Raw genomic sequence first — 72,089 nt, 5'->3', positions numbered from 1 at the left:
ATTTACAGTATCAGTTAAGGGCAACGCTAAAAACAACTAGACATGTTTAATCACAACTAGCCATGTTTTATCCACTACTATCAAAAGTAAATAGTATGGTATCTATTGTAGTACGGTATCTCAACGACAAAGGAAGGAATCTCTGTGTCTGTCTGTGAAATGGGGCAATTAACTAGTGTAGAGCTATATCATTAGATGGGCAACGCTCTGTTTAATCAGCGTTACGTTTTCCCTACATGCCTACATGATGGCCATATACAGAGATAACAAAGGGCTCAAATGTCACGGACAATTAGCTTGATATCTCGATGACATGAAAGATGGCCTTATGCAAGTCCAAGTGAGGAAAGCGGCAAACAGACAGTGCAGGTCAATACAGAGAAGAGGTGAGACCTCCCCCATGTGGTGCAGGTACACCGCTGCAGATAAAGGTGTAGGCTGACAGCAGAAATATCCAACATGACACTTGCATTAATTTAATTGACACACAGCGTAAAGGGATCATTTGTGTTTACACTGCACGTCTTGTGCATAAATATGATCTCAGTGCTGCTATGCTTTTGGGAAACAAAGTTTTCCTTCAAATTATGCGCCCATGACATGACAGATTAGAAGTGTCTCAACAACATTTAGACAGTTATGCAAGTATAACAGGGTAATGGAAACAAAGAAATGGTATCAAACAGTACAACATAAATGCATAGAGCCAGTGATTATTCATACAAAGAAAACAACAAAGTAAAAAAAATGTTAATAGTGAATGAATGGCCAGTAATTATATTACATTACAAGCAAAGGGTGGATGTGTGATACAATACCAAATGCTACAGATAACATTGCGCTCTGATGAAAAAAGTTATTAAAAAAAGAAACTCTCAGTATGTATGACAGATTATTTGGGAACCTTGGTTTTAAATGAATTAATCCTTGAGATGATGAAGTACCATATAAATCTTTTAGGTTCTCAGATTAACAATAATGTCTTAGACCTAGTTATCTTAAGATGGTAAATTGGGAGTGTTGTGTACATCCATTGATAAATAAAGGGGGGGGGGGAAGAAGTACTATTTGTGTCTCCTGCAAAGTTGTAAATCAACAATAATATAGTGGTAGCAACCCTAGTTCATGTGTGGGAATGTGGGCACTGAGTGGGGCTGTGTAGCTGTCAATCACTCATGGCCCACTATAAGCTTGGGGCTCCTTGTGGACTTGCCCAAGGTGCCCTGGGGTTGGTGGTTCATGGCCAGGTGTGAGGGGCGTGGTCTAAGGGGATGAGAGAGTGGTGCGGTCTCTCTTCTTCTTTGTGTCTTTCTGACAGAGAACGGAGCAACATATATCTTAGCGTAGCTAAACGATATTGTGTTGATTGATTGAAAACTTTATTAACAGATTGCAGAATGGGTACAATACAGTACGGCTCAATACAAACAATTGTTAAGGGGATGCAGACCAGAAAAATACTTGTTTTCTGACAAAATGGCAACCAATGTAATAAAGAAAGTCAAGCAACAAACAAGATTCTTGTACCGGATCTCCTCTCTGGTCAACAAGAATACCTTGAAGACTCTAACAGGAGCACTCATTCAAGGGTACTACGACTATGCTTGCACCTCATGGTACCAAAGGCCCTAAAAACAAGACTACAAACATCACAAAACAAATTGGTCAGACTATTGCTTGACCTTACTCCTAAAACCCACCTCACCCCTGCCCATTTTGACAACCTAGGATGGCTTAGAGTAGACGACAGAGTACAGCAACTTGCAATGGGCCTGGTCTACAAGATACACTACACCACTAAGATACCCATGTACCATCGGCGTATTTAGACCACTATCAGTAGGGCACATGCCCTATATATATATATATATATATATATATATATATATATATATATATATATATATATATATATATATATATATATATATATATAAGGGAAAATAAAAAACATTTGTTAAAAAAAAAATATATATATATATATATTTTTTTTTTAACAAATGTTTTTTATTTTCCCTTTTTTAACATGATCAAATGATCATTTAACATGATCAAATAATTATTATAATATTTTTTACTTCGCTTTGAAATATTATAGTGAAATATTTTTGTAAGTTGACTGGTTTGCACACCAATAATACAGTGCAATAATAGAATAGTAGAATAGATAGTAAAATTATGCAATAGAATGGCCAGAGTAAAATAGTGCTACAGTAAAATCAACAGCGGGGTGTATTAGAAGGCTATGGTGAAGAGGTACGTTTTTAGCTTATTTCTGAAAATATTAAGAGATCTAGCCTCCCTAATATCCATAGGTAGTGTGTTCCATAACTTTGGTGCATAGTTAGCAAAGGCTGCATCCCCGATTTTCTTTAGACTGTGGCTTGGAACCTTCAATAGACCAGTAGTAGATGATCGCAATGTTTATACTTTGTATATAAGGAGGAGGACCTTGAAATCAATTCTAAATGTTACCGGAAGCCAGTGTAGGTTACTTACTTGTAACTTCGGGTTTGATCCAAGGAGTAAGTTGCCCCATATTGCGCTGTAACATTTCTCTTTTTGTTATAGGACCGACTAGTAGGATTTCAGTTTTGCCCTCATTTAATTTTAGGAAGTTGTTCGTCATCCATTTGTTTATTGCTAAGAGACAGGCGGAAATGGAGTTTATAGCTGTGTGATCATTTGGTTCAGCGGAGATGTACAATTGTGTCATCTGCGTAACTATGGAAACATACATTGTGCTTTCTAATGATGTCTCCTCAATGTTCAATGTTCAATGCAAGTAAAGCACTTTAAACTTTAAGTATGACTAAATGCTTTCTTGACTATATATATAGTAACTGTTCCAAAATGCATAGATTTCTATGTATTTTAGGGGTTTGGGGGGCTAGCTCTTTTTAATATAAATGTCAGATTAAATAACATAACCCTAACCTAACCCTAAAACCGAAATAAAGTAAAAAAAAAGAATTGTTACAAAATCCACCCATTTTCGCCCAAAAACCGGCCAAAAAAGTATCTGCGCGCGCCCGCTTCAGATACTTCTGTGCCCCCCTGTGCCCCAGTAGAGTGCTGGGTCTACTCTAGATACGCCCCTGCCATGTACATGTCAAAATACTTCCCAAAGGTCAGTGAATTCCACAACCACAACACCAGAGGGAGTTCCACAAATCATGTTCAACCCAGATTCGGCTCAAACAAGGGACTAAACACGTTTCGCAATTATGCCACAACAATGTGGCTTCAATTCGAAACTGGCCCCGGTAAATGTCCAAACCCACCCGCCCAACTCCCTCCAATGTAGTTTCTTCCCCTTCGAATGTATATATATTTTTATGATCTTTCTCTTAAACAGTACTGTATATTTGTATGTCATAAATGTCTTGATGAATTGAAAATGGGGGACCCTGAGGTAAGACGAAAGTCTTTTTCTGGTCTGCATCCTCTTAATCCACACCACATCATGCCAGCAAAAGGCATTTCAAACACAAAACCACATTCCTCCAGCATTTCTGATTCTGCTATCGCTTGGCACTATTTTGTTGAAGGATGGAGGAAAATGTCATGCAATGAAACTGGTTACTTGTTTAAGTCTAAAACAAAATGTCTGGCTAAACCTTAAACTACGTCAAATATATTTTCCAGGAAGGACAGTTTAAAAACGTTAGTGTATATGCGACCCAATTGTGTATTGAGCCGTAATGTATTGTACCCATTCTGCAATCTGTTAAATAAAGTTTTCATTCATTCATTCTTCTCTAAGAGTTGACTGACTTTCATGTCAGTGCACAGGTTTCCCCCCCCAAAATGCAAGCAAATAAATCTAATCTAAGAAAATGTTTGTTATACTTTAAATGTACCACAAATCCTGTAATGACCCATACACTATTATGTCAAATTGCATAAAGAAATATATAGGATATGTACTTCTTTACCATTTAGAAAAACAAAATCCAGAAAGGCAGATTCCTTTCACTTCAGTCCTGTCCACATTCAATGCAGCATACAGTATGTTCATGGTTATGTAAGCTATCCTATAACATGTCCAGTTATTTTCTCCCCTGGCATTTGGAGGCATTACGTGAGCAATCACTCATGCACCCTTACGCAAGCCTTTAGTAGTGATCGAGTAGAGAAGGCTTTTTGGACACATCATATCGAAAACAAGCAGACATAATTTAAATTACATTAAGATTATATATATATATTCATACTATATATACATGCCATGCAAGTTACAATAAAAAGGTAAATTCTTGAGCTTTGCAGTACAATGGAGAAATAACCATTAACGTGGCATAACCCATTTGCAATAATCTTTATTTCAAAATATTTACAAAGGCATATGTGAAACGTTGAAATGTAAAGCGGTTTCCTGATGATGCGATAGCCCTTAACCCTCTTGGTAAACACTTGAATTAACCCACGGACATCATGGTTGGAGACGAACCTCGATGAAATGTCTTGCCAACTTAAAACGACTCCATCCTCCTCTTTCCCCATGCACATTCCAATGCTCAAACATTAAATTAATGCTGAAATATAAATAAATAATAGCACAAGCATTGCAAATGATAAAAAAAAGATTTGGCCTACAAATTTTGTAAAAATACATGGCGAAATGAGAAATACTGCTTAGCCTATCAAGTAACTGTGTAGCTGCTGGAGTTAAATGTAACAGTCTTAACGTGGCCCGAACGAGGTTAGGGAAGGAGCGAGAACCTTAAAGCTATCACGTTTCCGGGCCAGTTGTGCAAGGGGGGGGGGTTCAGAGTTGTGGGGTGGGGGGTGTACAGAGACAGTTCAAAAAGGGGTGGGGGTGCACAGAGGGGTGGAATGTGTCACTGCCGCTGGGCTTGGGGTTAAATCCGTTACGAGGCAGCCGCCATGCGGACCCTCTCGGGCGGATACAGCAGAACGTTCTTGGCCGCCTTGATGGTGTTCTTCATGAGCATCGCCACGGTCATGGGCCCGACACCTCCAGGCACCGGGGTGATGAAGCTCGCCTTCTGCCTCACACCTGGAGAGGACAGGAAACGCATAACGGTACATGTTTTAAAAAAAGGGGGTGTGTGTGAAGTGAGAACCCAATATGAACCTGCGGAAACGGACAAAATGACAATTTGCGATAAAAAAAGCCTACCTTCGAAATCCACATCCCCAACCAGTTTGTTCTTGCCGGTGAGAGGATCCTGCACTCGGTTTATTCCCACATCAATAACCGCCGCTCCCTCTTTTATCATGTCTGCAGTGATCAGGTTTGGGATCCCTGAGAATCCAGGACACGTATTATAGTTAGTAATGTGAGACCCATGGAGAAACAGCTACACACACACACACAGATAAAATAGATCAAACTGAACTCAGTCAGTTGACTGCTTAAAAGGGATAGCTTGGATTTTTGGACATTAAGTTGTATGAAATACTTGTTGTTAAGTGACTTGCTCAAGGACACTTTGACATGCTGCCGGTAGGAATTGAACCAGGAACCTTCCGATTACCAGATGACCGCTCTACCTCTGCCCCCTGTAGTGGAAGCAAAGCTTCCTGCGGTCAGAGTTCTGGCTGGTTTCTGGGCAAACCGGAAAGCAAACAGAGTTTTAATCCACATGCAGGCAAAATGGTTCCTATATCTGACACAAAACCACCATCCTCCAGCACTTTGGATTCTTTGCAATCACTTGGCACAATTTCTTTTCTCCATTAAAAAATGTAATTCTCAGGAGGTAATACTATCAGCCGTTTCACAGTTCTGGAGGACTGTGGTTTTGTTTTGGAGGTGGGTAACCCTTTGCCTGCATGCTGTTAAAACTAGGGGTGGGGGAAAATATCGATACGTAGTAGTATCACGATACTTTGCGTGGCGATACTGTATCGATACAGGGACGCCAAGTATCGATATTTAATTATTTATAATTCTTTTTTAATTTATTTTGTATAAGGAAGTTGCATTGTTCATTTCAATACCTGTAATAGTACAGTAGTCCACACACACGTGCATTCAGTTAAGTTGGAATATGACTGTAATACAAACCGTTCAATTTGTCAGGTACATGCAACACAGATTACAGTGTTTACATCTGTCTGCTTGAGAAAATACCATGTTCTGCAATAAAAATTATTGAAGTGAGATGAACAGACTGAACTTTATTTTATTAGATAAAACATGTCGACAGTTTTACTTTGCAGTTGAAAAAAGGTAATAAATCGCAATATAAATATCGCAATACTCAGCATATCGCAATACTCAGCATATCGCAATATATTTAGTATCGCAATACTATCGTATCGTGACTCAAGTATCGTGATAGTATCGTAACGTGAGGCCTCTGGTGATTCCCACCCCTAATTAAAACCCTTTTGGTTTTGTGACGCCGTTTCTGCCGTTTTTCTGCCTGTCTAAAGCTTCCCAGTTCACTCGGAAACAACCACGGGCGCTAATAGCTTTGCTACGACTACGCTAAAGGGAAGTATTTCATACAATTTATAAAAGTCAAACAATTTGAACTATCCCTCTATTAGGGATTTGGATGGTCGACTATGATTGGCCAAAATTTGCTGTTAGTCGACTATTGGTCGACTAAAAAAATAAAAAATAAAATAAAGTATAATATTTTTAATATATATATATTTATTTTTATTTTTTATCATTCCATTTGGGCTGTGGGGGTTAATGGGGTTGGGCTGTGGGGTGCTTAATGTCTGAAGGAGTCGACTGAAGGCTTCTTGTCCTCTGCAAAAGCATGCAATTGGTCCACTGATGGATACATCTTGATATTTGTCTAGTCTAGTGTGTTCATTAGATACGGCTGGGCGATATAACGATAATTATCGCGATATATTTTAATAATAGATATCGAAAAAAATATATATATCACAAAAGAAAACGACAACAGGGCAGTTTTAAAACCAGAGACAGTGGACAGACTTGTCTTTCTTGCCTGCAACTTAAAGTAATGGCTTTGCTTGTCCAAATGACAATACTGACCAAATTGAGATTTATTTTTCTCCTTTATTTTGTTTGCTTTCTAATTTAAAATACAGTTTGAAACCGTCTGTACACAGTAGGCTATGTGTGCTAGCAGAGCTAGTCTCCAGTCATGAGTCACGGTGCACATGTGCGGTGGTTTGTCCACCAAAAAAGCACCAAAAGATAGAAAAGAAACTAGCAGAGCCAGAACTGTTCAACTCCCCTGGAGCCACAGCCAGCAGAGAAGCCGGTTTACTTTCGCTTTCAAACCAGCTGCAGCCTGAGAACTGGAGTGTGAGGGGATGTAACACTAAAGATGGCGGCAACGACAAAGAATTGCTGCAAAATAAACATACATCTGTTGTTAACCCATTCTCTGCCGGAGCTTATATCCATCCTTGTAGCCTCTCTGCCAGCACTATTTGTCTATGGAGATGTTCACCTTCTTTGCAGGGCTATAACTTTTTAAATTGTATTGCTAAATTGACATTACTATGGCCCAGTCAACATCAATTATATATCGTTCAGGATGTAGGAACGTTTTACTTTTTCATTCACACATTAATACTAAAATACTGTCCAGAGTATAAATATGTTTTTATCGTTTTCTGCTGTATTTCATAGAACGTGAGATATAGCCATAAATGCATATATTAGATGATCAAATGCAGTTTGATCCCGATCAATGTTATATTAAAAATTTCAACTGTACATGATCCTAAACGTCATGACTGGTCATCTGCTGGTGACCGGAGGGGGGGGGGGGGGGGGGGGTCGTTTATAATTCAATGACCGACGTTAAATGATTAATGTAGTATGGGTGATATATAGATCAGGGCCCTATTCCCCGTACCTGGCTAACTGAGTTAGCCGGATAATTTTCAGCATAGCTTGACTTAAGCCAGACATTTCCGTTCCCCGAAGTCGGATTTTCTAAATCGCCATGGTAACAGATCAGAAAGTTTGAACCTGGTCCGGAGCAGGGTTAAGTTCAGTTAGCTGGATGAACCATGGCCACACCTCCGCAAAGAAGTGCCAGCTCGCTTCCTGAAATAATTACCACAGTGTAGATCTGCATTATACCATTCTAAATTATGTTTTTGTGCTTCGTTTTCCTAGAGGGGGCTTTTGAAATGTAAAATAATACACCTAAATGCTGATAATAAAAATCATATTCAGCCTATAGATTTACTGTGTCCTAAATAAAATAATGCACGTCATATACGGCGCTCGGAGTCGCGATACACACTGCATGTGGTTATTTTAATAACGGCGCATTGCAAATGGGAATCCCGGCGCAGGGATATTTTTAATGAATGAAACCTATCGGCTGTTTGGCTCTGATTAGTTTCATATATTCTCCGCTGTAGATTTGCTTAACGGAGCGCCCGGATTGTGTTTCATTCAAGCATAAAATTGAAGTGTCTATGCGTGGATTGTGGTCTTTGTGGATTATGAATTACGAGGAATCTGAGGATTGTTGAATTGTATCATCACTCACACGTTATTGTGATATTGTAACTGGGATTAAAATGTCTGAGATGCGCTGTTTGACGGATTTGAGCAATTGAATGAGCCGTTGACATCACATTAATGCATTGGAGAAAATGCATTTATCTGTTCAAGCACCGTTATCTGATGATGAACATGCGTCACTGGTATAAACCAAAGATTAATCAATTCAATGCATATGGATTATGCCCGAAACAGATTAAAACCCGATTAATAGTGAAACTGTATAGCCGGCTCCAAGCCTCTCTGTTATTTCGGGGGTCGCGCCTTGAAAATTGTATTTATATATAAAGTACATGTTACCTAGGCCGAGTGCATACAGTGCAGATATCCTCATAAGCATCTATTAATTCTTATCAATTAGATACTATTTGGGCTTGTTTGTATCTACTTATTCTGAAAGAGTTTAACTAATTATTTTCGCTAGCAATAGATCTCATTCGATAAAGTACATGTTACCTAGGCCGAGTGCATACAGTGCAGATATCCTCATAAGCATCTATTAATTCTTATCAATTAGATACTCTTTGGGCTTGTTCGTATCTACTTATTCTGAAAGAGTTTAACTAATTATTTTCGCTAGCAATAGATCTCATTCGATTATTCATTCCATTAAGCCTACTGCCATCAGGCACATTTAAAGAAATATAATCTGATTGATTGGGGTAATGAGGGATTTAACATTAGCCTATAGATTATGCATTTAACTTGTCGGCGAGGCTATTGAGCCGTATGTATTGTACCCATTCTGCAATATGTTAATAAAGTTTTAAATCAATCAATCAATGCCGTTAGAAAATCAGGATTTCTGCGATCGACACCTGCTGTCTTTTCAGCTGAGGCGGCCGCGCGCACTTATCCTGAGCATCAAGTCTGGTTCGAATGAACGAGACTGAATCCACCTTCGAGGAACAGGGAAAGCGCGGATTCAAACATCAGGTTAATTGAATCTGTATAATGGGACTTTTGATCGACTTAGTTGAACCAGGTACGGGGAATAGGGCCCAGAGCAGTTTGTATGGATAATAATAATAAAAAACGCTGAAACTCACAGCAGCTTCCTCTTAGCGATGGGGGATGATACTGGAGCAAAAAGATCGCTATTATGGGATGTTGATCTAGGTGATCCAGTTCCGGTTTGTATAATACTAATATACGTCCAATCATGTTGTTTATTGAGTTATGGCAACGGATCGATATCCTCAGTGTCTGGATAGAGTCCCGCGAGCAATAGCGATCGGCAGAGAATGGGTTAAAAAATATATAGATTTTTTTTTATTGTTATCGTTATCGCAATATCATTTTTGGCCATATTGCCCAGCCCTAGGTGAAATCCTCTTTCAGTGCCTCTGTGCCTGTTTTCGTAGGCAGTTAGCCTCTGGTATGCGTGCCATTAGCGTTAGCCACGCTTCTAGGCCTCTTTTCTTTTGGAAAGAATGATAATTTAAAAAATTATATTCGACTAAGCGGTTGGCCAGTCGACTACGGCTCCTTTCGACCGATTAGTCGACTAATGGGGGTCAGCCCTACCCTCTATTGACGCACAGAAAAGGGAGAACCAGGGTAAAGTGGAGGATAAGACGTATACCTGCAGCAGCCACAATGATGTCTGCAATTTTAGTATGCTGGCGGAGCTGCTCCTTTGGAGTGTGTCGGTGAGAGATGGTGACTGTGGCATCACCTGCAACAACACAACCTAGCTTTAGTATGCTTGTTACTAGATCTCTGCAACAACATAACCTAGCTTTAATATGCTTGTTATTAGATCGCTCTCTGCAACAACAGAACCTAGCTTTAGTATGCTCCTTACTAGATCTCTCTCTGCAACAACAGAACCCAGGTTTAGTAGGCTTGTTACTAGATCTCCCTCTGCAACAATAGAACCTAGCTTTAGTATGATTGTTACTAGATCTCTATGCAACAACATAACCTAGCTTTAGTATGCTTGTTACTAGATCTCTCTCTGAAACAACAGAACCTAGCTTTAGTATGCTTGTTACTAGATCTCTCTGCAACAACATAACCTAGCTTTAGTATGCTTGTTACTAGATCTCTCTGCAACAACATAACCTAGCTTTAGTATGCTTGTTACTAGATCTCTCTGCAACAACACAACCTAGCTTTAGTATGCTTGTTACTAGATCTCTCTGCAACAACATAACATAGGTTTAGTATGCTTGTTACTAGATCTCCCTGAAACAACATAACATAGCTTTAGTATGCTTGTTACTAGATCTATCTCTGCAACAACATAACCTAGGTTTAGTATGCTGGTTACTAGATCTCTCTGCAACAACATAACATAGGTTTAGTTTGCTTGTTACTAGATCTCTCTCTGCAACAACATAACCTAGCTTTAGTATGCTCCTTACTAGATCTCTCTCTGCAACAACAGAACCTAGCTTTAGTATGCTTGTTACTAGATCTCTCTGCAACAACATAACCTAGCTTTAGTATGCTTGTTACTAGATCTCTCTCTCCCTGAAACAACAGCACCTAGGTTTAGTATGCTTGTTACTAGATCTCTCTCTCCCTGAAACAACAGAACCTAGCTTTAGTATGCTTGTTACTAGATCTCTCTCTGCAACAACAGAACCTAGCTTTAGTATGTGTGTTACTAGATCTCTCTGCAACAACATAACCTAGCTTTAGTATGCTTGTTACTAGATCTCTCTCTCTCTGCAACAACATAACCTAGCTTTAATATGCTCATTACTAGATCTCTCTGAAACAACATAACCTAGCTTTAGTATGCTCGTTACTAGATCTCTCTCCCTGAAACAACATAACATAGCTTTAGTATGCTACTAGATCTCTCTGCAACAACAGAACATAGCTTTAGTATGCTTGTTACTAGATCTCTCTCTTTGCAACAACATAACCTAGCTTTAGTATGCTCATTACTAGATCTCTCTGAAACAACAGAACCTAGCTTTAGTATGCTTGTTACTAGATCTCTCTCTCCCTGAAACAACAGAACCTAGGTTTAGTATGCTTGTTACTAGATCTCTCTCTCCCTGAAACAACAGAACCTAGCTTTAGTATGCTTGTTACTAGATCTCTCTCTGCAACAACAGAACCTAGCTTTAGTATGTGTGTTACTAGATCTCTCTGCAACAACATAACCTAGCTTTAGTATGCTTGTTACTAGATCTCTCTCTCTCTGCAACAACATAACCTGGCTTTAGTATGCTCGTTACTAGATCTCTCTGCAACATAACCTAGCTTTAATATGCTCATTACTAGATCTCTCTGAAACAACATAACCTAGCTTTAGTATGCTCGTTACTAGATCTCTCTCCCTGAAACAACATAACATAGCTTTAGTATGCTACTAGATCTCTCTGCAACAACAGAACATAGCTTTAGTATGCTTGTTACTAGATCTCTCTCTCTGCAACAACATAACCTAGCTTTAGTATGCTCATTACTAGATCTCTCTGAAACAACAGAACCTAGCTTTAGTATGCTTGTTACTAGATCTCTCTGCGAGAACATAACCTAGCTTTAGTATGCTTGTTACTAGATCTCTCTGCGAGAACATAACCTAGCTTTAGTATGCTCCTTACTAGATCTCTCTCTCTCCCTGCAACAACATAACCTAGCTTTAGTATGCTTGTTACTATATCTCTCTCTGAAACAACAGAACCTAGCTTTAGTATGCTTGTTACTAGATCTCTCTGCAACAAAATAACCTAGTTTTAGTATGCTCATTACTAGATCTCTCTCTCTCTCTAGATAGTGCTCTGGTGTCTACTTACCCCCAGGCCTCTCGTGGCGTCCATCGCTGTGCAGTAACATAGCAATAGGCATGCCCACATTCTTAGAGCGTCCTGCCACCAAAACATTCTTTCCAATGGTGGGAATACCTTTAAAAAGAAAGAAAGATATATATATTTGAATAGTCATTTAATCAGTGATGGTACCATTTGTACAACAATGTAATAACTTAAGGTAGAACGGGAGGTTCGCTCCTATCGTGTCTACCTGTGCGTTTGATCATTTCCCAAACTCCCCAGGGAGTGGCAGGCAGCATGGTGGACTGATCCAGACACATGCGACCCACGTTCACCACATGGAAACCGTCCACATCCTTGCTGGGTGACACAGCGTTACAGATGCGACGCTCGTCAATGTGATCTGTAGGGAGAAAACACAGGAGTTATGATCAGGAAAAGCATGTTCATGGTCTCACTGTACATGTGAATAGATGGGATTGAGCAAACAAAGAAGACTAGGCTTAGAACATTAGTCTCCGACTGATGATTTGAAGTCGATTTTCAGGGGGCAGCCCTAATGAAAATACATGGGTTGTGCATAAAATGTATATCTTTGTTATCTTCAATTTAATTCCTGACCAACAAGGACAAGACATGCAAGGCATTTGTCTCGTTTGTGAGGTGCACCCAATACGTTCCAAACGCAACAGTGTGGAGGCGTGCTCCTCAAAGACTACAGAAAAGTCCTACATTTATATTAAACGTGTGCTTAACAGTGTTTCAGCCTGTATGAAATGATTATTAAGTGGTCATAATGTGTTAAATAGTTCAGCTTTTGCCTAATAATGCTTTGAAACGGGAGATCTTTGAAATACCAAGTCTAGATGATATGCTGGCCACTTTGCTCCCCTGTCCCCCCGTCTGTTACCCTTGTGTTTACCGTTTTATTGAAATTGTATTTTTAAGTTGCAGGAAATTACAGCAAATGCATTTGCCTCCCGGATGGAGACAAGACACACCCCCTAGTTGTGACTCAGCACCATCTTGTTAAACGCTCCTGGGGAAAGCCCTGCAGACAGTAACAGGATGTACAGACCGCAAAGCTGTCACACGTTGTCCTCTGTGTCTGTAGGACTCCATGCGCTCATATGACTCCATGCGCTCATATGACTCCATGCTCTCATATGACTCCATGCTCTCATATGACTCCATGCTCTCATGTCATCACCTGGCAGGGGCAGCTGCACCAGCAGCCCGTCCACACGGTGGTCTGTGTTGAGTTTGTAGATCAGATCCATGAGTTCCTCCTCACTAATGTCTGTGGGCTTTAAGATGGTCTCGCTGCTAATGCCTACAGGAGATTGAAATAAGTGTAATTCAAGTAGATTAGATTCAAATTGATTGTCATTATACAGCACAATGAAATTAAATTTGGCATCCAACCGTGCAAATGTAACAATAGTAATATACAATGTGCAGGTGATTAAACTAGGTATAAATTAGCACTAGAGAGTATAGGGTATAGTATAGTGCTAATCAGATGCATGTACAGCGTTGTAGTATTAATATGTACAGTGATACAGGTATAAAGACAGTATGGTAGTAGTCATACTGGCCAGCAGCGTAACTAGTAAGAGATATGTACAGACAGTACAGATATAGTATCAGGTATGTAAAAAGGATTATATGCAGGTATGTACTGACAGATGTGGATAGATATATATACGGTAAGAATAACTATATATATATATATTATATACACAGCATTATTGTACGTGCCATCATACAGAGTTATATGCAGGTGTATAGAAGAATTATATGCAGGTATATTCAGAATGATATATGTGGTAAATATAAATGTATATACACAGCACTATTGTGTACATGCCATCATACAGAGTAATACACATGTAATCTCTTGCGTCTGCCATGTAAACATCCGTGTGGGTGCAGGTGGGTAGGCAGGTATTGTGTGGGTGCAGGTGGGTAGGCGGGTATCGTGTGGGTGCAGGTGGGTAGGCGGGTATCGTGTGGGTGCAGGTGGGTAGGCGGGTATCGTGTGGGTGCAGGTGGGTATCGTGTGGGTGCAGGTGGGTAGGCGGGTATCGTGTGGGTGCAGGTGGGTATCGTGTGGGTGCAGGTGGGTAGGCGGGTATCGTGTGGGTGCAGGTGGGTAGGCAGGTATCGTGTGGGTGCAGGTGGGTAGTGTCGTGGAATATATTATCATGTCATTATAGACAGCTTGACTGGTTCACTCTGACCAGCTATGTAATGTGCTCAGATACTGGCAGACACTACTGTCCCTTTAATGTGGGGAGAGGATGACTTTTGACCTAATCTTTTTCTCTCCTAGCAAGGATTGTTTAGCATTCCACATAACAAACAACACCGCCTAGCCAAGACTGGTTCTCCTTTGGGAAGACTTTGTTTACCTGTCTGGGTGTCTAGTGGATGTCATTTCAATTGTGTATATGTGTGTGACTAGAGCTCTTGGTCACTTTATGACCAGATGCTACTGTGTGAACATGTTGTCTCTGACTGTAAACTGAACTTTCATTGTGGCCACGGTGAAATAAACCTATTATTAATAATGACTCAGAACGATTAATGTAAACGGCTCATCGTTTTGTCCTTTAATATTTCCCATTACAGAAGGCAGGTATCGTGTGGGTGCAGGCAGGGGTCTTACCGACGTCGGCTGCTGCCCGGGTCTTGTTCAGGACGTAGGAGTGGCTGGCTGGGTTCTCCCCCACCAGGATCACACTCAGGTGGGGCCTTCGGTTGCCCGAGACCACCCACTGCTCCACGTCCAGCCGGGCCTCCTCTCGGATCTGACGCGCCAGCTTCTTCCCCGAGATGACCACCGCCTCCTGCCTGCGGGGAGGTTTGGGAGCAGAGAGACTGGAGGTCAAACAACTGGTTGATAATTCACTTTGAAAACTCTGCAGACACATTTCTATAATAAAAGGATAAGGGGGCTAGGTCGACCACGTGGAAAGTAATCGATTCTCATCTGCTTGAGGAATAGTTTATCTTGGCCTGTACCCAACCGACAGGGGCTCAGGAGGTAGAGCAGTCGTCTGGTAATCAGGAGGGGGGGGGGGGTTCTCGGTTCGATTCCCGCTCCCCCTGGGCAGTGTGTCGAAGTGTCCTTGAGCGAGACACTTAACCCCTAATTGCTCCCGATGAGCGGGTTGGCACCTTGCATGGTCGCCTCCTCCGTCAGTGTGAATGTGTGAGTGAATGAGTTAATGTGAGGAACAAAAATGGTAAAGCGCTTTGGATAAAGGAACCATTTGACAGCAGAACCCCCTACGATTGGCCTAATCCAACTTCGCCAAATCAACCAGTTCAAAATGTCTTCCCGTCAGGAGGTGCTGATCTGTACTAATCTTCCACGTGATCAAACCAAGAGGTTTACTAGTCACACGGCGGTCCGACCGGTAGGAACAAGCCGGGCTGCTTTACAGGGCTAAAATACGCTGACTATTAATAGTGAGCCGCAAGTAACACTGCTACCACTGTAATTTAAGAACACCAGCCTGTGAGTGTCTGATCGAGCAGCTCCGTTAGCCTTTCAAATACGTAGAAAGGGAGAGTACTTATATAATAGCATGCGCAAGAGGCTAACCTTTCAAAGATGTCGAAATGTACAGTACTTAAATAGCATGCACAGAGGAGCAATGAACCATCGACGGTGATGTAATCGTTCCCTTTTTCTGCCACAAGTAATTAAAACTCCCGTAGACGAGCGTTGCATCCTCCCTGGCAGTAGGTGTCGTACCACGGGGCCTGTGTACCAGGTTGAAAGCCAGGCTCTCTGAAAACATCTCGACTGTTGTCATGCATGCAAACTAAAAAACAAAGCAGGGCCCTTATGTCTTCTACACAGGGGTTAATTTCTTATGACCTGTGAATGATCTTTGGTGGGGTCTGCTGCCCCCCCCCCCCCCAAATATGTGTTGGGTGAAGCTGTTGTGGCTGTCTCACAGCAGGTGACGCCACCAGATAGGATTTGCATAGTAGCACCAAGGCTGTTGTTTAACAGCAGAGCTTTTGTGGTAGACAGGCTACTCGTTAACCCTTTCACTACCACACTATAGAGAGGGTTAACCTTCCGTAGTGTGGTTGTGAAAGGGTTAACCCTTTTGTCGTGCAACAGTGAAAGGGTTAACCTTCCGTATTGTCGCAGTGAAAGGGTTAATGAACATCACCTGTCGCGTGCAGTGCACACACATGTGGTTTGTGTTTCTCTGGGCGATGTGGGATCTATTACTGCATTAGGTTAGTTGGATGCCGCTCATGGGGAACACGCTGCGTTGGAGTAAATCAAATCAAACTGGCACGGGACTCTCAAAAAGGTCCCCTCCGCTCAGGAATGTGACTTCTGACTATACGGATTGTTATTCGTGCAGAACTTGTCACAAGAGTGCTTTTTCCCCCCCATAGTCTTCCCTGAAGATTATATTCGATTCAAATGTGTTGTCAATATACAGCACAAAATACAGTACAATGAAAAGAGGTTTGGCATCCAACTTGACATGTCTTGAAAGAACATAAGCTGCCAAATTAACGACTGTCTAACTGTTAAAACAGTCATTCAGAACTGCACTATTGCATTATTTTACTCTGTGTATTCTATTTTACTAACCGTTTTATTGCACTATTTTGCTGGTCTTTTATTATTTTAAAATTGTCTATATTATGTGTGACGATCAAGTGTTAGATCCTATGAACAACTGTGATTTGGTGTTCTATGTCTCAACTTGACTTTGTCTATTTTTGTCTGCTCATTTTTTTTTCTTATTGCTGTGAAGCACTTTGAGCTGCAATTCTTGTATGAGGTGCTATACAAATAAAGTGTATTATTATTATTAAATATCAATAGTCGATTTGCATATTCATAGATCCTTGCATTCTTAATGAAAGTAAAAGTGTTCTGCTGGGCCATTTTCAGTAGTTTATTGAAATATGCGGTGGGAAAAAGACATGTATACAAATTGTTATTCAATATAGAAATTTTTGTTAAGGGTTTAAAATACATCTGGAGGGGCAGAGACCATAAGAAGGCAATGACTATAATACGTATGCATCATGTCTATTATTATGAATATCAGCCAGTGTCTGGTCCTCCACCCACTTCTCTCATATGCAAGCATTATCAGGGATTTCATCAGCCAACCAGTCGCATGCAATGTTACCGGCATAACACTAGGGGCGCTCCAAAATACTAATTCCGGATATGTATCGGTTTAAAATATATAACGTTATCACCACCAAGTACAACTTCAAAGCAAAACATGCTACGTCTAAAGCAGACAAATACAACCAGAGAAAGGCATTTTAATTGTTAAATAATATATAGGATATAGGGAATAGAAGTCAAACCCGCCAAGACCTTATTATAGAATGCATTTATAACCATCAGCATAAATTATGACGAACAGTTTCTGGTTTTAGCCACTTACCTCGATGCGGACATGTGTAGACTGCATACTTGATGCTGCGAGTGTTGGCACAGTTTTCTGAGAGCCCTTAGTGTTGCCATTGTAGTCGCCTGTGAGCGTTACGCTGGGGTTGTTGAAGAGGCAAGGTTGACAAGCAAGCAAAGCCTGTGAAGGAGAAACCAAAAAGCAGGGTTGGTTTTTAAAGACCTCCCCCTCCCGGATTCGATCTACCTACGTCAGTAATGTATATCTATAGACCACTGCACTTCCGCGTTACATGGAGCTCGTGAGGAGGAGGGGGCGGGGGGACGAGAGCGCGAGGGAATCAAATGAATGCGCTGCCTTCCCCCCGAACCTCCCATGAGCTCAAAATACCGGAAGTGGTGCTTTACGGCCACGCCCCTTCTTCGTGAACCGAGAGCAACGCAGCGGAAAAATAATTTACTTTAGAAGCGCGCAATTTGGAACACCGTTTACGCCACATGGGCGGAATATGAGTTATTATACAATTGGTGTTCTTCTGAGTAAACTTGGCGAGAAATTATGTGATATTACATGCTATTCAATGACCGAGTATGTTATTAAAATACCGTGATTATATAAATAGTTAGCTTAGCTAGAAAGCCTAACAAACAAAATATGTATCGTTCAGTCGTGCTGTCTACAGACCGCGTGGGGGCGACAGTGTCTTGACCGCAAACGTTACTAGGCCAGGCTGTGGGGGAGTGTTGGCTCGTAGAGACTTGTCAAGCAGGTTTAAACAAACTGAAATACGACTTCCCGTTGAGAAGCTCTGTCTTCAAAATAAAAGCTAATTTCATGTTTATCTTTTAGACTTTTTTTCCAGGCCTACATGTAGCATATTATGAGCAGATGTTTTCAAACTAATTTGTTTGTGCATGAGGTGAGATTTCTTCTATTTCTTCGGCATTGTGTTGTATGCATCTGAGTAACAAGTTAGTGATGCAGAGTTCAGCAAGGTGACAGCTGAGGGGGAGAGCCTGCTGGTCCTGGAACTGATATTCCTGTAGCGCCTCCCAGAGGGGAGGAGGGAAAACAGTCTGTGGTTGGGGTCATGAGAGGCATAGATATATATAGAACACTAGATAGCTTGCCCGTGCTGCCGGCCAATGGAGAGCGACGTCACTGAACCGCCGCCATCTTTTGCAGGTCAGCCTTGAGTGAGAGTTGCACAGACAAAAATACTCATAACTCGCTGAAATATTGACGGATTTACAAACAGGTTGGTTTATTACAAGCATTATTAACGTGGCTATGATTCAAGCGGTTTGTAAAAAAAAACATCTTTAATTTTTTTTTTATAAGTATGCAGTATCATAACTACATCTTTGATGTTTATAGCAAACCAACCCGTTTGTAAATCCGTCAATATTTCAGCGAGTTATGAGTATTTTTGTCTGTGCAGCTCACTCACTCTCACTCAAGGCTGACCTGCGCAAGATGCCGGCGGTTCAGTGACGCTGGTGACTCCGCCTTAAGCTATCTAGTGTTCTATAGATATCTATGATGAGAGGTGTCTGTAGAGCATTGTGCTAGTCTGATACACAAGCTTGAGACGTGACGGCCCCCGTACTACTCTGACGTCACTCGGGAAGTAAACACCGGTCAGGTTAGCAGCGTATAGCACTAGACGGTATCGTATCGTCCCTGTAAGATACTTGTATTAAATACCCATCTACGCCCACCTGCCTACCTCTCGTCCTTTCTACATGGTGTCAGACGTTGTGGACACAGTAGTCAACCCGCGTCCGAAAGTGAAAAGCGAAGGTTTAGGAGGTAGCCTATAACTAGGATATATAACTCGCGAGGAATAACGCGCGAGGACTCAAGTTCAGCATGGCGGAAGGATTCCGCAAACCAGGCCCACTCGTGTTTGACAGCCACGTCGCGGAGAATTGGAGAATATTCGAGCAAGAGTATGATATATTCATTGCTGCCGCACACTATGACAAGCCGCCTCGCTCTCAAGCCTTCATCTTGCTAAACCTGGCTGGCTCGGAAGCCATAGAACGGGAATGGGCGTTCGTGTATGGACCAGCCCTGTACGATGGAGACGACGATCAGGGAGAAGAAATAGTCCCCGCCCAATCAAGAGAAGACCCGGAGTGTTTGAAGAGGAAATTCCGTGAGTTATGTAATCCACAAACAAACGTCACTATGAAAGGCACACGTTTAATACAAGGAGCCAGAAACAAGATGAGACTATTGAAGCCTATGTCAGTGATTTAAAAATCAAAGCAAAGAGCTGTCAATTCGGAGATTTGCGCGAAGAGCTAATCAAAGATAGACTTGTGTGTGGCATAATAAATGATGGCATGAGGAAGCTACTACTCCGTGACAGCAAACTAACTTTAACCAAGGCAGTGGAGACATGTCAGATCCACGAAATGACAGAACAACACACTAGGACACTGGCTGCACCAAAGCAAAGCACAACTAATGTAGATAGCCTACGGCACAGAATAAAAGAACGTGTTTACAAGAAGAAGCCAAATACAGAGCACTCAACTCGGTCCATAGCCAGCTGCAGTAACTGTGGAGGCAGCCATGAGCCCAGACGAGAAAGGTGCCCTGCATTCGGCAAACAGTGTTACGGATGTGAGAAAATGAATCATTTCAAGCAGTACTGCAAATCCACTCCAGGGAGTCACAGAGACAATCCACAGCACCAATACAGAAAAAAGCACGCTGTGAACCAGGTTGACAGAACAATATCGTCAGGCGACAGCGACGATTCGTTCTACTGTGATGGAGTCACAGTAGTGACAAACACAGTCAATACTGTGGGATCACCAGCGACACAAAAGAGTGAAATATTCTGCAGAGTCCAGGTCCACGGAATCCCCGTCGAGCTCAAAGTGGACACCGGAGCCAAGTGCAACGTGATATCTTGCAAAACGTTCAACCAAGTGAAATACAAAGAAAGAGTTGATCGCTCCAGGACAGCGAGGCTGGTTGCCTACGGAGGAAATGAAATACACACATTGGGGACAGCAACCCTAGCATGCTACATAACAGATAAGTCCCACTCCCTACAGTTCCACGTGGTGCAACAAGACGTCCAGACGCTGCTGGGTTTACAAGACAGCCTTAGCATGGGACTGGTCACACTCAGTAAGGAGATACACGAGCTACATCTGACAGACGAGGAAAACTTTTCACACAAGATGTTCTCGGAATATTCAGACCTCTTCAAGGATGAGGTGGGTAGGCTCCCCTACACCTACTCCATGAAAATCGACCGAGAGGCCACGCCTGTCGTCAGGCCAGCACGCCGGATCCCAGTCGCTATGCGAGAGAAGGTTAAGATGGAACTGGACAGAATGGCAAGCACAGGCATCATAACACCAGTCTCAGAACCCACTGAGTGGGTATCTTCAATGGTAGCAACCCACAAGAAGAACTCAGATGACATACGCCTCTGCATTGATCCACGAGACCTAAACAAGGCGCTCAAACGCCCACATCACCCAATGCGCACTGTGGAGGAAGTAGCAGCGCACATGCCAAACTCAACCGTGTTCTCAACACTGGACGCCAAGAACTCTTTTTGGCAAATACCGCTGGATCACAAATCATCGCTACTGACCACATTCAGCTCGCCATTCGGACGATTCCGTTTCCTCAGAATGCCCTTTGGCATAAGCAGCGCCAGTGAAGTCTTCCAACACACAATGGAGCAAATCTTCGCAGGATACCCCTGTGCAGTGATAGTTGATGACATTATCGTTGGAGGAAGCAGCGAGAAAGAGCATGATGAAAATCTCAAGAAAGTCCTCGACAGAGCATGTGAAGTCAACTTACGGCTCAACTCCAAGAAATGCAGGTTCAGACTGAAAGAAGTTGGCTACGTTGGACACCTGTTCACAAGTCAGGGTCTTAAGCCAGACCCATCAAAGACGCAAGCGATCAGCGAGCTGCCTGCACCAGAAGATGTAACGGCTCTGCAGCGATTCCTCGGCATGGTAAACTACTTGGCCAGGTTTGTCCCAAACTTCAGTGAAATCTCAGCCCCCTTGCGACACCTAACGCACCATGACACGGAATGGTGTTGGTACAAGCAGCACCAAGACGCATTTGATGCGCTGAAACAATGTCTCTCAAACCCACCCACGCTGATGTACTACGACGTCCGCAAGCCTGTCACACTCACGTGCGACGCTTCCCAGTATGGCCTAGGCGCGGCGTGTCTACAGGACGGTGTCCCAGTCGCTTATGCATCCCGCACCTTGACGGAGACGGAGAGGCGATACGCACAGATCGAGAAGGAGCTTCTCGCAGTAGTGTTCGCATGCTCCAAGTTTAATGACTACGTATACGGAAAGCACATCCTAATCGAAACAGATCATCAACCGCTGGTCACCATCCTGTCAAAGCCCCTACACACGGCTCCAGCCAGACTGCAGCGTATGATGCTTAGACTCCAAAGGTACGATTTTGAGCTGAGGTACAAGAAGGGGAAGGACATGTATCTCGCGGACACGTTGTCACGTGCTCCCAGACAAACCACAGACCGGCTTAGTGGTGAAAAGACAGACTTTGAGGTCATGGCAGTGAGACACATTTCCTCATCACGTCTGAACGAGCTCAAGGAACACACAGAAAGGGACCCAACCCTGCAGAAAATATGCAACATCATCAACCACGGATGGCCTGCGAGGGAGTCGACGCTGCCGGCAGGGGCTCGCCAATACTTTGCATTCAGAGATGAGCTCACAATCGACGATGGCGTCATCATGAAGGGCTCAAGAGCCGTCATTCCCAAATCACTGCAAATGGACTACATCACAATCCTGCACAGAGGCCACCCTGGCACAGAGTCGACCAAGCGCAGGGCGAGGGACATTGTGTTTTGGCCTGCCATGGCGAAGGATATCGAAGAGAAAACGGCATCATGCCACGTCTGCAACAGCACAAAACAACACCAACAAAGGGAGCCACTCAAGCTGCATCCCATTCCAGACTTACCGTGGTCAACCGTGGCGACCGACATCTTCGAGTGGAATGGACGTCACCATCTAGTGCTGGTTGACTCATACTCAGGTTGGTTCAAGGTGGACCTGCTGCGTGACATCACATCCAACACAGTGATAACAAAACTGAAAAGACACTTCGCTGTGCATGGAGCCCCACACAAAGTAATATCGGACAACGGGGCCCAGTACACAAGCCAGCGCTTCAAGGAGTTCGCCTCGGCCTGGGACTTCGACCATGTGACCAGTAGCCCGGAGTTCCCGCAGGCGAATGGACTAGCAGAGAGAGCTGTGCGCAGCGCAAAGCAACTCATGGAGAGGTCCAGACGGGACGGAACAGACGTCTTCCTAAATCGGCTCAACCTCCGTAACGTTCCACGTGACCAGTCACTTGGGTCACCGGCTGAGCGGCTCATGTCAAGACAGACACGTACCACCCTACCCATCTGCAAGACACTACTGGTTCCTAAGGCGAAGGACAACAAGATGATCAAAGCACAGCTCGAGAAGAAACGCAGCATTCAGAAGTCGTGCTATGACAGATCAAGCAGGCCCCTCCAGCCACTGGCCCAGGGACATGTAGTGAGGTTACAGACTCCACGTGGATTCGACCGGATGGGCACAATCAAGAGCATCTGTAAGGAACCAAGGTCCTACGTCGTGGAGTCAGAAGGAGGAGAGTACAGAAGGAATCGGAGACACCTTCTTCCCGTCTCGGAACCGGAACCGCCACAGGGTGACCTCAGCGACCCCTGCGACCCCGATATCACTCTCCAACCTCCGACTGGCCAACCCGAAGGCAACAGTCACCCCGTCACGAGAAGGCAGACGCTCAACAACACGCCCAGATACAAGAGACTGTTCAAAAGACTAACCCGCACACTCAGTCTCCGTACATCTCACGGGCAGGCCAAACAGCAGATATATGTAGTGTTTGTCACAAGGACTGTTAAAAAAAAGAAAAAAAAAAGAAAAAAAAGAAGGAGTAATGATGTTGATACTATACACCTGTTGTATATTGCCACTTGAAGTACAGTTAACCTGTGGTTTGTTCAAATAGCCACATGCTAGATATTAATAGTAATCACTTCATGGCGTAATTTGTTATAGCCTACTAGCCTGTAGAGCATTGTTAGTATTTACATTAGAGCACAACTTAAGAGGAAGGATGTAGAGCATTGTGCTAGTCTGATACACAAGCTTGAGACGTGACGGCCCCCGTACTACTCTGACGTCACTCGGGAAGTAAACACCGGTCAGGTTAGCAGCGTATAGCACTAGACGGTATCGTATCGTCCCTGTAAGATACTTGTATTAAATACCCATCTACGCCCACCTGCCTACCTCTCGTTCTTTCTACAGTGTCCTTGGTGATACTGTGTGCCTTCCTCAGACACAATTTGTGCTGGACAGCCTCAATTGCAGGGATGCGTTGGACGGTTCTCACCCTCTGCAGTGCTTTCCAGTCAAGTTCAAGTTTCTTTATTAGTTGTCATACAGAAATACAGAATACTTTTGTATGAAATGCTTCTTTCTGTTTTGCTCCTGAGAGTGCTAGATAAAATATATTTTTTTTGATCAAATTTTTTTATTATTAATTACATGAAACAAGACAACACAATAACCACAGTAACAAAAAACATAACTCCACAGGAAAATAACAAACAATAATAATACAGAATAACAAATTATAAAGACAAAAAAGAAAAAGAAACAGCGTCCAACCTATCAAATATAGATGGCAACTTCAATAGCAAAAATGTCTTCAAACATGCCAACCTTCCCCCACCTTTACAAAGTGGAGTGACTGAAAAGATTGTTTACGAGAGTGTTGCCGCAGATTTACTGTAGATAGCCTAGGTCCCTTACACATGTTCAAGACTGCTAAACTCGCAGAAGGTAAAGTGTAAGAAGAAAGAGGATCTTCCTCCAAGTTGGTTGACAGGTCAATCAGTCTGCCAATATTAGTCCCTTGGGGAGATGGCATGTGAATTGACAAATAGCGCAGAATAGCTAAATATCAACCCCCCCCTAAAATCCCCCCAGTCAAAGTTAAGAAGGACAAGACAAAAAACAAGACAGACAAGACATTTCCTCCATCCCCTCCCATGAGACCGCCGGACCCCCCCGATCAAGCACCCCAACCCCGCTCAGCCGCACACGGCGGTCCTTACCTTCTCAGCTGCTGCGAACCACAGGTCAATGCCAGCCTGTCCTACCCCAATCACCCGCGCCGTGGATATCTCAAGATAAATCACATCCAACAATGTTAGGGACCAGTTAATCACTGTAAGCTTCTCAGGCTCCTTCCATCTCATTGCTATTAGCTTCTTCGCTGCTGTGACGCCCGCTAGGACAACCCTTTTCAGTTGTACGGACGCGGGTAGTGTCGTTATATCGTTCAGGAGTAGCGTAACAGCTGTGAATGGGATAGTTAAGCCACACAGATCTGAAAGTTTGTCCGTTATTGACCTCCAGAAACGGGCCACTGGTGGGCAATCCCAATACATATGCATATAAGTGCCAGTGGCCTTTTGAGAGCACAAAGTGCACCGAGAGTCGGCTATCAGTCCCATAGCAAATAACTTCCTAGGTGTAAGATAGGTCCTATGAATATAATTAAAATTAATCTGCTGGTGATTGGGGTTGCGGGAAGACAATGCCACATTTGCCCAAACATCATCCCAATCAAACTCGGGGTCCAACTCCGGGATATCCACACGCCAGATTGTATCCAATGATAAGTTTTTATACGTGGATTGAATTAAGAGCGTATAAAAGTCTGAGACAAACCCTCTGGAGGTCGTCCTGTCCACTATGAGCCTGAGAAAGGGGTGTGGTTGCAGAGCTTGAGCCCACGGCACGCCATGCGCCCTCAGCGCTGACCTTAGTTGAAGGTAAAGAAAGAAGGACTCGCCGGGAAGATCATAAAATTCTCTTAAGTCCTGAAACGCACGGAGGCCGTTCTTATCATAAATATCGTGCAAAGTATGAACTCCCCTCCTTTGCCATTGAGGAATATTAACCGGCTTGTGCCCAATAAGTAATTGGTGGTTATTAAAAAATGTGAGAGTCCAGGTGCCATGGGCATTTAACCCCACACGACTTCTGTACATTACGCCACGTCTGGATCACGTGAGTTATGATCGGTCCATACCTCAGTCGACATTTCGAAATAGGGACAGTGGAGTACACCACATCCTGCAATCTTAGCGGTGAGACCGCCGCCGCTTCTAAGGAGCGCCAAGATACAGCATCTACAGGGTCTAGCCAGCACATCAGAGGTCTCAGTGAAAAGGACCAGAAATAAATCTTAAAATCAGGGATTGCGAGGCCCCCATCTTGTTTCCTACGTTGAGTAGTAGCTCTTTTGATTCTCGGGCGTTTGTTATTCCAAAAAAACTTAGATACCATCGATTGTACCTTGCGCCAGTGGTCTATTGGAGGGGGCAGGGGGAGCATTGAGGTAACAAAATGTATCCTAGGCAGGACGTTCATTTTGATTATGGAAGCCCGGGCTTGTAAAGAGTTAGGAAGGGACGACCACCTGTCTAGATCCTGGCGTATTTGATCATAAGTAGTTTGATTCAGCGTGGGGAATATCTCTATGCCCAAGTATTTAAAATGTTCTACTATGGGGATATCAGCTGGTAATCGTACCGTCTTGGCCAGCTCATTAAGAGGTAGGCAGGCTGATTTGTTCCAGTTAATCTTAAAGCCTGACATTTTACCAAAGTCGTCGATTATTCCCAATAATTTTACGGCCGACCGGGAGGGGTCGTCCATGAAAATCAGCAGGTCATCCGCATAGAGAGCAATTTTGTGTGGAGTATTATTGACCATTATGGGGACGATGTCCTCCGATTGCCTAATAAATTGGGCCAATGGTTCGAGGGAAAGCGCGAACAGTCCTGGGCTCAGAGGACAACCTTGTCTAGAAGATCTGGAGACTGGAAAAAGTGTGGAACAGTTTTTGCCTGTCAGTATCATCGCAGACGGCGAGGCATACAGGACTTTAATCATATGAATAAAACTCTTTCCAAGACCCATAATCTCAAGTACCTTCCACAGGTATGACCACTCAAGTCTGTCAAACGCCTTCATGGCATCCAAAGACAGAACTGTGGACGGAGCTGTATTGTCTTTACTGTTATCGATTACATGCAACAGCCTCCTAAGATTATCTGAAGCCAGGCGCCCCGGGATAAAACCAGTTTGATCGCAGTGTACCAATACAGTCATAAATCTCTGCAGGCGACGGGCCAGCACCTTGGCAAACACTTTTAAATCGGCCCCGAGAAGACTCAAGGGTCTATAGCTACCACAATCATTGGGATCAACGCCATATTGACATCTCTTGAGAACTCCCCTTGTTTGATAGCGTAATTGATCATATCGAGCATCAATGGACCCAGCTGGTCCCAGAAAGCTAAATACACTTCGGGTGGAATACCATCCCAGCCTGGTGCCTTACCCCTCTGCATTTCAGCAATCGTCTCCCTCAATTCCACAAGAGTGATCGGTTTCCCCAGTTCCTTGGCCTCTTCCTCAGAAATGTGGGGTAACTCAAGCCCGCCAATGAACGAGTCATCAAGATTAACCTCTGAGCTATATAACTGTGAGTAAAACTCTTTAAAAGTGTCATTGATCTTTTTCGAATCAGTAGTGACTGCACCCTGGCTCGTCTTGATCGAGGGGATATCCGAGAAATGATCATTCGAGCGTATTTTCATTGCCAATAGATGGCTAGGCCTGGAGCCGTGAAAGTAGTAATTTTGTCTTGTCCTATGTATCAAGAACTCAGACTGTTGTTTAAGTATGGAGTTTATTTCTTTCTTGACTATCTTACGTTGTGTGTTTAGTCGTTCACTATAGTTAGTTTGCAAGGATGCGTATAGGTCCGCATATAATGTTTCCAGTCCTTCTAGCTTTTTTGACCGGGATTTTCGCAAATTGGAGGCGAAAAGTGTGACATGACCCCTGATAAATCCTTTCAATGCGTTCCACAGGACCCTAGGGTCTTCGACTGTGCCAACGTTGATCTGCAAGAATTCAGCTAGTTTACTCCTAAACTCAGAACAGAAATCATCGTTCTTTAGCAAGGTTGAATTAAAACGCCATCTGGGAGCTCTCGCGGAGAGCCTGCCAAAGGTTGCCGTAAGGAAAATCCCCTTGTGATCTGAGAGAGCCAAGGGAACCAATGAGACATCGAAACTATCAAACATATTAGGGGACGCGAATGCATAGTCTATTCGAGAGAAGGTTTTGTGTCTGGCTGACAGGTGAGAGTAATCCTTGAGGGTGGGATTGGATAAGCGCCATAGGTCTGCGAGCCCCGTGTCCTGGGCCCACATCCTGAGGGCCTTAGAGGACCGGTTTTGGTCGCTCGTTTCAGAGGACCCGGATCTATCCATCTCCGCATCCCAGCACGCATTAAAATCGCCACCCACAATGAGAGCGTATCCATTAAGTTCCAACATATTCTTCGTGATTGTATTATAGAACGCTGAATCAAATGTGTTAGGAGCATACAATGCTATTATTGCCATCTTCCTATGAGAGAACTCAACTTTTGCTATAGTAATCCTTCCCTCCGTGTCCGACCACACGTCCAGGACTTTGATATCAAGGTTACGTCTTGTAACTATGACGACTCCTTTCGTCTTATCATCGGCTGAGGATGAGGAGATAACGTGATATTCTCGATTTGCCAGCCTTGACACATCACCCACCAATAAATGCGTCTCACTAAGGAGAGCAATGTCAATATTTCTTCTCTTCAATAACCAAAGGACACTGGCACGCTTGTGTGGGGCATTAAGACCTCCTGCGTTCCAAATTAAAATATTCAATTTAGCCATGGTCGAGTTTGTCTAAATGCGTAGAGAACATACCAGTGCAGCCAGGCTGAGTACAGAGGCGCTGATCCAGGCGGGCCCAGACGGTCAATCTCAGGAGTTCAGAAGAGGAACAATCACACACATATAAGACAACAGTACATAAAACACAGAACAATACCACCCCCCTCCTTCTACTCTAAACTCTAACCCACCCGTCCTATTATTAATACCCCTATACCCACTCTCCAATCCCCTCCCTATGCCCCATCCATTAAGGATGGTCATCTTCCTCTCATTACCCACTGGAGTCATGGATCCAATAAGACGTTCTCCACTCTGACCCCCCTCTAGATAAACCCCTAATTAAACCCCCACTAGTCCAATAAACACAAATTAAAATTAAAATTAAATTCAATAAAGATATCGGTCGAAAACCACCGTGCGCCTTGGCCCTAACATGAGGCAACTATAATGGAAGAAATAGCCATTATTATATAATAACTCAACATCAACCCTGTAACCATCCTCTTCCGAGTCTGTGTATCAATGTCGCAACGTTATAGCATAAATGGATAAAGGAAAATTCAAAACAAAATCAAAGCATATCAGCAGTTAGTCTAAGGTCGCTTTCACATATAGTTTTGGTGGACTCGGTGCGGTTCTGGGGGTGAAGTTGCAACATTGTTGCATTCTTCATTTGGTTCGCCTGCGTTCACATAGAGAAATCTGTCAGCGGACCGAGACCTTCTGAACAATGTCACACGGTCGAAAAGGGCGCTTGTCTATTGGACAGTGGAAATGTGTGTGTGGCTGCAAGCCTGTGTGTGTGCGCGCGCGTGTGTGTGTCTGTGTGTGCTGTCTGCGAGCCCTCCAGATCAGCGGAGCGAGTTTTGACATGGCATTGATCCATTGTTCTATTGAAGCACATTACCACCATCCTCTCGCTAAACAACTTGTAGACCAATAATAATAATATAATAATAATAATAATAGTATTGACGTGGCATTGATCCATTATTAATGCCGTGCGCCTCGGTAATAATAATAAGCCGCGTGTTTCTTCCTTCTTCCCAAGATGCACAGTTAGATATATAGATAGATAGATAGATAGATAGATAGATAGATAGATAGATAGATAGATAGATAGATAGATAGATAGATAGATAGATAGATAGATAGATAGATAGATAGATAGATAGATAGATAGATAGATAGATAGATAGATAGATAGATAGATAGATAGATAGATAGATAGATAGATAGATAGATAGATAGATAGATAGATAGATAGATAGAGAGATTAGATGCAGTGTGCTTGTTTTGCAGTGAGTGCTGCAAGCAGTGGTAATAATAATCACTTCCTATATTTGGTTCGCGTTTGGTCCGCTGAAGCCGAACCGAGACCTACGTTTTCAGGCGGACTAGAGTTCGCCTGCTTGGTCCGCGGACCGAGTTCGACGCGCATTCACACAGACCCGAAAAACCGGACTATCGAATTCTGGTCCGAAAGTCCGGACCAAACAGCCCCTGTGTGAAAGCGACCTAAGGTAGTATCGGATCACAGTTAAATTGCTCATTCAAATGCCATTAAAACAGCGACAATAAGAGGAAAAGGAAAAAGAGGGTTATGGCTAAAGTGCAAGCAAAGCTAAACCTGACCCAGCCTGTTATCACATATTTTATGTATATTCGGTCGAGAGCCAACGTGAGCCTTGGCCCTAACATGACAACTATAATGGAAAAAATGTGCCATTATTATATAATTACTCAACATCAACCCTGTAACCATCTACCTCGGAGTCTGCATATTAATGTCGCAACGTTATAGCATAAATGGATAAAGGAAAATTCAAAACAAAATCAAAGCATATCAGCAGTTAGTCTAAGGTAGTATCGGATCACAGTTAAATTGCTCATTCAAATGCCATTAAAACAGCGACAATAAGAGGAAAAGGAAAAAGAGAGTTATGGCTAAAGTGCAAGCAAAGCTAAACCTGACCCAGCCTGTTATCACATATTTTATGTATATTCGGTCGAGAGCCAACGTGAGCCTTGGCCCTAACATGACAACTATAATGGAAAAATAGCCATTATTATATAATTACTCAACATCAACCCTGTAACCATCAACCTCGGAGTCTGCATATTAATGTCGCAACGTTATAGCATAAATGTATAAAGGAACATTCAAAACAAAATTAAGGCATATCAGCAGTTAGTTTAAGGTAGGATCGGATCAGTTAAATTGCGCATACAGATGCCATTAAAACAGCGATAATAAGAAGAAAAGGAAAAGAGGGTTACGGCCAGAGTGCAAGCAAAGCCACACCGACCCAGTATATTCAATCGACCTTCTACTACTGGAGCCCAAAGCTCAAAGCATCCTGGATATAAAAATAAAAGCATACAAGAAGTTAGTTAAGGACCCGATCACCATTAAACTGTGCAAACCTATGTCACTTGAACAGCAACAACAACCAAAATACATAAACATTATCGGGTCTCGAATGTATCGACGCGGGTGATAGCCACAGCCCGTTAGCCAGCCCGAGGCCAGCGCGTAAGCTAGTGGTGAATCCGGCTAGCACGCTAGAGTCTGTTATGTACAATGTTCAGATAGCTCGTTAGCCTCCAAAGAGCTCGGATGGGCAGCGGATAGTTAGCCTGTCTGGGCCTGACATCAAGCATTTGTGAATAGTTCGCAAATAAATATATCAATGTATTTAGGTCCACAACGCCAAGCCACTCACCCGACAAAGCTATCAAGCCACCGTCTCGGCCAACCCCCCGAGATATTCCTCCGCTTTGGCCAATGACCAAAATGAGCGACGGTCATCGCCCTTACAAAGCACAGACAATCTTGCGGGGGCGAATAGCGTAGGCCTCAAGCCCAGTTTCCATAGCTTGGCCATGACCAGTTTGTATTCGCCCCTCTGTGCCTGAACCTCCGGCGTGAAGTCCTCGAAAATGGCCACTTTGTGATTGTTGAGAGCCAGATCCCCCCTTCTGGCCCGGGCCGACCGCATGATGAGTTCTCTCTGCTGTAGCCTGTTTAGCTTGACGATGATGGGCCTCGGCTCCTTGCCCATACCAGGACTGGTCTTGCCCGCTCTGTAGGCCGACTCACACAAGGGCGGATCGGGAAAGACATCCTTCCCCAGTAACCTCTGCAGCAGCTCCGGCATGTTCTCCGAGAGACGTCCTCCCTCACTGCCCTCCGGTACACCGACAATCCTGATGTTGTATCGTCTCTCCCTGGACTGCAATTCCACAATTACCGACTGTAGTTTGGCGACGTCAGCTTGTGCAGCCAGCAGGGAGCTCTCCATACCCGCCACCCTCTCGCCCTGTTGAGAGGCCTCAGCCGATAGCGAGGCTACTTCGATAGCGTTAGCTGTGGTGGCAGCGTGCAGTGACTCCATCTTTTCTTTCAACGGGCCCACCGCCAGCCCGATTTCCTCCGACATTGCCCGACGAAAGGTATCAAAAAGCTCCGCCTGCGCTTTCAATTGTGCCTCGGCGAAGCGTGCCTCAAAGTCCGCATGGAGTTTGGTCACGACCGAGAGAATTTCGCTTATCTCAGGCGAAAGCGAGGACGGGCCCGGCGCCATTTTGTCGGCTGAAGCGTTGTTGGCTCTGGTTCCCGGCTTCGACATCACGAAAAGTCGAAAAAGGTTGATGAAAGTGGTAGATGCTCGACCACTCAACAAAAAGATCAATAAGAAATAAAAATAAAATAAAGACTAGTGGGGTGACAGTGTTTTCCGCACAATAATAGGGAGCTCCCGTGAAAGACGTCTCACCCCATGAACGCCTGGCTCCGCCCCCCCGTGCTAGATAAAATATATAAGTATAATAAGTATAAAATAGAAAGTCAAGTACGTAAACAAGTGTAAACAAAACAAAACTTTTCAATATACATATATACAATATACAATGCAGAGTAGAGAAGGTAACTGAGTACAATACAATACAGTAGTACAATGCAGAAATGGATGCAGATGAGGTACAACTTAGCTTGTGGTGCCATCTTGTGGTGGTAAGGTGCAATGAGGTGCAATTATGAGTTTTAGTGCAATCTCTTTGCCAATAAATAGTAAGTGTCTAAAGTTTGTAAAGTGGGTGCTACAGTGAGTTGTTTATTTAAAGTGAGTGTGTACGTGTGGATGTGTGTGCTGTGAGTATTTGATGGTTTGTTACATAGTGTTATTGTCATTGAGCACCCTGATGGCCTGGGGATAGAAGCTCCTTCTGAGTCTCTCTGTGCTTGCCATGAGACTCCGGTATCGCTTGCCTGACCGCAGCAGTTCAAAGAGGCAGTTGTTTGGGTGGCTAGAGTCTTTAATTATTCTCTTAGCCTTACCCATGCAACGCTTGGGTCCGCAATTATGAGTCCGAGGCAGAGCAGTTGCCGTAACAGACTGTGATGTAGTTAGTGAGTATTCTTTCTATAGCGCACCAGTAGAAGTTCACTAGAATTTGAAGAAACAGGCGGTCTTTCCTCAGTCTCCACAGGAAGAAGAGATGCTGGTGAGCCTTCTTGACCAGTGATGAGGTGTTGAGGGCCAAAGAGAGGTCCTCGGAGATATGGACACCCAGGAATATGAAGCTGGGGACACCTCCGTCCCATTGATACAGACATTCCTAGTAGTTCTCAAGTTCTGCTGCCGGAGGACTAACAGCAGCAAAACCCGAGAACTAATAGGAATGTCTCTTCACTGAGTGTCTGACTCCCACCTAAACTGCACAGACTATAACATATAACGTATGACATATCACGCCGGTTAGGGTACCTTATGTATACTGCACCTGTGTATACTGTATACTTTACTTACTCATAGTATATATTTAGATTCTAGTGTTTATTGTAACCATATTTATTGTAATGTGTAATATAACTGATATGGCATACAGACCCTCATCTGCACCTTTGATCACACTGCCTACTGCTCTTATGCGTATATTCAGAGTTGATCTCAAACCTACCGAAGTCGGCCCATGTCACCCCACTTCTTAGGGACCTGCACTGGCTCTGCATTGCTGCACGAATCCGCTTCAAGGCCCTCGACCTAGCATACCGCGCGGCAAAGGGAATTTTGTAATACAATATATATATCGAATTGAAGGCTTATTTCTTGCCTGTCGATAGCGACAAAATCCGTTCAGCGGTTCTCGAGTTACATGCCGGTATTTGAGGCTTGTGCAAAGTACACGGTATTGCGCATTATACAACGGCATGCAAATTTCTCGATTCTGATTGGCTGAAACAGTCCATTTACACGTATGTATTGCGATCAGTCCACGCTTGCTGGCCCAGGACCCGCCCACAACCGAATCACATCACATCAATCCGCCGGATCACAAGAAGGTGGACAATAATCTTTACAAATAGATATGTTGATAGCGACTAAACGACTAAATATCAAGCGATTCTGTCACAGCGAATGTCTTAGTCGTTTAAACAATGTTGGATGATGTAATTGATGGGTCTTGAATCATTCTGTAACAAAAGAAAAATCGCGGATTGATTGATTGATTAATTTTCAATTTCTTTTTAAATTTCTTTTTCCTTTCGACTGTCAGCGCTCGCTCTAGTCTCCACCCACCGCCACACCCCCCCCCCCCCACACACACACACACACACACACACACGCACACACACACACACACGCGCACACACACGCACGCACACACACACACACACACACACTCTGCCTGCAACGCGGGGGATAGTCAGACTGAGAGAGAGCTGGGTGCTGCACTGTTCTAAGTGAGCATGGCCTATTGAGTTGATTGATTGATTGATTGCTAATTTTATTACTGTACGCTTGGTTTCCAACTGGTTAAGTTTAGGCCCTCTACAGTAGGTTTAAAAAAAATAAAAATAAAAGAATAGGGCGAAGAAAACGTTTTTTTCCTATCGGGCCTAACGACCACCCCTAGGCATGGTTTATTGTTCACAAACCACTCCTGCACGTGATGTAATGCTTAATTAAATACCACTCCGACTCAGGCTCCAGTAGTTCCGTCAATCTAGATCCGATCTCGAAAATGATTGTGGAGGGTTGTAGCCAATGAGTGTGGCTTTCCAATGATACCCCGCCTGGGGATTTAAATAAAAAAAACAAAAAAACACGAAAACATGAAGAGAAAAACAGCCGAATGAATTGAAGTCTATGAGAAAACTGAGTACACAGTTTACCAAAATCACTCCTAATCACTCATTTCTGAATGGATTCTTTATAAATTTGGACATGTACTACATAAGGCTTCAGGCTATGGATCCCGGGAGTTTCTCTAAGCCATACCACCTTCTGGGAAATACTACTAACTACTACAGAAAAACTTGAGTAATACGTTTTTCTACAACTCAAGTTCAGACCTATGTAACTCTATTATGTTAGCACTAAAAGTGAATTTTCTTTCTGGAATCATAAACTTCAGAATGTCATCTTTCAAAAGAGACCAGGCTCATGCATGTGCTATAAGTATAAAGTATGTTGTTTTGGTTTGCAAAAGAAGTATGCAGTCCTCAAAAACGAAAACTAAAATGGCCAATTTTGGAGGCGCCTGTTAACTATAGACTGCAATAGAAGACCACCTGTTACGAGATATGAATACAAGTACTCAGAGGAATGTACATTACCGAATGTATATATATATATGCAGTACTTGTTTATATCACTGGGGAGCGCTGTAGCGCTATATTGAAAGGATGCACGTCATCGTGTAAACACTAGACTAGACCCTGATGTAAACAAGACAAACGTCTTTCTCAGGTCTGCATCCCCTTAACAATTGTGTGTATTGAGCCGTACTGTATTGTACCCATTCTGCAATCTGTTAAATAAAGTTTTCATTCATTCATTCATTCATCTGCGTATTTAGACCACTATCATTAGGGCACGTGCCCTACTGATGATCATATGTGCCCTACTGATTTTTTTCCCCTTTTTTAACATGATCAAATGATCATTTAACATGATCAAATAATTATTATAATATTTTTTACTTCGCTTTGAAATAATATAGTGAAATATTTTGCACTGTTGTCGTATTTATCTTGTTGAAATCCTCCAACAGGCTCTTTTTTGTAAGTTGACTGGTTTGCACACCAATAATACAGTGCAATAATAGAATAGTAGAATAGATAGTAAAATTATGCAATAGAATGGCCAGAGTAAAATAGTGCTACAGTACAATCAACAGCGGGGTGTATTAGAAGGCTATGGTGAAGAGGTATGTGGTATCTTTTGACTGGTATTTCATAATAAATCCATGTATGTATAAATTAGTTGGAACAAACAGTAGCAGGCGTCAGTGTTGTGTGACATTCTGGGGAGCCTTCAGGCAAACCCCATCATGCTAAGATTGTTTACTCAACTGTATTTAGGACACAGCCATTCCAAACCCCCCACACAAGCAACTGCTAATCTATAGAACAAGAAACACCTTCTAGGGTGTGACGGTTGAACCACAGAACAAGAGGCTAAATGAAGCTGATATGCCTCTGTGAAACAAGACCAATGTGTAAAACTGTTTGAATCCATACAATAATAGATTGGAGACAAAACACACAGTTCAAATAATGCCTTAAGTCTGTAGGAAACTAAACCATATCAATTTAAAAGGTAACTGACTCATTAGATTTGAATACCATTTAGGAATGTCAAACTGGTTAAGTAATAAAGCTATTTCACTCTGGTTGTAAAGCTTGCTAGAATCTAAAACCAAGGAACTATTAATTCAGTATACTTTATATAGGGAATCTGGTATTAAAATATAGACAAACTCCACATGGGTTAAATGCTGAATACATATGTAACTCATTGCATTAAAAGCTACAAATATAGAAAAGGTTTTAGGGTTAACTCTGTGCTCATCAAGACGCCACAGCGACGGGGGATGAAGGAACCAGCCCATATACCCCGAGGAGGGACAGGAACAGGGGCGGACCCCCCGCCCCCCAGGAGATCATCTGACTGGGACCGCCTCCTAGAAGCAACAAATCTAATTGGACCAAACGTATTATTAGAATGTGCTAGGATTGGTAGATATGAGAGTATAAATAAGAACGTATTGATGAGAGAGAGGAGGCCAGACAGACGCACCCACCCCAGGGGGTCTTGCTGGTCTCCACCCCTCCACAGACTGCCCTCTTGCCGCAACGTGAGTAAAACTGTATGAAATAATCACTGTTTGTGATATATAGAGTAAAATGCCTATCTTAGACCAGGTTTTACCATGTGGTGGCAATAGTAAGATAGTCTATTCCATTGATAAACATGACTACTTTTATGTGCAAACTTGTTTTGATGTGAAGAGCCACCGTGAATGGGCTATGATTATGTAACCTCATCAACCTTGTTGTACAATCATGTCTTATGAAAAAATGATGAATAATCCCTGTAGGTAAGTAACCTGCTTATCCACCTTTTGGGCCCCGCGGCAATAAATCATCTGAATTTGAATTAAGAACTCTGTGGTCTTGACTGCACGTTTATTCCTTGCTGGCTATATTGGAAGTCAGATGAGGAGACCATTCTATCACTTATGATCTTTCCCTCCTTCCAGATAACAACCTCATTGTACTGTGATTAATCTAATGTATTGATTTAAGATACGACAGGTACGTTTTTAGCTTATTTCTGAAAATATTAAGAGATCTAGCTTCCCTAATGTCCATAGGTAGTGTGTTCCATAACTTTGGTGCATAGTTAGCAAAGGCTGCATCCCCGATTTTCTTTAGACTGTGGCTTGGAACCTTCAATAGACCAGTAGTAGATGATCGCAATGTTTATACTTTGTATATAAGGAGGAGGACCTTGAAATCAATTCTAAATGTTACCGGAAGCCAGTGTATAGGTTACTTCCTTGTAACTTCGGGTTTGATCCAAGGAGTAAGTTGCCCCATATTGCTCTGTAACATTTCTCTTTTTGTTATAGGACCGACTAGTAGGATTTCAGTTTTGCCCTCATTTAATTTTAGGAAGTTGTTCGTCATCCATTTGTTTATTGCTAAGAGACAGGCGGAAATGGAGTTTATAGCTGTGTGATCATTTGGTTCAGCAGAGATGTACAATTGTGTCATCTGCGTAACTATGGAAACATACATTGTGCTTTCTAATGATGTCTCCTCAATGTTCAATGTTCAATGCAATGTTCAATGCAAGTAAAGCACTTTAAACTTTAAGTATGACTAAATGCTTTCTTGACTATATATATAGTAACTGTTCCAAAATGCATATATTTCTATGTATTTTAGGGGTTTGGGGGCTAGCTCTTTTTAATATAAATGTCAGATTGTTTTATTTATTTCATAGATTTCTATGCATTTCAGGAGTTTGGGGGGCTGGCTCCCCAAAATAATTAAATAACATAACCCGGCCTAACCTAACCCTAAAACCGAAATAAAGTAAAAAAAGAAAATACAAAATCCACACATTTTCGCCCAAAAACCGGCCAAAACCGGCAAAAAAAATTCATATACTTCTGTGCCCCCCTGTGCCCCAGTAGAGTGCTGGGTCTAGATACGCCCCTGATGCACGTAATGACGTCATCATGTCATCTATATATGACCGCGTCAGCGGAGGTGTGTTCTCTTCTTCTCAGTCTATCAAGGTGTGTGTGCACAGGTACATACCTCCACAAGTTCTATAACAAGTTCTATAACTATCCCACCAAATGTGATGCGGTGAAGCTGTGCTTTTCAATAAAGCTAAATAATGCTAAAGGCTAAAGATATCTCCTTGGACAACGTGTCTTTTCTTCTACATGCAACGCAAGAGAGACTGCAAAGCTCAACAGGTTATGGGCCCAGGAGTCGTCGGAAGAAAAGAACAGTTGCTCCACCGTGTAGAAAGTCGCAACGGACCGCATGCTACAAACGGATTGCTAGCTAGCAAGAACAAAGCAAGCCAAGCATCATGAATGACCATCGAGGAACAAGCAGGTTGCCTCGACTGTTATTCGACGGAGATTAAACCAAATATGAACTTTGACTAAAATGTTGGGACAGTTCCATTTACTAGGACTAAAAGACACAGTCCTGGGAAAGCCGAGGTCTCAAGAAGAGGTCGATGCCGACGGAAAGAAAAATGCTGATGCATATGCGGAACTGATTCTTCGCTTTGACGATAAAAGCCTCTCGTTAATAATGAGGGATGCGTCTGAAAATGGAAGAAGAGCCCTGAAAATATTGAGATACTATTATGCCGGGAAGGGGAAGCCCCGCATAATTAACCTGTACACCCAGCTAACGTTGCTTCAGAAGGCAAGCGGGGAAAACGTAATGGACTACATAATCCGAGCAGAGACCGCCATTACAGCACTGCGCAACGCAGGCGAGACACTGGGAGATGGATTACTCGTGGCGATGATCTTGAAGGGACTGCCTGAGGGGTTTAAGCCATTCGCCATACACGTGGCACATACGGAGGAAAACATCACATTCGTCGATTTCAAGACTAGGCTGAGAAGTTTTGAAGAAACTGAGAAGACAAACTCAGCTGAGTCAAGCAACAGTGTGATGAAAACCCAAGGAAAATTCGGACGACGGCCCACCAGGACAAACGCACGTGGTGACGGTTGTGACCGGAAAGAGGACAAATATATGGTGTGCTTCAAATGCGGTACCAAAGGCCACAGCGCGAGAGCGTGTCGACAGAAGACATGGTGCGGTCATTGCAGGAGTGACACGCACAAAGACGCCACGTGCAGGTGCAAGGACAAAGATGGCGCGAGTAAAGTCTCTGAAGATGCCACCTCCCATATCATCACGGACAATGAAGATGTTTAAAGGCCAGAAGCGCACAGTGTCGAGTTGGCGGACGGCACCCGGTGCAGCGGAGTTGATGTGTTGAAGCTGCAGAATGTAGTAGAGGGTATGGAGTTCAAGGGCAAGACATGTAGGCCTGAGCAAGAGTGCGAGGTGTGTATACAGGGAAAGTTTGCACAAACCAGAAACCGAGAACCTGATACAAGAGCAGAGGCTCCCTTACAGATGGTGCACACAGACCTAGCAGGTCCTGTATCAACAGAGTCAATCGATGGTTACAAATATGTACAGTCGTTCACTGATGAGGAAAAATAAAATGAGACATCAAACGTCTGCACCTTAAATTACATCTTTGTTGGTCTGGAGTGCTGTCACCTACCAAACTCGTTCGAATGATCGGCTTGTGCTCAGGGTGCCTCGAGTTCGGTCTGAGCTTGGAAAGTCTGCCTTCTCCTACGATGCTCCATACACATGGAATACCCTGCAACAGACTCTAAAGCTCGGAGCATTCCCGTCATTCATGGAGTTTAAAGGCATTGCACTTGACCTATGTACTGAATCATGTAATTGTTTTTAATCCATCATTGTAGTAATTGTAATTCATTGTAATTAATAACTGTTATGATATTTGTGTCCTTTGTTAACTCGTCATCACTGTAAATGAGGGAAACCTCAGTGCTTTCACGAGTATAAATAAAGGTTTGAAATGAAATACTCCCGTTCCAAAACGGAACCGCGGAGCAAAATTGGCGATCACTTTTTGAGATGGGGAGATGCATGATAGCTGAGAGCAGGCTACCAAAACAGTTATGGCACTATGCAGTACAAACAGCAGCTATGGTACGAAACAGATGTAAAAAGCCAAATGTAGCCAAAATGCAGACGTTTGGTCCTGTATGTTACTCGTACAAACAGGACAAGGGTAAACTTGACTCCAGGTGTGACGAGGGACGTTTTATAGGCTACGATAAAAACAGGCCGGTGTATTTGGTTTACAACCCAGATACAAACAAGGTACTCAAACACAGATTAGTGAAGTTTGTGAGTAAGGCAGCTGTGGAGAAACAGACACAAACAGGTGAGCCAGACCCAAACGATAGCTATGGCAGTGTGAGACAGCCTAGGACCAGTGAGGATACACAGGAGGCCAATCAGAGCACAGAGGATGCTCAAGGACCAAGTGTACAGAGTGACAGTCAAAGGGCAGTGACAAGGTCTATGGACCAAAACCCAACACAAAGTGTGACAGAGGAGGAACCCGAGTATAGGAGGTATCCAAACAGAGACAGGAAGAAACCTAGTAGTTTACAGGACTTCGTAAGTAATGGAGACAGTGAAAGTGATGGGGCTCATGCCACCATAGACTATTGCTACAGAGCAGTATGCGGCGTACCACAGACGTTTGGGGAAGCTATGGGATCAGTTAACTCTGGCGAGTGGGTAAAAGCAATGGATGAGGAGATCCACTCGTTAAACGAGAACAATACGTTTACATTGACAACCCTGCCAAAAGACAAAAAGGTAGTGGGGGGAAAATGGGTCTACGCCATCAAGAGTGATGTAAATGGGAGAGACAAATACAAAGCACGTTTTGTAGCCAAGGGTTACAGCCAGAAAATAGGAATAGATTACGGGGAAACATTTTCACCCACAGCAAACTTGACAAGTGTCAGAGTAGTGCTTCAGAAAGCAGCAATGGAGGATTTAGTCCTTCACCAGATGGACGTGAAAACAGCATATTTACACGCTCCCATAGACTATGACATATACATCAATCCACCAGAGGGTTATGAAGAAAAAGATGAAGGTCTGGTGTATAAAATAGAGAAATCCCTCTATGGTCTCAAACAGTCTGGGCGGAACTGGAATAGGATTCGACTACATGACTGTCTAACTGAGAGTGGATACACACAAAACCCAGCCGACCATTGTGTTTATTCCCAAGAGACAAGAGAAGGGAAAGTGATTATAATCATATGGGTTGATGACTTGATTATTGCAGCCAGCAATGATGAGAGACTGAGAGAGGTGAAAGAAATGCTGTCAGAAAAGTTTAAAATGAAAGATCTTGGAAGACTCAAACATTTTCTGGGTATTGATTTCAAGCAATCCGAGGGATGTGTAACTATGTCACAGGAAAAATACACAAACAAGATACTAGAGCGTTTTGAGATGCAGAATTGTAGAATCAGAGAAACACTGCGACCTCCTTGGCGGATCGTAAACAAGCCGGAGGCCCCCTCTGAGCCACCTGGGGGGGTGGTCGAATACTTTACGCATGTCGTCAATATACTCAGAGTACGAATTGCAGAGGAAGGAATTGTTGAAGTGGAGAGCGGTGGCCCATTCCAGCGCCGCGCCCGTGAGCAGAGCCGACAGGTAAGCTACCTTAGACCTATCGCTGTGAAACATGTGTGGTTGTTGTTCAAACACTAACGAGCACTGAAATAAAAAAGCTCGGCACTTGGAGACCCTTCCGTCATAGCGCTCTGGTGCGGGGACAGGAGGCTCCCTATGCGGGGGTATCGCTGCAGCGGGGGAAGAGGCTGGTGGAGCCTGCTGTGTGACGTGTGCCTCGATACGGTCAAATTGTCTTTCTCGCTCAGCAGAGTCGAGGGCGAGGGCGGCCAGCTGAGCCGTGATGGCGTCTATGGAGTGAGCGAGTTGATCTACTCGGGCGGTCTGGCCGTTGATTATACAGACTGCTTCTGAAACTTCCTCCATTCCTCTATCTCGTGTGCAGCTGGTGCTGTCATCTTGGTCGTGGTGTACTGTGAGAATGTGGTCTGGAACACAGCCCAATTGCTGAACACACAGGAGAGGAGAATGGAGCGTTTCAAGGGTTTTAATGCAAGCAGTTGAACAGGAATTGGGGGGGAATAGAACGGGGTTATTGTTCTTGTCTTGGGGCTGCAGCTGCGGCAGCGAGAGCGAGCAAGTGGTCCTCCTCTGGGACAGGGAACGTCCAGGCAGGACGGTGCACAGGAACAGTGGTCCTGGGGCACAGGAGAAACAGGTTAGAGCAAGGCAATACAAAGGTAGATTCCAGCAGAGCTTTAGGTAGAGACGTCGTACCTGGGTCTAGAAGTAGGCACCTCGTCAATGGGGGATAGGATGCAGCTGTGAGGAGTGAGGTGCCTGACAGCGTGTGAATCAGGGGGATGAGGTGCAGCTGGGCTAGGTGACGTGAAGTGAAGTGAAGCTGGTCGTATAAGGGTGAATGGAGGGGTGAATGGAGAAAGAGAGCATGAGGAGGAGTGCGTGGTGGATGGAGGGGGGGATGAAGAGGAGTGTGTGGTGAACGTGAGGGGAAAAGGAGGGGGAGTGAAGTATGCCCGTGCTGTGATTATAACAACATGGGCAAAACAGAGTCCATTCTCTTCAGTTCAAATAACAAACTCAGCAAGACCGACGGCTTCTCAGTTACAGTGGGTGACAATATTGTCACAAGGAAAGATGAAATTACCTACCTGGGTTCCATCCTAGAGGCTAATCGTTCCTGTGACAAAATGGCATCCAATGTAATAAAGAAAGTCAACCAACGAACTTGATTCTTGTACCGGATCTCCTCTCTGGTAAACAAGAATACCCTAAAGACTCTGGCAGGAGCACTCATTCAAGGGTACTACGACTATGCTTGCACCTCATGGTACCAAAGCACCTCAAGAGCGCTAAAAACAAAATTACAAACATCTCAAAACAAACTGGTCAGACTACTGCTTGACCTTACTTCTAGAACCCACCTCACCCCTGCCCACTTTGACAACCTAGGATGGCTTAGAGTAGATGACAGAGTACAGCAACTTGCAATGGGCCTGGTCTACAAGATACACTACACGACCAAGGTACCCATGTACATGTCAAAATACTTCCCAAAGGTCAGTGAATACCACGATCACAACACCAGAGGGAGCTCCACAAATCATGTTAAACCCAGATTCGGCTCAAACAAGGGACTAAACACGTTTCGCAATTATGCCACATCAATGTGGAACGCCCTACCCAAAGCTGTAAAGGAATGTGAATCACTACCCACTTTCAAAACCACTCAAAGAACACCTACGGGAGACTGCAATTCGAAACTGGCCCCTGTAAATGTCCTAACCCAAACCCCCTCCAATGTACAGTAAATTACCTAGTATGGTTTTGTCAATATTCCAATGTACAGTTTTGCTTGTAGTGTCGTTCCCCCCCCCCCCCCCCCCCCCCCCCCCCCCCCCCCCACCCCACCCCCACCCAACCCCACCCAACCTCCTCCAATGTAGTGTTTACGTCAAATGTATATACTCTCTTTTCTGGACTATTTTTGTATCACAAACAGTACTGTATTTGCAAATCTGGTATGTCATAAATGTATAGATGTAGCAGTACTGTCTATCTGTATGTCATGTATGTCATATATGTCCTGATGAATTGAAAATGGGGGACCCTGATGTAAACAAGACGAAAGTCTTTCTCTGGTCTGCATCCCCTTAACAATTGTGTGTATTGAGCTGTACTGTATTGTACCCATTCTGCAATCTGTTAATAAAGTTTTCAATCAATCAATCAATCAATCAATACTCAAAACCTTTATTTTGAAAATATTTTACAATTTCAGACCGGAAATAGAATGTCTTCTTCAGCTGGGTTTCTTTTCTTATAGTGAAATAATTATCCTCGCCGACCTAACGAGTAGGGTATATCTGCAGAACCTACAGAGAGGGCGAGCTTCTGGCCCCAGCAGCGCAGCGCAGACATTCAGACAAGTGGTCCAAAGTGGCTAGTTGAAAACTTCCGATTTGCTAAACCCAGGGAAGTTGTTGACAGGCGACGTTTTCGTGACAAACTGGCTTGTTGATTTAGATCAGTTAAAGTTTCAAGACAATTCCTGACCATAACGACGTAACGTTACGTCGGTTGCTGCTCTCTCGAGTTTGGAGTTGTTGTCAATTTGACTTGTTAGCTTGTTTTCCAACGACCAAATTCGCAACGATGAGCTTCCTTTTGTAAGTACAGCCCTGAACCAGCTAACCTTTCAGTTGCACCAAAGGATAGGAAACACTCAAAGCAAGCAAACCCATGAGCTAAAGCGGCTAAAGTTAGCAGTAATGTTAGACTAGCTAACTGTTAGTTAAGCTAACGTTCGCTAGCTTGTCTGACTTTACTGCTAGTTTTAGCTAACGGTAACGGGTGCTTGTTTTGAGTAACATTGGTTAACTTACCTGATATTATTAGCTTGTCTCACTTCATAAACCTGCTAACTTACTATTCGTTTTTAGCTAACGTTACGCTAACGCTGCTTATCCCCTTAAGTTGATATTTAACTTGGCTAACGTTACCAATGTTACTTTTGTCCAGACGCTGGTTAACGTCAGCATTATATGCTTTGTTTTGATACAGTATCATAGTAGGACCCTCATTATTGATGTCGCAAAATCGTCATTGGAATAATGGATGGGGGGAGAGAGTAATGATAACACAGCCAGGCATTTAGCCTGCAACGAAATTTCTAACGAATGTGACTCACATTTCTCCCATTATTGGAATAGAATATAAATACTTTTAGACACTGCAAATCGCTCACATTAAACATTTAGACAGAACAAGTCACGAATAAGAATAACAAAACAAATAGCCTAAGAATAGAATAAAATATACAGTAAATAAATAGGCCTACAGTAAAAATATACAGAAGTCTGCAGTAGGTGTAATATTAGTGTTGTTTCAAAAGTAAGAGTCCAGGAAGATGGTAATTGTCACAATGCATCTAGTTGATGGCTACAGTTATTGAAAATATTGCAACGATCATGAATCACTTGTACCGTCAACAAGCTCAAAGCGACCCACCTAACTTTCTGTCTGTCATGTAGCTTTTTCACACAATTATATTGTGACCAGAATTGCTCATGGAGTTATAGCATTTCATTAATCATGGATTATAGCATTTCATTAACAACATCAGCGTCGGCTATAAAGAGAACTGAAACAGGAAGAAGTCTAGGCCATTGATAACATGTCTTATCTACTGGGCAGAGCAGAAGGGAAGCATAAACTCCTCATATTCCAGCGTCACATTGAGTACGACTGAGTCTGTTCACACACAGGTTCTTAAAGGGGAACTATCTTATAAATGGCCTTTTTCAGTGTTTAGCATTGTTTCCTAGCTATGTGGACTTATATTAATATGATCTATGTCTCTAATTCTCATATTGGCGCATTCTTCCAATTCTCCTCTCACAATATTCACCCTCACTGAACTGAGTCATCTGAAAATGTGATGATTTGTGATGTCAGAGAGACACCGCTGCATGTTAATGTCCCAGATGCCGCGAAGGCCACACAGTGGTTTAGGAGCCCAGCCTCAAAACAGCTTAAGATCTTCAGGTAGAAAAATGCTGTTTTTGAGGACTTTATTAGAAATACAAAACAATGAATTAAAAAATATATATAATTACAGAGGTGTTCCATAAACTCACAGGAATTGTGTAAAAGTGCCCAAATAGTGAAAGAAATAGTAAAATAGTTCCCCTTTAACTCCACTGTTCTTGCTTTTGCACAGTGGCAGTCGCTCATCAAAGACCTTCAAGCCGAAGAAGAACATCCCCGAGGGCTCGCACCAGTATGAGCTGCTGAAGCACGCCGAGGCAACGCTGGGGAGTGGGAACCTTAGGCAGGCTGTAATGCTACCCGAGGGGGAGGACCTCAACGAATGGATCGCTGTCAACAGTAAGTCGATGTGCAAGAGGAACCGACATGAAAAGGCACTTTCACACCTGCCTTGTTTAACACAGTTGACTGGAACCCTGAATCGCCAGGCCATGCCCACGAATATGCGGTATGCAGTGTGTTTTTGAAAACAGGGGGTTTATGAGTGCAAAAACACTCATATGAAATGTCCCGATGGCATGACCTCCAATAAAAATGTTCATGTGGATGGGAGGCCGAAAACTCAGAAAAAACACTGTTGTGTTCTGCACGCGTGTGGGCCGGGGCTATTAGTCATGATGTCAGCGTTTCTTTATCTATCCACCCCCTCCCCAAACGCTGAATGAGTCATCTCCTGAAAAACTATGAGCACATCTCTGATTGGCACTGGATTTAAATAGGTCATTGATCTTCTTCTACATGACTACATGTCGGAAACGCATGTTGACAAAGTCCTATGATTATTGGAGGGATTAAAATTCTCCATCGCTATGGCGGTTTGCCGTCATTTGGAGTCCATATAAGCCATTCGTGAGATCAATGTAGAGCTGAGGAGAAAGCAAAGAGATGGGGGGGGGGGGGGGGGGGTGTTGAGAAAGCGAGAGATGACGTCCCTTTCATCCTCTATTCTCTTTTGTGGACTTTGATGACGGTGACTGAGAGTGAGAGCTGCATCCAACCAGATTGTCACGCTCACTAGCCAATGGGATTGGTTACAGCATGCGTGTGTGACACAGAACAGTGCGGAATATCTAAACACAGAGCATCGCTCAACCTTAACATGGCAAATAATTCAGAGTGACAGATCAGTAACGGTTAGATAGATGGATGACGGTTTGCTGGTTAGCTGGCCAGCTACCTACAGGTGGCAGCTGGCCAGTTAACGTTAACCATGCGCTTGGCAAGTTTACGTTTAGCCTACTAATTGAAAGTAATACAGAACCAAATGCAAATGATCATGCAGGGTAATTAGTTGGTCACAACCACTGACCTATGAAAATCTCCCTCTCCTCTCCCTTTGAACGAACGTCCAAAATTGATCTTGGTCCTGCATCTGTGTGCGCTCATCGTGTCAGAAAGCTAATGTGACGCCAAAAAGACAAAAATAAATTATGAAAACACAAGTGAGAAGAAGAGTAGAAGCTACAGGACATTCAAGTTGCATTTGTCTGCTTTGTGAAAACACCTGGTGTCCACTAGTAGCTACAGGCCTGCCGTTATTCCTGAAGGAGGTGAAATAACTGAAAAAGGCCAAACAGAACTGAACTGCCCCAGATCCCCGTTTCCAGGATAGCATAGAGCTTGATTACAAAGGTATCGTGTTGCAGAAGTTTCACACGTCCCCCTGAATGGGGTGAGTGAGTCCAATGTTTCTCTCCTGCTAACCGTTTACAGACTAATATACTTTTGTACAGTAAACCTAAAGTTCTTTGTGCATTCTCTCCCACCACCCCTTCTCTCCCTCTGTGTGTCTCCGACTGTGTCTCTTCCCCTCTCTCTGTCACTCTCCCTCTGTAAATGTCTCTCTATCTCTAACCCCTTTCTCTTGCAGTCTGTGTGACTGTGTGTGTGTGTGTGTGTGTGTGTGTGTGTGACTGTGTGTGTGTGTTGCCTCCCCTCTCTGTTTCCCACCTAGGGGAGAGATAATCTAAAGTGTGTGTGTGTGTGCGTCTGTCTCTCACTCCCTCTGTAAATGTCTATCTCTAACCCCTTTCTTGCAATATTTGTGTGTGTGTGTTGCCTCACCTCTGTCTCTCCCACCTGGGAGAGAGAATCTAAGCTGTGGACTTGGTGGTGATCAGGCTGTCTGTAGCCTATTACATTATTCTAACTGGATATGGACTTTACTACAGTTGTTTTGGACTTCACTACATACATGGACTGTGTGCTGGTGGATTATTTGCCAGGGGAAACCATTAATGACAATAATGTACACTGCTTGTGATTTAGCCATATGTATTAATAGTTAAGGTTGTCATGGTAATAATAATATATTTCAGAAGCCTACTGGTACAGCATGCAGTACATGATCATGTTTTTCATAGCTTGTAAAGCACCTATCGGTAGCCTGATATTGGTTTGGTTGAAGAACTGGGTGTTTTTGTGGCTTTTTCAAAAAATATCTTTTGTCAATGTGGCTCCTGAGTTGAGCCACGTCTGAGTACCACTGGTCTAGAGCAGGGGTTCCCAAACTTTTCAGGCCGGGACCCAGAAAATAAGGCGTCAGAGAGCCGCGGCCCAATGCACATCGTCTGGCCTTTTTTTTTTTTTTTTTTTTTTTGCCAGGTGACCGATTTTTTTTTAAGCCAAATATCACTTCAATCCTATTAAGTTAGTTCAAGTTAGTTATTCATTTATATGTGCTATTTATGAGAGGGCTAACTTGTTGCAAAATAATAATGATAATAATAATAGCCTCATTAAAATACTATTGTTGCTTCGGTTGTTTTCAGCGTTTTATGTGCATAATCTGTTATTTAGTTTGAAATGTTCGTTGAAATAAGTAGATTTTTCGTTTTTGTTTATTTATTAAGTTAATATAAAACCATATAGTCACATTTTAGAATACAATAGAATAGAATTTTAGAATACAACTAGAAAAACTGTCCTGGCCTGCTTCTAAGTTCAGTGACCTGACAAAAAAAATTAAAATAAAAAAATAAAAAATAAAAAAAAGTTTATTTTTTATTTTTCTTTATTTTATTTTTTGTTTTTTTTAAATCATCTCGCGGCCCATCCGTGGCTGCTCGCGGCCCACCTTTGGGTCGCGACCCCGACTTTGGGAACCACTGGTCTAGAGTATTTGAACTTGATGGCTGCATTAGAGAACAGCACCAATGGTTTCAAGTTTCAAGTTCAAGTTTCTTTAATAGTTGTCATACAGAAGTACAGAATACTTTTATACAAAATGCTTCTTACTGTTACGCTCCAGAGACTGTGCTAGACAAATGGTTATGTATCGAGTCATGGTGCTGAAATCTCATAATTCTACATACGTTTTAGTAGTTTTAGCCCTGCTGTTAGTTGATTAAGAATGTCTTTAGTAAAGGACAGTCTGAGTGAGAACATTCCAATTGAACACACGACCGGCACCAAACAGCTGCTTCATAGTGAACCTTGGAAAGATTATTTTGAACTGAGAATCATATCGGACGAAAGATATAGGCTATATAGAGAATAGCCAAAACACAAATGACGCTGGTTGTTTAGTTTTGTTGACGTTTTTCTCTCATTTTCTATTGTAAATGCAGTGCACCCTTCCTTCACTGCGGTGTGCTCCACCCCTCCCCCAGGCCCAAACAGAGGTTTCAGCTGGTGTTGAGGGAGGAGGGAGCCACAGTGCATTTCTCCAGTTCTTTTGAAAGTCTTTGATAACTTGTAGAAGATGACAGAAAGGTAGCTTTTGGTTGAGAAGATGGGTACAACAAATTCAGTTGTCGTCACATAATCATGATGAAAATAATCGTGATTATGATTTTTGCCATAATCAAGCAGCCCTAACAGTTAGGCTTAAATCCTGTCTGGTGTGGTTGGAGATGAGAATCTCGAGTCCGTCTTAACTCTGCTTCTCAATCACCGTGGCCTTGAGCAGCACGTTTCTTCCACGTCTATTGGTTCTGCGTCCAACGGGTCTCCTCCCTATCTCCTCTTACAGCCGTGGACTTCTTCAACCAGATCAACATGCTCTACGGCACCATCACAGAGTTCTGCACCGAGACCAGCTGCTCCGTGATGTCCGCTGGACCCAGGTAACGAGACGCTTCTTTCCTCATGTTCCTCCACTGTGATTGTAGTCCATATAAAATAGAATGTAAATGTAGCCAAAAAGCTAGTTTACATTGGCAGTCCCCATGGTAAATGATGACTAGTGGATTCATGACTTGTTACTCTCTTGCCAAACTGAGTGATTCTCTTCCTGCCAAACTGTCTAGTAGACAAACCGAACAGACACCGACAGAATTGACCAGAATGTGGCTGGCATTTCCCACCCTGATTGCAACGCACGTCAGTGCTAATTTGTCGTTTGATACAGTTCAGTTTGTTAGATCAGTACTATCTACAGTGTCCCCCCTCCCATCAGTTTTAACCTCAACTTATCATCATTTAGCATGAAAAGGGTTGTTGATTTTCATGATGATTTGACCCCTTATTACAAATCATGCTGCAGTAGTCCTTATGACTGCCATTGATGTGTAGCGTAAAGGTTCCAACATGTCGCTGATGTTTATGTGACGGATATTAGAGAACCAAACCGCGCATTCGCGTATCACATGGTCTTGTTTACTGTCGGGTCGAAGAATCGTCTGAATATCACGTGCAGAAAAAGCAACAAAACAGGAATTGGACCTTTTCGCAGTCCCTGTAGAGGCTGTAGAATCTAGATCTGGCACTTCCTCTGTTCTCATTCCCCCAAGATTGTTTGTCTACGCTCTGTCTGTAATGGAGAGGAAGAGACCTGGCCTTCACTTCCTGTCGACATCATCATAATCGAGACTCCTCCTTCCCCTACCGCTACTGTGTGTGGCTTCTAATGTCAAAACTTGTGTTTTGGAATGAAGATGGACTGACTGCATGCTGTAAAATAAATTACACTATCTATTTATTACTAAAAGATTTGCACTACCTGGGCGGCTAAGTGGCGCAGTGGGCAAGGCGCTTGCCACTAACGCAGGGGATGCTGGGTTCGAGCCCAGCTCTCGGCGTTGCTTCCGGCTTGGCTGGTCGTTCATACTAATACAATTGCAGTATTAGGGGGTGGGAAAGCCGGTGGGTGGGGATCGGACGTTGTGGACAGTGACTCCTACAGGTCGGTTGGTGCGCCTGTACAGCAGAATCAGGAAGTATCGGGGGCAGCTTGAGCCTCTCACGCGTTACTCCCCAAAGTATACCCCAAAGTACCTCAAATTACCCTAAAATACTAAAATACCCCAAAATACCCCAAAATAAAGTACCAGAAAATACCCAAAGTACCCCAAAATACCCAAAAGTATACCCCAAAATAGGGTAGGGCTTTCCTACCTGCACAAAGAGCTTTATAATTGCCTCTCCTTCACCAATTCACACATGCACTCACAGAGCAATGGCAGCCAGACTCATTGGGAGCAATTTGGGGTTCAGTGTCTTGCCCAAGGACACTTCGGCATGTGAACAGAAGGAGCTGGGATTCAAACCAATGCCCAAACCATTGACCATATGATCATTAGTTGACCTGCTCTACCTCTGAGCCAGTATTTTGTGGTACATTGAGGTATACTTTGGGGAACTTTGAGGTTCTTTGGGGGTATTTTGTGATACTTTTGGTATTTTAGGGTATACTTTGGGGTACTTTGGGGTACTTTGGGGTATTTTGGGGTATTTTCTGGTACTTTGGGGTATTTTGGGATATACTTTGGGGGTGTTTTGGGGTATTTGGGGGTACTTTGTGGTATTTTGGGGTATTTTATGGTACTTTGGGGTATTTTGGGGTATACTTTGGGGTATTTGAGGGTATTTTGGGGTACTTTTGGGTATTTTCTGGTACTTTGGGATATACTTTGGGGTATTTGGGGGTACTTTGGGGTACTTTGGGGTATTTTCTGTTACTTTGGGGTATTTTAGTGTACTTTGGTGTATTTTGGGGTATTTTAGGGTACTTTGGGGTATTTTTGGGGTACTTTGGGGTATACTTTGGTACTTTGAGGTATACTTTGGGGTACTTTGGGGTATATTTTGGGGTATTTTTGGGTACTTTAGGGTATTTTATGGTACTTTGGGGTATTTTGAGATATTTTGGGGTACTTTGGGGTATATTTTGGGTATTTTGGGGTACTTTGTGGTATTTTAGGGTACTTTGGGGTATTTTGGGGTACTTTAGGGTATTTTCTGGTACTTTGGGGTGATTAGTAGGACCCGCGCTGTGCAGGTGAAAAGATGCGACGGCTGCCTCCTCGTGTACCGGAGGGGACACGTGATGCAAGGCTTCGTCCACATTGCAGCCGACAAGTGGGAGGCATGGTCTAACAACGTTCGAGACAGGGGAGGGTAGAATTGGATAATACGAAATTGGGATGGGAGAAAAATAGAAAATGGGGAGAAAAAGTAGATTAAAAAAAATATATATTTGCACTACCTCTCTACCTAATTTTTGCATTTTGCTTTTGTATATTTTTGTTTTGTATATTGTATATTTTGAATCGTGTTTGGTCTTTATTCTTTTACTTTTTACTGTATGAAGCACAATTTCAGGAGGGCTCATACAGAACCAAGCATTTCACTATAATATACATGTACCTTATATGTGACAAATGAAACAACTTGAACTAGACACTAAAGCTGTATAACATTTGTTTTAAATAGGTTTCCGATCAGAGCAGGCGTTTGATATGAAATAAGATTGAATATTGTCATTCCTCTCCCCCCCCTTATTGAAAATGCTTCAGATTATTTTGCACAATAAGAGGTCTGGTGTCATTTGTCTCTGTGATGATATAGACGAGAAGTTCCAAATATTCCAGTATTTCTTAACAAATATAATGCGAGCTACAGCCCCCTAACTGAAACCAGCAGACATTTCTGTGTTGTTATCCCAACGTAATAAGGCTGTAGTAACTAGGGATGGGTACGAGTAATGTCTTCCCAGATCCAGTACTCATGAATTACTAGAGTAATGCGCAAGTAATTGTTAGGCACATCTATTTTTACAACGCCAACATTTTGGGAAATTAGCTTACCGTCTTCTCGGTTAGCCTAGGCATTGTCCAACTTACACCTCTCCCGAAGGCTAACCGGCCATGTCCGCTTCCATTCATTATGCTAAGCTAGGCTAACGTGCAGCCAGATAAGCTTTCTACTGAACGCACAGAGAGAGGAAACTGTTATCCATCTTCTTGTCTCTCACACGCCAACATTTTGGGAAATTAGCTTACCGTCTTCTCGGTTAGCCTAGGCATTGTCCAACTTACACCTCTCCCGAAGGCTAACCGGCCATGTCCGCTTCCATTCATTATGCTAAGCTAGGCTAACGTGCAGCCAGATAAGCTTTCTACTGAACGCACAGAGAGAGGAAACTGTTATCTATCTTCTTGTCTCTCTCTGATTTCCCAAAATGTTGGTGTGTTCCTTTTTAACTCAATCCCGCCAATATTGAGTATACTCGTTATTGGGCGCCATGCGTTGTTGGGCGCCAATAACAACTCGTTATTAGATCGTTTGATCTTTTTCCTTTGATCCCCGCTCTACAGACCCGGCCAGAGCTCTCTGAATCACCGTGGCACAGCCACATACGCTGGAATTGCAATGCCGATCGAATCTCACCAGATGGCAGTATCGTCTACCTTTTGAACTCTGATAGAAAGGCAGCAATATTGTCAATGAATGCACCGATGCATCGAGGCTCGCTCTGTGGACTGGATTCTTTCGGAAATGGGCGATGTTCAGCGTGTAATAAACTACAAACTACAGTGTGTAGAAACGAACGCCTTTTTTACATGTTGTACTGCAAATAGTGTGTCAAATGAGCCATACCATTTTCCCCATAGCTATAATATAGAATATACAAATAGCTCCGCAAAGATCATGAAATATCGTGGAAAACAGTCACGAAAAGCTGGCCTACTGACCGCAGGATGCGCGGCCAGCGTGGCAGTCAATGAGTTAAAGAGCGTTGCAGAAACGGGCGGCTATGTGGCATAGTGGGCAAGGCGCTCGCCACAAATGACGGAGACGCTGGGCTTGCCTGTTCGAGCCCAGCGCTCCACATTGCTTTCAGTTTAGCTGGTCGTTCATACTAATACACATTGGCCGTATTAGGGGGTGGGAAACTGATGGGTGGGGATCGGGCGTTGTGGACAGCGACTCCTACAGGTCGGTTGGTGCGCCTGCGCAGTAGAATCAGGAAGTGTCGGGGGCAGCGTGAGCCTCCCACGCGTTACTCCTCGCCACTGAGAGATCGAGCTGCGCAGGTGAAAAGATGCGACTGCCGTTACCTCAAGTACCGGAGGGGACTTGTGCTATGTATGACTTAGTCCACATTGCAGCCGGCTTGTGGGAGGCAAGAAACAGCGTTCGTGACAGGGGAGGGTTGAATTGGATGATACGAAATTGGGATGGGAGAAAAATATAGAAAATGGGAGAAAAAGTGGATTAAAAAAATAAATAAATAAAAAAATAAACCATAACAAGCTATTGGGCAGAGTCTCACACACACACGCTACCAGTTTTATGTCTCACTCAGTGGACATAACGATGCACAGAAATATACCCGATGCTGTGTATCGTCAGTCAAAACGGTCAGTTACCATTTGTAATAATTACATTACGTCCATTCTGTCTGGAACGTCATGTCCATATCAATAGTTTATGAACGCTATGCAAAGTGGGAGACATGTTGTTTGCACAATTTGGAAATGTACAAACACGAACCACTGTTTTTATCTTTTTAGATAGCGCAACAAACTAGCGGTGCAACAAACTTCACAGTAACGCTAGCAAAGAGGCTGGATAAAGGATGTCATGCTCCACAGCTTCCAGTTGTTGTCTTCCTGCAACAACTCTCGCCTAGCGGGATTTCAGAGCGAGATTTCAGAACGACATTTCTGCTTCAATGGCAAAATAATTTGGTGGTAACCAAAATAAATTCGAGCACCCTTAAAAACCACTCGAGGTCAGTTGAAATGGCGAGTACTTGAGTAATGGATTACTCACCCATCCCTAGTAGTAACTGTACATCACATTGATTACATGATGGTTTTTAGAGCAGGTTCACGTGACACATGCTAGGCGAAGTAGAACAGCAGCTGATGGTTCTTCTGTGATGAAATTAGCTTTAACCTCAAGTCTCTTCATATGTCATTCTCTAGATATGAATACCATTGGGCTGATGGCACCAATATTAAGAAGCCCATCAAATGCTCCGCCCCCAAGTACATAGACTACCTGATGACCTGGGTGCAGGATCAGCTGGACGATGAGACACTTTTCCCTTCCAAGATCGGTGAGTTACATATGAATTATGAAATTCCATTAATTTTCCAATTCCATGATGGACCACCTCTATCAATAGAACCTGTTCAATTCATTCCGGCAGAAGAGTTGAACATCAGATGTCTAAATTGACTGGACAACCACAATGGCCCAGTGAATCACCATGGAGTGATAAGAATTAAGAAGTCATTCTGTTAATCAAGCGCATTTGTTGGAATTTCCTTGTTGGCGTACTATGCAAATATAATTCCTTTCAAATGCAAATGAGACCGTACAGGTGGTTTGTCTCAATGGATTTCATTCATGTTAAACAGCAGTAGTACACGTTTTTAGGAAACCTGTCTGATGTGTCGCAAACTGGAAGTCCTTTCAGTCTAACTAAAAAGCACCTGGACCCGTTTTTTCATGAAACGGCATGAAGGAGTGATTCATCCAGAAAGGTGGTCTTTGTTAGCATCATGCTAAGCATCATGTAAGCATGCTAGTTGAAGTTGATGGGGGAGCATTAAGCCCTCTAAATCCGGTCCCCCACCCCCATTGACATTAACAGGGTATCTGGGGGGGATTAAAAAGTCTTGAATTTCATTTGCACAGGCATTACATTTTTGGGGCAGCCCGGCTGTCGGGAGATGAAATAATATTAAATATATGAAATGTCTTTGTAGTCAAGTTGTTGTTTTTTGCAGGGCTACCGGGAGCTTGTATGGAACGCGCAAGAATTAAATTTGGCGCACGAGTGCAGCCGCCAGTGTTATGTGTTGTTGTTTTTTGCAAGTATGGTTGTGAAATTGGTATTAAAAATGTCTTAAATTGAAACCTGCCGATATCATGATTAACACTTTGGGTGCCGGGAAACGCTTTACAGCGTCATTCCCGGCCATGCTCAAGTTGCCGAAGGACGCTTTACAGCGTCTTTAATATCAATATTTCAAAAATCTGTGATCGGATTCATATTTCCCCTCCGCTGGCCTGAGATCCACCAGGAGGACCCACTGAGCTCTCTGGCGGTTCAGGAGCGCCATCTGGTGGCCGATCGGCGCAATCGCCAAACAGGAAGTGCTGTGGAGGTTGTGCTGGTCGGCCATATTACTTCCGGGCACTCGGTTTGGCTGCCGGCACTCTGGCTCGTCACAATATATAGCGATCCATTGCCAATAACTCGATAAACAACATGATTTGGACGTATATAGTATTATACAAGCTGGAAATGGTTCATCAGGATAAACATCCCATAATCGAAAACGGTCTACACCACGCTGATCGTCCAACGGCGCGAGGAAGATCAGGTAAGATTCAGCGTTATTTTTGAACGTGTTCCATATAAACTGTTATGATGAACATATGACCCACACTAGATGAATGATATAACGCTGCCCACGGAATTATAAACGATCCCCCGCCCATCCGGTCATCATCAGATCATACGTAGATCATTCTAGAAGTACGTCCAATTGAAATTTTTTATATCGCCCCGATTGCCATCAAACTGTATTTCATCATCAATATAATGCATTTGGGGCTATAGATCACGTTCTGGAGAAAGCTGCAGAAAGAGATGAAAACATACTTATACATTTGACCATACTTTACTATGAATATGTGAATTTTAACGTTGCTACACAATGAACAATACATATAGGACTTTGAATGGGCCCTAATAATGGCAATGTAGCAATAGAATTTAAAAAGTTATAGCCATGCAAAGAAGGGGTACTTCTCCATAGACAAATAGAGCTGGCAATCCCAAAGTGTTAACCACCATGCTTAGAATGATGCTGTGACAAATCAGATATGACACTTTTAACACTTCACTGGTGTTAATGAAGGGCCACAATGAGCAAGGTTCTACTGCCTTCTAAACTACCTTTCCATAGGAGTGCCTTTTCCCAAGAACTTCATGTCTGTGGCCAAGACCATCCTGAAGCGCCTGTTCAGGGTCTATGCCCACATCTACCACCAACACTTCGACTCAGTGATGCAGCTCCAGGAGGAGGCTCACCTCAACACCTCCTTCAAGCACTTCATCTTCTTCGTTCAGGTGAGATGGCCGCGCGCTCCCGTAGGACTCCTAATCGGCGTTGTTCCAGGGACCACTCTAATTCTAATCTCCTGGTTGGATAAAGTGAGAACGGGATACCAGAACATTTATTTCTGTTTACTGCAGAGCGGAGGGACAGGGTGACTCATTGTTACTGACCAAAACACTCTATTTCAGTGATGGCTGTCTGAATGTAGAGCTATTATTTCAACATGTAAGTTAGACCACTTATTTTAACAAAAAGAATGCCACTTACAGCACCTTTTTAAGATCACTGATTGATTATATACAACATGGAGAGGTTAATTTAGTTCAAACAGAAATACAGAGACTTTAGTATTATTTTAACATGTAGACTACTTATTTTAATTAATTAATTTTGAAAGAAAATACCACTTGCAGCTCCTTTTAAAATAAATGTCAACGCATGCATTTTGATAAAAAATTATAATAATTGCGCACGCACCAGTCACGTAGATGAGAGTTGTGTACTTGGCAGAGTGAACTTAACATTATTGGAAGCCTCGGCACGCCCATTTACGCAGATTTGTTCAGCGTGGTCCCCCCACCTTGTGTTGGAGAGGTACGCTTGCCCGGGCCGTACCACATGTGAATTGTTTGTTGTGAATTGTTACGCTTTGCCTCGACTTGTGACATGCGATGGCATTCCTTGCAAGTCTACCCCTGTGACTCCATATCCACATTTTAAATTTGTCAGCTGACGAACCGGCCGCTCCCCTCTGTAAACGCCTGAATGACATTCTCTGAAGCCGCGGTTCCTTGACAAATGTGATACTCTTCTGACCAGCAGCTGTCAACCCAGCCAACCCCACACTGTTTCCACAGTGAATGCTTTCAGTTCATGGACTGCGTTTATATAGCAGCTTTTATCCAACTTATGCCTCACATTCACTCATACATTCACACACACCGACGGCGACAGTGGGGGTGACAGGAGGTAGAGCAATCGTCCGGGATTTTTAAGGTTCCCAGTTAAATTCTGGCTCCTCCCAGCAGTGTGCCAAAGTGTCCTTAAACAAGACACTTAACCCCTAACTCATCGGGAGCAGTTAGGGGTTAAGCGTCTCGCTTGTGGACACTCCAACACGCACTGCCAGGAGGAGCCGGAATCTAACCAGGGACCTTCTGATTACAAGAAGACCACTCTACCTACTGAGCCACTGTTGCCCCTTTATCCACAGAAAATGTGTTGCATATCTAGGAATATTATGAGCGTATTCCGTGTCGTATCAACAACATATCCAAGTTGTAGAAGAACAAGAATACGATCCTATCCGCAAGTGATATTGGTCTTTGCATAGTGAGTAGAGCTGTTGTCTCTGTGAGAATACTAGTGTTATAGGCGGCTTCGCCTGTATGGTTTACTGGTTGCCGACTCGCAAATTATATGAGGAGCGAGAAAGAGGAACGCAGAGAAAGACGCACACACACACAGAGAGAGAGAGTTGGGGTTGTGGTAGAGCGAGAGACAGACAAAAGGGAGGGACTGGGAGAGAGAGTGAAAGAGAGAGAATATGGTAGGCAGCGGAGAAAAAAAACAAAGCCGCAAAAGATTTTAATCCTGTTTTTAAATAGAAAATGCTCATCTCAATTTGCCCCTGGTCGTTGCACTGCCGTACTGTATGTCTGGGTGTAGACTACAACATGCCTTCTCCATACATCACCAGAATTACATACAGTACATTACAAATATGCAAACGGTCCGTTGGATCGTCCTGGCAGTCTGACTATTAAGTGGTTTTGAATTAAAAAATATCTAATATAATATATATAAACAATATTCATATATTCTGATACAATTTCATTGCCTATATGTATGCCTTTCTTCCATTACTTTGCCCATACCTGTACCTCCCCTTCCCCCATGCTTCTATGATGCCCGAATTTCCCCAGGGGGATCAATAAAGGAATATCTTATCTTAAGTAAGTAAGTAAGTAAACTTTATTTGTATAGCACCTTTCTCAGATAAAATCACAAAGTGCTTCACAGAAGTAAAACATAGCAACATAGAGATGAATGCACTACACATAAAACAATTCTGACACATCGTAAGCATAGGCATAGTTACAATTAAATAACTAAATATGAGTGCAACTAAAAACAAAACAACAATTATAAATAAATAAACAACGTATACAACCAGGAATTATTTAAAAGCATGTCTGAATAAAAACGTTTTCAACTGTTCCTTAAAAGTGGATAGGGAGTCAAGTGAACGCATAGAAAGGGGGAGGGTGTTCCAAAGGGTAGGGGCCATAAATTGGAAGGACCGGTCACCTTTTGTTATTAACCGGGTCCGTGGGACAACCAGGAGATTTTGGTGGGAGGACCTAAGTGCACGACTGGGGGAGTAGGGGCGCAGTAAATTAAAAATGTACACAGGGGATCTACCTTGGAGGGCTTTAAAAGTTAAAACAAGAATTTTAAAATGGACACGATAATTAATGGGGAGCCAATGTAGAGTGGATAAACATTAAAGATGGTGGCAAAGACATTCAAGATTAAAGATGTTTATTTGTCACATACATACCAGGGCATACAGTGAAATGCGGGTGGCCATGCAATAATACTAAATAATAAAATAGACATAAACAGGTAATAAAAATAGACATAAAATAGACATGATAAAATAGATATGTTAAATTCATGCGATAATGCAATACATAGTTAGCTATCAATTAAGGCACTGGGTCCTATGTACACTACTATACAATATAGTTTACTCTATATCCTTATGCTATACTTGCTATTTCTAAACTATACAAGAACCACAACAGTTCTTTCCTTAAAGTGGCCTTTATTTTCCTCGTTCCTTTAAAGTGTCCTTTCCATTTTGTTTAAAGTTACCGTTTTTGTGTGAGCGAATGCAGAATGTGTGTTGTGTACGTGTGTGCTCATGTGTACTTGTGTGTGGAGAGTTCAGTGTTCAATGTTCTGATGGCCTGGGGGAAGAAGGTGAGCCTTAGTATCTGTTCTTGCTGCGTGAGTGCGTAGGCGGTTGCCTGACCGCAGCAGCTTGAACAGGCTGTTGTTGGGGTGGTGGGGGTCTTTCATTATTCTGCAGGCTCTGGATTTGCACCTCCTGTTATAAAAGTCCTGCAGCAGGGTGGTAGTGCAATACCCGTAGTACGCTCTGCTGAGCGTACCACTCTCTGTAGGGCCTTCCTGTTTCCAAACCAGGCAGTGATGTTTCCAGTCAGAATGCTCTCTACAGCCCCGGAATGGAAGGAGTGGAGTATCTTCCCCGATACTCTGAACTTCCTTAACCCATTGACTGCCAGCTATCCTTAGCCTTAGCCTTATCCTGTAGTAGCTACTGCCACCGCTGTAAACGATGGGAGTCGCTCACCTTGTTTGCAGGGCTATAACTATATATATATATATATATATATATATATATATATATATATATATATTATAGCTATGGATGCAATGCTATGGCCCATTTGACATTGAGTATCTATCGTTCAAGATGTGAAAAAGGAATATTTTTTCCATCTATACATTCCCGTTTTATACCGTGGTGAATATAAGTATGGTTTTAGAGCGGTTTAGGGTAATTCCTGGGAGGCTAGTAATAGGCCACGACGCATATTATACTTAATCCATTGGCATTTCGTCCCTATACACGCTACAATTAAAAATTCAAATGCTGATCTGTATATTATGTTCCATCTTGAATGCATGAAAATTAATTGTCAATAACGACATTCATTAGTACAACAGCATACACTGATCAGGGCGATGGCTATGAAAACAAGGCACAACCAAGCTGAAATTGACGTTAAATTGTTCTTACCTGTGGCCGGTGAGATTCCAAAAAGAATATTCCAATTATTTGATTGCCATCTGCTAGATCGTATGTCCATTTGGGCCACGACATAACCCACCACAGCATAATGAATCGGGGTTCCCGAAAACTATTCAATGCGATTGGGTGAAGCTCTTGATCCAGGTTACTAGAAATGTCCGCCCGGAGGAATTTCATCGACACAGAGAGATACAGTCTCAAAGAGAGTGCAACATCGGCCGCATACCACCAGGCGGTGGTATTGGACTTTTGCAATCTCAAGACTCATTCCCTATGGTTACACAGCCTTCCTGGATGGATTATGAATGGAAATAGCTAATAAAAGAAATAACAATCAAATAATGAGTATACTCATTGTTGTTGTCCAACGATTGGCAGCCAATAACGAGTACTCGTCGTTGGCGGTGAATGAGTTAATTGTCTCAGGTGATAGAGGCGCTGTTTCACCTTTTTTACCACAGACTGTGTGTTGTCCATGTCAGGTCCTCTGTGATGTGGACTCCCAGGTACTAAAACTGCTCACACTGTCCACGATAGCCCCATTTATCCACAGTGGTGTGTGTGTCCCCTGCTGTGTTCTCCTAAAATCCACAATCGGCTCCTTGGTTTTACCAATGTTCAGGAGTAGAACACAGCCCTGGGGGGACCCGATGCTCAGGGTGATTGAGTTGGAGGTATGACCCCCCACCCTGACCGCCTAGGGCCTGTCACTCAAAGTCCAGGATCCAGGTGCTCAGGGCGGAGCTCATACCCAGATCGATCAGCTTGTCAACCAGTCTGGTGGGGACTATGGTGTTGAAAGCTGAAATATAGGGGTGCTCCAGTAGCACACCATGTACCGCGCTGCGTCGCGGAATACCGTTCTGCGTCATGGATCTGGTTGACTCCGAGTTCGATTCCCGGACTCGCAGTCATTTGCCGAATGTCTTCCCCTGCTCTCTCTCCCGTTTCACCCTACACCAGAAAAGCGATAAACGCTAAAAAATGTTAAAAAAAGTAAAAAAAAAAAAAAAAGCTGAAATATAGTCGATGAACAGCAATCTCGCATAGCCCCCCTTCTGACTGTCAAGGTGAGAAAGGGTGTTGTGCAGTACCTGGGAGACCATGTCATCAGTGGACCTGTTTGTCCTGTATGCAAACTGCAATGGGTCCATGGTACTAGGGAGGGAGGCACAGATGTAATCCTTGACCAGCCTATCAAAGCATTTCATGACCACAGAGGTGAGTGCCACCGGTCTGTAGTCATTTAGGCTTGCTGGGGAGGAGTTTTTTGGTACAGGGATTATAGTGAACACCTTGAAGCAGGCAGGGACCACGGACTCGGCCAGGGATAGGTTGAATATAGTGGTGAACACTGGAGCTAGCTGATTTGCACAGGACTTGAGTATTCGTCCTGTTATCCCATCTGGGCCTGCAGCTTTCCTAGTGTTTACCCCCATAAACGACATGCCCTGAAGCTAACTATTCAAGGTGTCTCTGCACTAGCTGTAGGATTTGATGCTTTGTTATTTTATGCACCTATTTGAATTGGGGGACAACAATGTTAGTGAATGAATGGTTTGGGTTGATCTTTGGAAGCCTATGCCTAGTTCTTACTTGCCAATGATGATGTTGATTGAGTGGCAGAGTTCTTTCTCGGCACAATCCATGTTGTTCCTACTAGCTCTGGATAGTTGGCCACAAACCAATGCAAAGTCAATGGAGTGGAGCTCCTGTCTGTACAAGCTGACAGAAGCTCACTGAAACCTGCCTTGTATGCTCTGTGGAGTATATTTCAGTGAGCCTCGGGTCAAATTGCACAGACTAGGAGCTTGACCCCAATGACTTTGCATTGATTTGTGGCCAACTATCCAAAGCTAGTATGAGGGACGGCATGGATTGTGCGTAGAAAGGACCAATCACACTTACACTGGATGAGGGATGTTATGTCTCTTATACATATAGAGAAAATCAGATTTACAACACAAGGCCACACAGATACCTAGGGCTGGGCGATATGACCAAAAACGTTATCGCGATAAAATTATTTTCATATAATTCGATATCGATAATTATCGTCGATATAATGTCCGTCAAGTTTAATTAACTTCTTATGCTGCTGCGAATGTCTCAAGTCGAGTTGATGTCGTCATCAGTCTGCGCACGTTAGCCGACAAGCGGAGTATCTCATGACAATAAATATGACACTAAAATACTCTCTTCCGCCACAATATATTGAAACGACGTCCACTGTATATCCCACACTACCATAAACGTGGCCTCAGAATTCAAAACACACACATACTCGGCACGTAAATATATAAAACAGTGCCGTGCAAGCTAGTTATCCTAGCCAGCCTGTTGGTTCTAAGCGATGTATTCCATGACAATGTGCTAAATATGACACTAAAATACTCTCTTCCGCCACAATATATTGAAACAGCGTCCACTGTATATCCCACACTACCATAAACGTGGCCTCAGAATTCAAAACACACACATACTCGGCACGTAAATATATAAAACGCCGCCGTGCAAGCTAATTAGCCTAGCAAGCCTTGTTGTTGAGTGAGTCCTACCTCCTTCCGGGTCTCGGCCATCTCCTTCACTGATTGGTTGTTAGCTGTTGTGCGTAGCACGTCATCACGTAACGCTGGTTGTTGTGAGTGAGTGTGTGTGCTGAGCCGAGGCTGAACGGAGCCAAGCTTGGAAAATCGATATATCGAAACTTTGCGACCACGTTTCATGTTTATTTCGAGGAAATAATTTATCGCGATAGTTATCGTTATCGTTTTATCGCCCAGCCCTACAGATACCTTCCACAAAACATGGCAGCCCTTCCTATCTCATTTCAAAACCCATATGACTCCTTCCAAACTTGGGACCCCATGACCCCCCTCCTTCCCCTATCTACCTTCCTGACACTGCTAGCCCACGTATGGCTGGGGAGATGGCATTGTGGTGGTCTGCTAAGGGTGTTAAATTTACTTTCCATTTTATTTGGTTTACCATCTGGAAATTACGCTACTAAAATGGAGAGTATTACTTATATTATATATTATTATTACAGTCTTTCCTATTTATATATTTTTTTTCTTTTGTTTTCTTTTAATTTTACTTCATTTCTTTTTGCGTAGCTTTGTCTGTCACATCTGTATTTATGTTTAATTATTTAAATTTTAAATTAATTTTTTTTATTTTACATGTATGTTTGTCGTCGCCCTCACTGGGTGGGATGGGGTGGGATTAGGGGATAGGAATGGGGAAGGAAATGGAAGTTGTATAATTTGGATAACTGAAATGTATAAATATGTACAAATTCTTCGAATAAAAAAAGATAAACCTAAAAGAAAAAAGGACCAATCGACGTCATCATTGGAAAGTAGGAAATAGGGTTCCAAAGATCAGAGCTTTAATAACAAAGCACTGGACAACATGTGCCTGCTAGTTTTACTAAAGTTTGAACTATATGAACCTCTCCATGTTGTATATAATAATAATCAATCAGTGATCTTAAAGGTGCTGTAAGTGGTATTCGTTTAATTAAAACAAGTGGTCTACATGTTAAAATAATAGCTCTACATTCCGACCGCCGTCACTGATATAGAGTGTTTGGTCAGTACCATGGGTCTCCCAGTCCCTCCTGCTCTGAAGTAAACAGAAAATACATTTCTGCTATCCTGCTCCCACTTTTTCCAATCTTGAGAGGGAACTCTGCAACAATGGTCTGACAAAAATAAAAACTAGTTTTAAGTACATGCAAGTAAAATAATCTGCCAGTGCACGAAGTAGATTTAGCTTGGCAAGATTTCTTGAAATAAGTGAAAATATCTAAGATTCTCTCTCGTGATTGGATAAAGTGGGAACGGTATACCAGAAAATTTATTTTCTGTTTACTGCAGAGCGGAGGTACTGGGAGACATATGTTACTGTGATGGCTGTCAGAATGAAGAGCTATTTAACACTTATTTTAACAATGAAATATCACTTACAGCTCCTGTTTTACATGTGAAAGGTAAATGGTTATATGTATGATATAGGCTAATCTTAAATACAAATTACTCCCATTTATAAATAATAGGACTAACATCCTGCTTCTGTCAAACGTCCTGCCCGGCAGACAATGCTCACTGTGTGTGAGACGTCCAAGTGGACAGACTTCTTCAGAGACGTCCAAGTGGACAGACTTCTTCAGAGACTCGGGTCGTTCATCTAGGACAGGGGTGGCCAACCAGTCCGAGACTAAGAGCCACATAAATCACTGTGGTACCACAAAGAGCCACACCGTATATACCAGCGTTTCTCAACCTTTTTTTCAGTCACGGCACCCTTCATAAGTACTTAAAATCCCAAGGCACCCCAGTCTAAAATAAGAATAAAAACGTTATTGTCCATTACATATACATTTAAAGTGAATTTATTTCAATTAAATTGATTAATTTAAAAACAGTTGTACATCTGACACCATCTTTTTCAGTTTGTCATTTTCTGGAGACAAGATTTCAACATCAGTGATGCATTTCTTCAACAACACAAACTTCGTTGTATGTCTTTTTAGCACAAGCCCCTTAAGCCCGACGGGCCCGGTACGGGGGACTGGAATTAATATCACGTCATAAATAGATCAATACAGTCAAGGAGAATCTCATGAGATTGCATTTGAGATGCAAAGAACCGTCTTGTGAATGGTTTTAATAACTAAATGTGGTCAGGATGATCTTCTAATTGTACGTGTCCATGTCTTGTCTGTGCAGGAGTTCAACCTCATCGACCGGCGGGAGCTCGCTCCCCTGCAGGACCTCATCGAGAAACTTGGATCCAAGGACAGATAAACGCCACCTCTTCACTCTTTGCTTCCCCCTTCTCTCTGTGACTGCTACCTCTGTGACCTCTAGTCTCGACTCTTAAAACGCTGTGCCTTCTTCTGGCTCCTTGCCTCCTTCGCCTGGACCTTTCTTTTTTAAGACCACACTGTTGTCTTTCTTCACCCCATTGCGTCTAAGCTCGTCTATGAGCTTGTTTTTTAGTTATTTTATCCGATACCAGAGAGTGTAGTATATTAAAGATATTTTGCTAGGATTTTGGTTAACACATTGTATAATTGGGACCTGTTGACCTATATTGGACCATGGGGCTTTAGGAGGTAAACTGAAAACCAGCTTCTTGTTTTTTTTTTATTTTTTTCAAATGTGTTATACTGTAAAACTTCAAATTTCAAGCCCAGGCTTTTATTTGCTTCAATCATTGAATACGACCGGCCTATATTTCGGACCAGCATCTATATAGGACCGGCCTTTAATTCCTTTTGCACAAAACGTTTGCTCAGTGGAGATGGAAAATACTATCAAATTGTTTATTTAAACCAGTATGAATATTACCTCCTATTAGGCTATCGAATAACATCAATTATGAATCATTAATTTGATCTTGCTCCAAGAGGGTACGTTTTCACTCTAGTGCCACCCAGAGAAAGAGAAAGAAAGAGAGGTGGGAGGGGGGCCTGGGACGAATTCAGTCAGTTTTACATGTGCCGCACTACTAATGGTGAGTAAATTAGTTATCATGCAGGCGCACTGTATTTCTGTAGTTGGCTAACATTATGCACTAGCAAGCATTGTTATGATGATTCAATTTAATTCAAACCTTTAACTCTCAGTTGAGGGAGCCCCTCGTTTTCATGATAAGTAGCAGTGTTAACTCGAGGATGATCGCTGTGTGTAGCCTATGTTGTGTGGGTGTCTGGTAGATGGATTTGTAGTGTCATGTTAAGAGAGAGAGGGGTGGGGGGAGCTATGTAAGTGGGTTTAGCTCATTACCGACTTATGATTGCAAATTATGACTCAAAACAAAATGCAAAAACAATGAATGTAGACTCTGCTTCTAATTGAGACCGGACATTATTATGTGTAGATATACCCGGCCATTAAAAGGGATTCGGATTTTAAATGAAGTTTTATGGTAATTGTCTAAACAATTTCACAAGTCTTTTTATTTCATATTGATGAGCAATCTTGTTTTAAGTTTTAGCTAATATTTCACATAGGGTGACCAAATATCACAATGACAATGCAGGACATTCCTGCATTTGACCTTTTGTACTATGTCACTCGGCAAGAGTCTTGAACTTTCATAAAAATCGCAATCAGAAACTTCAGACCTGAATTTTTATGTTGAGTGTATTTGTATAGGATCTCTGCTTAATTGACAGATCCTAAGCTCCACCCACACTTGGTTGCTCTGTTGCTATGTCGGTCAGAGGTCCCTGGAAAATGTTAATAAAAGTGATCAAATAGATTTTAAAGAAAATGCGCTCTCTGTGCGAGTAACGTAATCTCGCACATCTGGAGAATTAAAACGATGGAAGCGACTAATCTCCGTCAGCGGAGTTTCTCCCGACTATACCGTTATGGTCGGGTTCCAGCAACTGTTACAAAGGTCTGATTGGAGGGTCAGGAAAAGAAGGCGGTGCTTGGGATCAGTCAATCGGTGTACTGTAGCAGAGACTGTTCATAAAGGAGATGGCGCAACTCAGAGTAATTTCCTGTAATTCATCACGTGAGCTACCAGGAGACTAGTGAACGAATAGGGATAGCGCCAGTGTAAATATCCCGCCCACTTAGGAGACCAGAACTATTCCATTTTCAGCCCACTGGCTGAAGTTATTTAATCGAATGGTAAGGCAGGCACTTATAATAATACATTACTCAGTGTCTGTCATGAACTAGTGGTGTGTCTGATGATCCACTGGCGACCACACAGTCCACCCATTGACGGACCTCTCTCTCCCACAGTGCAAAATTCAATGGACAGGACAGTCGGATCACATTTTATTTTAAACTTAATGTCCTGTATTTTAACTATTTTAATTTAGTCACAATATTGTTTTATACATCTACACAGTTTTATTTTCATGATACTTTTTAAATACCCCACACACACACACATGCACAAAAGTAGTTTGAGTAATACTTGCAGTGATACTTTTGATATATTTTAGAATAATTATTCATAAGTACCCTGTGATCAGAAACTTGACACTTAAAGGTTATATATTATCATGAAACCAAAAAAGGGCTGCATGATGAAAATTAACAAGGTTTGTCAAAATGAAAAGTAGCATTGTTTAATATGAATTTGTAGTTTTACTGTAATTTCAGTTAGCTCAAGGTGCCTTTTAATTATGTAACTCTGAATGTCAGTCTCTTGCATGCTGGTACTTATTCACATACAAAGTTTGTGTTAAATATATATTTTTTTCTTTTTTTGCTCTGGTGTGGAAAATACAGTAATGGCTGTGATGCACCGATATCACCATCTCACCCGAGTCAGTACCAAACTGTTAAGAACTGCAGATTCAGAGTACCAAACTGTTGAGCACTGTTCTGAACTGCCGATTCAAACTGTTATGCACTGTCCAATAGTAAGTACCAACCACATCCATTACTTTCATTGTACAGTATACACTATTAGTTTGGGGTCACTGGACCAAAATTATTATATTTTCTGTGTGCATTTATCTTTTTAGAAAATCAAGTTACTTTGCTTTGATTCCTGACATGTTGCATGTTGGTCTTGGTACTAGATTTTAGAATGGAGGAAATTCTCCTTCTAGCCTATATTAGCCTGGTTTCAGCCGTGTCTCTGATATCTGAGTCGATATCGGTGCATCCCGGGTAACAGCTGTCATTGTACCTGTTGTCCAACAAGGATGATTGACATGAGATGTATGTAGTACTTCCTGTGGATGTGTTATTTGTCCTATTGGTTCATGTACAATTTTACCACAGGTCATTTTCTGCTCTTATTTTGGTTAAAACAGCAGGGCTGTTTGCTGTGTCATCTTGTGTCAAACTGCAACTGTAATACCACATTTTGATTTCTAGGAATGCAGAGAGGATAATTGATTGTGCGATATCAGTTGAACCTAAAAGTCAGACAATCATGGATGATGTTACCAGCCAGCTTGTTTGATATTCTAAGGGCATTGTTTAAACACTGAATGCTTCACAGAACCCAAGCAATGTGATTAGGTGAACTAATATGTGTATTTCACGACATACCACTTTGTGAATTCACACTGTTTTCAGACCTGGGCAAAAAAGTTCTTGAATACATTTCAAATATTTTGCAAGTGATTAATCCGAATTTTCGGCGGTTTATGTCTCTGGCAAGATAAATCAAGTGCATTTCAACTCATTCAAATTTCAGTTATTTAAATGTCTTCAAATATATTTTGCCTAGGGCTGGTCTCTTAAGGGGTTGTAATTTGAAATAATCTTTATCTGAGCAAATATTTTCTTTTTCATATGTAGGCCTACAGTAATCACATTTAAAAAAGAAAAGACATCGAACCACTTCCCCCGCTTAATTTTCATTTGAAACATTTTGGCATGACTTGGAGTTGCATTGCATCACATTTGATTGTGCTGTAAGACAAATTGGAGACTTTACCCTCTGTATCAGATAAGGAATAAGGGCTTTCAAAAGAATTAAAGGCTTGTTATATATTTACAATGATGGTCATGTTTTTTCGTGGTGATTTTTACTGGCAAGAGAAGTTGGGGTATTTACCCTATCAACTTTTTTGCTGTAAATATCAGTGTTTTTATCTGAACAAAACTGTGCCTTACTTTAATGGAGATGTCTGAAATTACAGTATTGAGTGATTGAAAAGTTTATTAACAGATTGCAGAATGGGTACAGTACAGCTCAATACATACAATTGTTAAGGGGATGCAGACCAGAGAAAGACTTTCGTCTTGTTTACATCAGGGTCCCCCATTTTCAATTCATCATAACATATATGACATACACAACATACAGATAGACCAGGGGTGGGCAATTATTTTTCCCAGGGGGCCGAATGAGCAACTGAAAATATGTATGGGGGGCCGGGCCAAAATTCCAAATTCAATTATGCATAATATACATTTTATTTCTATATAAAAAGCAGTAAATGGCATTGTTTTGACCCCTGGTAAGAGTGTATGTTATTATTTGGCAATTAAAAGGTGAGGTTAGCTTTCAAAAATATCATTTATTCAAATAGAATTTATTTCCAAAATGATAAACAAAATGTGAAACATTAATAACAAAGGGCATTTTGAGTTTCATATACTATTGAAACAATGATTTTCTTGCTTTCTAAAGACATCACATCATCTTATAGCAAAAATAAACAAGACATGTCACTGAACTGTGTAAAGAAAAGTGTCCCAGTTTTGTAGCCTTTTTTACTTTACATGCCTATATTAAACATTTAATGTTTTCAGAACTGTGCAAAAAAAAGAAAAAATATCAAGTGTCCCATTTCACTTGCTATATTTCCACATTTTAGTGTTCTTCAGTTCTTTTCTTTTGTTTCATTCAGTGTGTGAAATCCAGTCTCTGTTGAGCTTTAACAAGTCAATCAAAGTCGGGTTGCATGTCTGAGGTGGAGATGTGAAGCACAGCTGCCAGATGTTCATCAGTGAGAGAGGATCTGTAACTGGACTTGGTAAACGTCATGACTGAGAATGTCTGTTCACATATGTAGGTGGATCCAAAGAGAACCAACATCTTCTGAGCATGTCTCCTAAGCGTATATTGTGGGGGCTGTATATTGGAGGTGGGGGGGGGGGGGTTGGGTAGGGGGGGGGGGGACACTGTACACTACATTGGAATACTGACGAAGCCATACTTGGTAATTTACTGTACAACTGGGTTAGGACATTTGTAGGGGCCATTTTCGAATTGCAGTCTCCCGTAGGTGTTTTTTGAGTTTTTGAAGGTGGGTAGTGATTCACATTCCTTTACAGCTTTGGGTAGGGCGTTCCACATTGATGTGGCATAATTGCGAAACGTGTTTAGTCCCTTGTTTGAGCTGAATCTGGGTTTAACATGATTTGTGGAGCTCCCTCTGGTGTTGTGATCGTGGTATTCACTGACCTTTGGGAAGTATTTTGACATGTACATGGGTACCTTGGTCGTGTAGTGTATCTTGTAGACCAGGCCCATTGCAAGTTGCTGTACTCTGTCGTCTACTCTAAGCCATCCTAGGTTGTCAAAGTGGGCAGGGCTGAGGTGGGTTCTAGGAGTCGGGTAGATGAATTGCATTGGTAGATGAAAACCATAATAAACAGTGAAAGGTGTCTCTGCAGTCTTTCATGGATGTCGGGTGGGCAAACAAGACTCTGGAATGGTGCATCTGGTCCGCCCGGGCTGCTTTCACGAACGTACCAGAAGTGGCTTCAATAGAGGTCCGTGTACGTTTTGATAGTTCGTTTTTAGTTTCAAACGGAAATACGAAAAAACCAACCAAAAAAAAACAGAACTACGAGGTGTTTTCCTATTTCAGTTTGAAACCAAAATAGAAAAAATGGGGAAAAACAGAAATACGGAGCTGTTTTTTTGTATTTTGGTGTCGGAATCAAATGAAAAAAAGGAGTAAATAATGGGCCGATTTAGGTTTTTTGAGATCTATACAGATCTATACCAGGGTAACGTTATGATACATACATTTTTTGTTTTGTGCATTTCATTTAGACATGATATTTTATGTGAATTACTAGCCGCCTATATGGAAATAGCCTGTGTGGTCTGTCCCAAATAGCACGTTACCCAACAGATATCCTAGTTCAGTGGTCGGCAATAGGCGGCCCGCAGGCCGAAATAGGTCCGCCAGCAATAATATCTGCCCGTCAGATTATTTGGAGAATATGATTTGTGATGAAGATTCGCTTTATTGTATCGGAATCGGGAGACTTAGGTAAAGTTAGAAAGATATTCACAGATTTGAATTTCTGCTGTCAATAATTCTTAAGCGAAATGTTTTTAAAACACAAAGGACACCTCTTTCCTATCGTAGTAAGGTAGACAATGAGCTACAACCTTATTCTCACCTAAACGAGGCAAGCCGGCCTCGGAGCTGTACATTTAATAATATTGATCTATGTGCAGTCGGCCTTGAGGCAAGTGCGCAGCCAGGGACCGTCTAAAAAGTGCAACACCGAAAAGAGACGCTACAAAAAGATTCAATAACTTCACTGTCATACAGTGTATAGTGTCATCAAAATCACCTCACACATACTCTGATTTGAAAAATAAAATGCTTTTTTATAATTCTGGGGATTTTGTATTGGAAAAAAACATTAAATATCTTCACTCTTGGGTGGCGCAGCGGAGATTGCGCTTGTCACCAATGCAAGAGACTCCGGTCTCGAATCCCTGTGTCAGCATTGCCTCCGGCTTGGGCTAGTCGTCATACTATCTCAATTGGCAGATGTAGCGGGTGGAAGTCGATGGGTGGGGATTGGACGTTGTGGACAGCGACTCCTACAGGTCGGTTGGG

The 72,089-nt window shown here is 42.7% G+C and overlaps 2 protein-coding genes across 2 annotated transcripts; one reads left to right on the top strand and one right to left on the bottom strand.

Moving 5' to 3' along the window:
* Window positions 1-4,299: 4,299 nt before the first annotated feature.
* Window positions 4,300-17,928, bottom strand: mthfd2 (methylenetetrahydrofolate dehydrogenase (NADP+ dependent) 2, methenyltetrahydrofolate cyclohydrolase). Its single transcript, XM_084323791.1, has 8 exons — window positions 17,673-17,928; window positions 14,894-15,078; window positions 13,433-13,555; window positions 12,473-12,625; window positions 12,247-12,354; window positions 10,074-10,166; window positions 5,147-5,272; window positions 4,300-5,023 (listed from the first exon to the last, which is right to left on the bottom strand). The coding sequence occupies exons 1-8, from the start codon at window positions 17,750-17,752 to the stop codon at window positions 4,875-4,877; spliced, it is 1,017 nt and encodes a 338-aa protein (XP_084179917.1). The 5' UTR covers window positions 17,753-17,928; the 3' UTR covers window positions 4,300-4,874.
* A 26,019-nt stretch (window positions 17,929-43,947) lies between these two features.
* On the top strand, window positions 43,948-69,274 carry mob1a (MOB kinase activator 1A). The gene is made up of 6 exons (XM_084323792.1): window positions 43,948-44,250; window positions 45,804-45,970; window positions 49,605-49,698; window positions 54,787-54,920; window positions 56,785-56,948; window positions 65,515-69,274. Exons 1-6 carry the CDS (start codon window positions 44,237-44,239, stop codon window positions 65,590-65,592), a joined length of 651 nt encoding a protein of 216 aa, XP_084179918.1. The 5' UTR covers window positions 43,948-44,236; the 3' UTR covers window positions 65,593-69,274.
* The last annotated feature ends 2,815 nt before the right edge of the window (window positions 69,275-72,089 follow it).

This window comes from Notolepis coatsorum, assembly GCF_963971535.1.
Source record: "Notolepis coatsorum genome assembly, chromosome: 10".
NCBI lineage: Eukaryota > Metazoa > Chordata > Actinopteri > Aulopiformes > Paralepididae > Notolepis > Notolepis coatsorum.
The sequence above is the reverse complement of the archived record's forward strand: the minus strand, read 5'-3'. Positions and strand labels throughout refer to the sequence as shown.

Bases quoted from the DNA above. Each gene is read 5' to 3' on its own strand.
- mthfd2 (XM_084323791.1), bottom strand. From the start codon at position 17,752: ATGGCAACACTAAGGGCTCTCAGAAAACTGTGCCAACACTCGCAGCAT. The intron at 13,556-14,893 runs GTAAGACCCCTG...AATCTCCTGTAG, and splicing joins CCGGGCAGCAGCCGACGTCG to GCATTAGCAGCGAGACCATC. The intron at 5,273-10,073 runs GTATACGTCTTA...CTGGATTCTCAG, and splicing joins CATCATTGTGGCTGCTGCAG to GGATCCCAAACCTGATCACT.
- mob1a (XM_084323792.1), top strand. The intron at 54,921-56,784 runs GTGAGTTACATA...ACCTTTCCATAG, and splicing joins ACTTTTCCCTTCCAAGATCG to GAGTGCCTTTTCCCAAGAAC. The intron at 56,949-65,514 runs GTGAGATGGCCG...TTGTCTGTGCAG, and splicing joins ACTTCATCTTCTTCGTTCAG to GAGTTCAACCTCATCGACCG.